At 43.2% G+C, this 72,089-nt stretch overlaps 2 long non-coding RNA genes across 2 annotated transcripts; one reads left to right on the forward strand and one right to left on the reverse strand.

Annotated features, from left to right (window-relative positions):
• Nucleotides 1-17,985: 17,985 nt before the first annotated feature.
• LOC129632978 (uncharacterized) lies at nt 17,986-24,863 on the reverse strand. Its single transcript, XR_008704782.1, has 3 exons — nt 23,994-24,863; nt 23,635-23,762; nt 17,986-18,264 (listed from the first exon to the last, which is right to left on the reverse strand). It is a non-coding gene; the product is annotated as an uncharacterized LOC129632978 (long non-coding RNA).
• A 111-nt stretch (nt 24,864-24,974) lies between these two features.
• On the forward strand, nt 24,975-49,747 carry LOC129632977 (uncharacterized). Its single transcript, XR_008704781.1, has 3 exons — nt 24,975-25,143; nt 48,667-48,779; nt 49,457-49,747. It is a non-coding gene; the product is annotated as an uncharacterized LOC129632977 (long non-coding RNA).
• The last annotated feature ends 22,342 nt before the right edge of the window (nt 49,748-72,089 follow it).

Below are 72,089 nucleotides of genomic sequence, written 5' to 3' on the forward strand. Positions count from 1 at the left end.
GCCCCAAGCATCCTGTATCATGCATTGAACCTGGACTGGTGATTCGTTTCACATATGATAATATACATGTTTCAATGCCATTCTCCCAAATCATCCCACCCTCGCCCTCTCCCACAGAGTCCAAAAGACTGTTCTATACATCTGTGTCTCTTTTGCTGTCTTGCATACAGGGTTATTGTTACCATCTTTCTAAATTCCATATATATAAGTTAGTATACTGTATTGGTGTTTTTCTCTCTGGCTTACTTCACTCTGTATAATAGGCTCCAGTTTCATCCACCTCATTAGAACTGATTCAAATGTATTCTTTTTAATGGCTGAGTAATATTCCATTGTGTATATGTAACCCTCTGTTTCTTGAATTAGTCTTCTAGTTTGAGGTTTTTGTCTGTTTCTTCAATGCTTCCTTCCTCCTCTCTTTCTCTTTTGATTTTCCTTCTTTCCTTCTTGCTTTTAAAAGTTTTTCAGATTAGCTTTCATGGTTGTTATACTATTCTTTTCCATGCTTGGCTCTGTCCAGGAGTACATTCTATTTGCTCCCGTATAATACAAGTGATTTCTTGACTCTCTTTCTGCTCTGACACCATGTTTTCCCTCTAAACTGTAAGGTGGGGCTGGGGGCTTTGTTCTCCATTTACTCTTCTTTAGCTTGAGGAAATATAGCCTGAAGTATGACGTGTGTATGTGTGTGTGAGAGGGGATGGTTTCTTTGTTACCTCCCTCCATCTCAGTGGGTGTGTGTACCATTCCAACAGGAGCATACTATGTATAGCACTGAAGCCTTTGCTATTAACTGGTCCAAGAAAACCAGCTTTGCTATTCATTTTCCTTGATTTATCCTCTTCTTTTCTAGTTTTCATTGCTCCTTACTGAAAAGAAGGATTTAAAAGGAAGAAGAGAAAGACAAGGTTGGTTACACAGTTTACTTTCCTCCGGACTTGAGATTAGTGAGAATTCTCAGAATTCATTACAATATCTGGATGGTGAAGGTGGTGTTAGGAGCTGAAAAAGTTGCTCTTCTGCTCAGCCCCTGAATCTCCTATTTCTTTCTTTGGATGCACATTTTTGAGGTTTGTAGCATTAGTTTAAACATCTTTCCTTGTTTGGTGGTTGCTAGTGAATTTTTTGATCATTTTGTTAGGTAGGATAGAAGTTCTTTGAAGAAGTTTCAGTCTCCCATCATATCCAAGGAGTATGAACCTCACTTTTCTGAACAATAAAATAGATCTAAGTATATCTAAGTCAAAGAGTTGCTGTGATGGTAAGATTGATTGATATTTGTGAAGTGCCTAGCACGGCATCTAATGTGAAGAAGGTAGGTAGTAGTAGACAAAATGCATTTAAGTAAAATAAACTATTTGTCAAATATGCCCCAAAATCTGGGAAAAAATAAAGCAAATAACTATAGTAGTATCTTTATATATATTATAAAATATGAAACATACATATTACAAATCTCCCCCTCAAGATATGTCCATATTTCTAATACTTAAGAATACTACTTTTGGGACTTCCTTGGTGGTCCAGTGGCTAAGACTAAGTGCTCCCAATGAAAGGGGACCAGGTTCGATCCCTGGTCAGGGAATTAGATTTCAAATGCTGCAACTAAAGATCCCACATGCAGAAATGAAGATTGAAGCTGCAACTAAGACTTAATATGGCCAAATAAATAAATATTGTTTTTTTTTTTCATTTCATACATGATATTTTACATGTTTCAATGCCATTCTCCCAAAAGAATACTACTTTTTAATACTACTTTAAAAGTACTTTTGTTACTAGCAAAGAACACATGATCAATTCAAACATCCAAAGTAAGTGTTATGCTTAGGCCGTAAGATTAAGCTCTAATTTTTTCCCTAAATTATGACCTTTTTAAGGTGAGTTGGGAGAGTGAAGAGAAATCACAGTCATCTGGGAAACATGTCAATATATTTGAAACTAGTTCTTGATTATCTCCGTGGGGACTTTCTGCATGTTCGATTATCAGTACCTTCCAGATGATGTCTAGAAAGCAAGAAAAGCTTATGCTTTGATATTATGCAAATTAAGGTTTTGGTTTTTTCTTATTAGTGACGTCTAAGCCAGATGATGATTCCCAAGCAAACTCTCATACTTAGGAGAGTCTATAAACAGACCTTTTCTTTGTACCAACCTCACATTAGAAATCTGCACCATCTCTTCCGTGTACCTTTTGAAAGAATGACACATTTGCCTTAAAGGAGATAGGGAAACTCTTGTAGAACTACTTGGCAAAGGAATACATATATTTGATGAAAATAAAAAATAAAAAAAAGCTACAGAGAGGACAATTTAAACTTTTCCCTCCATGCTTTCTTTCTCCCTTGTTTTTCCCTTGTATGATTGTAAATCCCTTTAGAGGGAGGAATTCAGTCTTACCTGTCTTTTTATTCTTCTTTCTGCTTTTTGTTCTTCTTTCTGCTCCCATCACTGGGCACAGTAAGTGGCATATTTTTTGAAGAAATCAACATATGTGTATTTAATATGCAAGAATAAATATGGATGAATAAACACTCCAATCCGATTTACAGGCATCTTCTATTGAGCTTGTCAGATCCAGAAACAAATTTTTCATTTTTCTGAGGAGCAACACATGTAATTAGAGGACTGTACTACTAGCCATTGTCTAATACTACCTGAGGAATTGCTGATATAACCATTCTTGGAGACTGGACTATTTCCAAGCTTCCTTCTAGTTAGGGTTAAGTGTATCATTTTGCCACATCCTACTGGGAAGACTAGATTCTAAAAGTCACTTGGAGAGGACATTGTGGAAGCAGTCACCATATCTTCCCCAGGATGGTAGTATGATTATTAGAGATTCCTCAGATTTCATAGCTATGCCCTGATGATAGCCTTTCGTCAAGAAGTAAATGACTCCTTTTTATTATTTGGGTGTGTGTGTGTGGGTGTGTATTGAACAATACATTTGATCAATGACATTATAGCTAAACAGTCAAGAAAAAGTTATGACTCATACTTCCTTGGGCGTTCCCTTTCTTGGTTGGTGGGTGGCTTACGTAAGTCAAGGCTATTGCATTCTCCAAGATTAACAGGTGTGTGCCTACATATTGTGTTTTAATATATTTCCTTTCACAATTGGTAGCATTGTTTACTTAGAATCAAAGGGTATCTAAGTGCTGAAAAGGCTTTGCTCTTCCCAGTCTCCATGCCTTTGCTTATCCTCATCTTTTTGTAGTGAATGCCATCTGTTGTCTCTACATATCTGTTGAGATCATTTCTATCCTTTAAAGCCCATGTCAAATGCACTCCTATCTCACACAGGGCTTTTCATTATAGCACCGTTTGTCTTAGCCACATTTTTTTGTTTTTGTTTTTTCTTAGACAACTTTTAACTACACATATATATCTTGAGTAAAGAAGAGTCAAGAACAGCATGATAGGAAGCCAACCACATGAAATACTTTGAAAAGTCGAATCAGTAATAAGAATGTAATGATACCTGAGCTGGGAATATAGCTTTAGAATTCAACATCCCTACCTCATTTGCTATTATCTTTCATGTTCTAGTGTTTTCCACTTATTAGGCAGATTAGGATGGGGAAGTGGGCTGTATTTTTTTTGCATATGAGTCTTGCAAATTGTTATGGGCTCACACATGTAGGACATAAAACCAGTCAGATCAAGTGAAATGAGCTGGAAGATTTTTGATTAGCTTTGAAATGATTGCCAGCCCAGGCCCATACTATTTTTCTTCAGGTGACCAGATCTCACTCTCGTTAGCTACATTAATCCATTAATTAATACAAGGAAATTTAGTAGACACTTATTCTACACCAATAACTGTGCTTGTTGCTGACACTGTGTGAAGGGCTATATCACATTCACTGACATGGGGACTTGTGGAAGGTTTATGGACTGTACATTAAAATTTTTTTTTAAATTTTAAAGTTATATTTTGAGACATTAAAACAAATATGAATAGTTAGTGCAGTCTCTCCATTTTTGTGACATAACTATAGTTTCATTAGGAAGTTTAGCTTTGTCAAAATAATTCTGAAATATCTTGTTAAGTGTTGTTGCATGAGGGTGCTTTCTGTTCATAGAAGGGAGGGCATACTTTTTTCCAGGGGACCCCTTGGCTAACAAACACATGAAAAGATGCTCAACATCACTCATTATCAGAGAAATGCAAATCAAAACCACAATGAGGTATCATTTCATGCCAGTCAGAATGGCTGCGATCCAAAAGTCTACAAGCAATAAATGCTGGAGAGGGTGTAGAGAAAAGGGAACCCTCTTACACTGTTGGTGGGAATGCAAACTAGTACAGCCACTATGGAGAACAGTGTGGAGATTCCTTAAAAAACTGGAAATAGACTCTGATCTGATGACCCAGCAATCCCATTGCTGGGCATACACACTGAGGAAACCAGAATTGAAAGAGACACATGTACCCTAATGTCCATCGCAGCACTGTTTATAATAGCCAGGACATGAAAGCAACCTAGATGTCCATCAGCAGATGAATGGATAAGAAAGCTGTGGTACATATACACAATGGAGTATTACGCAGCCATTAAAAAGAATACATTTGAATCAGTTCTAATGAGGTGGATGAAACTGGAGCCTATTATACAGAGTGAAGTAAGCCAGAAAGAAAAACACTAACACAGTATACTAATGCATATATATGGAATTTAGAAAGATGGTAACAATAACCCTATATGTGAGACAGCAAAAGAGACACAGATGTATAGAACAGTCTTTTGGACTCCGTGGGAGAGGGCGAGGGTGGGATGATTTGGGAGAATGGCATTGAAACATGTATAATATCATATACGAAACGAATCGCCAGTCCAGGTTCGATGCATGATATTGGATGCTTGGGGCCGGTGCACTGAGACGACCCAGAGGGATGGTGTGGGGAGGGAGGAGGGAGGGGGTTCAGGATGGGGAATACATGTATACCTGTGGCGGATTCATGTCGATATATGGCAAAACCAATACAATATTATAAAGTAATTAGCCTCCAATTAAAATTAAAAAATAAATAAATAAAGTCCTAATTTAAAAAAAACTGCCAAAAAAATAGTAATAATTTTATTGCTTCTTTGAAAACTTGGTGGTCCTGTGGTTAACACTTCACCTTCCAATGCAGAGGGTGCAAGTTTGATCCCTGGTTGGGGAGCTAAGATCCCACATGTCTCATGGCCAAAAACCAAAATATAAAACAGAAGCAATATTGTAACAAATTCAATAAAGACTTTTAAAAGTTCTTTTAAAAATAAAAAAAATCTATAAAAGATTATGTAACGAGTTGAGATTATTCTTACATATTTTGATTCAATTCTTCAATGAATTTAGTAAGACAATTCAAGCCCTTCTTACTTCCTGATTCTGAAACTTTGATCTACCTGTATTTTAATTACTCGTGGGGCCTCCTATCATGAAATAGTTGTAGAATTTTATTTTTCACTCATAAAAAATGTAGGTTTGTGGTCACTGGTAATTATTTAGTATAAAAACCCTTGGTATCCATAGTGATTATGGGGACATATCTTATCTTTACATTAGCTTGAATAAGGAGAGGCAAATTGAGCTTCCTGAAACCTTGCCTTTGAAGGAGAAAAATTAGGATGATAAAAGATTAAATAAATGTGACCAGTCTCCAAAAGGGAAGAGATAATCTGATCTGAGATTATTGGAATTATTACTAATGATGAGAATTATTTTATGAATATTAGCTATTGTATGCAAACTACATAAAAATTAGACAGAATAATATTCTTTCACATCTGTGGAGGATTATGTGGCAGCTTAAATGTATATCCACAAATTCTTTGACACTCCTTCTTTCAAGGAGTGGATCCTAAACTCTCTCTCCTTGAGTGTGGGCTGGACTTAAAAGATTCACTTCTAACAAACACAATAAAGCAGAAGTGATAGCCTGCAACTTAGAAGACAAAGTCATAAAAGGCGCTGCAGCTTCCTCTTTGTCTTCTCCCTTGGATTGCTTTGAGGGGATTTGCCAGCTATATTTTTAGGACACTCCAGGAAGCCCAAAGAAGAGACCCATGTGGTGAGGAAGTAAGGCTTCCTGCCAAGAGCTAGTAGAAACTGAGAATTCCTGTCAACAGGTTACCAGTGAGCCACCTTGCAAGTGGCTCCTCCCACCCCAGTCAAGTCCTCAGATGATTATAGTCCTGTCTGATATCTTAATTGCAACCACAGAGGAGGCTTTGAGCCAGAAACAGTAAGTAAACCTGCTCCCAAAGTCCTGGCCCACAGAAACTGTGAGATAACAAATATTTATTATCATAAGACACTAAATTTGGGCACAGGGGCAATTTGTTACACAGCAAGAGGTAACCAATACAAATTCCTATAATGGGATTTTTTTTTTTCCAAGAAACAGAACTTATTTCAGCTGTTTTAAGCTAAAAAGGGTGTAATATAAGGAGTTGAGAGGAGTAGAGGAATGGTGTTTAGGCTATATTTGCAGAATAATACCACTATTTTCACCTACAAGGGAAGCTGCTACCTCTGCTACTGTTAGGAAAGTGAAAAGTTGGGACACTCTGCCTGAAACTGCTGACTTCAATGAGCTCTGCTTAATGAATCAGGAAGCCTCTGCCACTATTGCCATTGCTGCTATACCCACAAAGTCCCTATTGGATAGGGGAATGTAACTGCAAAAAACAAACAAATGAAAAAAAAAAACCAGTGTGTGTATCTGTAGCATCAACCAAAGCATCAAAAAAACTTTCTGCTTTACTTTTGCCTTCCAATTCACATGAAAATACCTCTAGTTGGCAAAAATATAACCCAAAACAGGAACCAAACAAAAACTTGTTTTCAGGACCCTGCTGCTGCTGCTGCTGCTAAGTCTCTTCAGTCGTGTCTGACTCTGTGTGACCCCATAGACAGCAGCCCACCAGGCTCCTCCGTCCCCGGGATTCTCCAGGCAAGAACACTGGAGTGGGTTGCCATTTCCTTCTCCAATGCATGAAAGTGAAAAGTGAAAGTGAAGTCGCTCAGTTGTATCCGACTCCTAGCAACCCCATGGACTGCAGCCCACCAGGCTCCTCTGTCCATGGGATTTTCCAGGCAAGAGTACTGGAGTGGGGTGCCATTGCCTTCTCCTTCAGGACCCTAGCTGTTAGGAAATCTGAGAAATGCTGTCTGTAGGTTTCCAGTCTCTGTAGTACAGAAAGGCATACTTGTTGGGTGCCAGATGTTTTTATATTTCTAGAAATATTCCTGAGCTTTGTTCTTCGACACAGGTGTTACTTGAACATGTTTAAATTCTTTTGAGTTTTTGCTTTCAGGAAGCTAGGGTTGAAAGTGAAAGTGTTAGTCATGTCCTACTCAGTCATGTCTTACTCTTTGTGACCCCATGGATGGTAGCCTGCCAGGCTCCACTATCCATGGAATTCTCCAGGCAAGAATCCTGGAGTGGGTAGCCATTCCCTTCTCCAGGGGACCTTCCTGACCCAGGGACTGAAACTGGGTCTCCTGCATTGCGAGCAGATTCTTTACCATCTGAGCCAATAAGCTAGGATTTGTCTAGGTCTAATTAAGGTGAGAACCTTCCAAGAACTCTACCCAATGCCCTGTGGACTCTGAAGTTTTTCTGGTCTGACTATTTCAAATCCTGTGCAGATACCAGGCACTCCTTTCTCTGGCCTAAGGTATTTTCCTCAGCACATGAGGCGTGCTGAATTCTAAAGGAGTAGCCCCTGCAGATCCCTGGGGTTCTTTCCTATGTGTCACTCTCTCCTACCTGGTCATGGGAACTCTGTCTCACTGGACCTTCGGGTCCTTCTTAACTCAGGGACTCCATCTGGCTCTACTTGGGTTTCTCCTCCTGCACTACAGCCTAGAAACTCTCTTGAGCCAGTAAGCTAGGGTAATCATAGAGTTTACCTCACTTATTTCTTTTTGAAAATTTTATTTATTTATATTTTGCCCTTGCCCCACAGCATGTGGGACCTTAGCTTCCCAACCAGCAATCCAACCTACTCCACACCCCCAACCCCTGCCCCACATTGAAATTGAGGTCCTTTGTTTCTTGTTTCTCAGGGATCACAATCTTTATTGCCTGATGTCTAGTGTTTCCAAAACTGTTTTTTCAAATGCTGTGTCCTTTTGTTGTTACAGTTGAGAGCATAAATCAGGTCCCGATTCCATCTTAGCCCCTTATTTATTTTTTATATCCCACCCAGTAGGAGTGCATTCTAACCTAACGCAGTATTATTTCCCAGGTGACACTATAAGTGAGTCTTCAATAAGTCATTCTATGGTTCTATCAGACTGCTTGCTTCTGGGTGATGGAATATGTGGTAAGCTCAGCGATTGCCATAGGTATCAATAAATTACATACTTTACTTTTCTGCACATTTTAGCTCTTTGGTCACTAGTTTTGTAAACACGGCATTTATTAAGTGTGGTAGAAATATGACAAAGAGGAAAGATGATCCATAATCCAGAACCCATCTCTATTTCATTAGAACAATCTCTGCTTCCCTCTGATGGAAAGTTTCCTGTGTCGTCCCCCTGCCTCTGTGTACTAGTTTATGGTTCTCTGTGTGTGTGCAGGCTTAGTTGCTCAGTTGTGTCTGACTCTTTGTGAACCCATGGACTGTAGCCTGCAGGCTCCTCTGTCCATGAGATTTCCAGGCAAGAATACTGGAGTGGGTTGCCACTCCCTTTTCCAGGGGATCATCCCAATCCAGGGGCTGAACCTGGATCTTCTGCATTGCAGGCAGATTTGTTACCGGCTGAGCCACCAGGGAAGCCCTTATGGTACTATCATAGCACTATATTATGGGTTCATTACTGGGTTTTGCCATTTGCAGAGCTTAGCAGTGAGTACCTAGCAGATTAGCCTTGGTGAGGCAAAGTTCATCCTTCCCAGCATGGCTATCTGTTCACAAGTCCATTGAATACATCCAGATTGGTTGGAGAATGAGTCTAACTGGCATCCCTGAACAATTCTACTTGTCCACCAGGGTTTTGAGAGCCTCATGTGCAATGGTTGACTTTTGGCAAGCTTTCATAAGGGCATAAATAATTTTACACTTTGAGACAATTCTGAGAGCTTATTTGTCTATTGCCATGTAACAAATAATCCCAAACTTAAAGGCTGAAGATATTTATTTTGTTCAAGAATCTGCTTTGCAGGCAGGCCTCACAGGAATAGCACATTTCTTTTCTTCTTAGGGTCACTTGAAGTGGTTTGAAGGCTGGAGGTTGGATTATGCCAAAGGCTTGCTCACTCACGTCTGGAGGTTGATACTGCTGCCTTCTGGGTCTTCACCTGGAGCTGAGACTGGAACACCTATCCACATGTGGCTTTTCCAGTTGGCCACTTGGCTTCCTCATAGCATGACTGTTGGGTTCCAAAGGCGACCGGCCCAAGAGGACTAGAAGAAAGCTGTATTGCCTTCTATGACAGCCTTAGAAGTCATGTAACATTGCTTCTGCCATGACCTGCCCAGGCTCCAGGAAAGGAAATATAGACCTCATCTCTCAATGGAGGAGTGTTGATGTCATGTTGTAAGGAGCACATGTATGTGGCATATACTGGTGTGGCCATCTTTGGAAAATAGAAGTCTGCTCCACCATCATATACCTCTTCTCCAGACTTCCTTATCTCTAATATTTCACTCTGGTTCCCTCCAAGACCCTAACCATCTAGCCAAATTGGTAGCCCTTGCCCATGAATCAATATTGGGTTATCCTTTGGAGCATCTCCATTTCCAAGCAGAGGATTAACACAGGTACTGCTCCACATTCTCCTCACTGAGAGGATATGTCTGCCTCATTGCTCTTCACAGCCCACCTGAGTGGCACTGTAATGGTGAGACAGTTCACTTACAGACGGCGCCAACACAGTATGCAGAATAAGTCTAAAAACCTTTCTAATAATAATTTTATTATCCCCCAGGCAATTGTCATAACTGATTAGATGAGGAGGATGTGGCAATGCATCAGGAGTAGGAATATTAAGAATGTAAGCTGCATGTTTGTGAAAAATGTGGGCGTCTACAGGACTTGCTTGGGCCTGATCTTTTCCCTAGAGGATGGAATGCAACTGCATACAAATTTAGCATTTTCTGGGTCAGTAACACCTCAGTTCATGATGGGAAGATTAGGTTGCACAGTCACTTGAAATCCAATGGTTAGATTGTGTGATAGGCTAAATAATGGCCCCTCAATACATCTACATTTTCATCTCCAGAACCTACGAATGCTACCTTTATGGCAAAAGGGACTTTGCATATGTGGTTAAGAATCTTGAGATGGGAAGATTTATCTGAATGGATCCAGTGTGATCACAACAATTTTTATAAGAGCAACATAAGAGGAATCAGAGGAAAAGGCAATGGGATGACAGAAGAAGAGACTGGAGCTTCCCTGGTGGCTCAGTGGTAAAGAATCCTCCTGCCAATGCAAGAGACAAGGGTTCGATCCAGGAAGATTCCACATGCCCATGGGGCAACTAAGCCCAAGCACAACTACTGAGCCTATACTCTAGAGCCTTGGAAATGCAATTACTAAGCCACTTGACACAACTGCTACTGAAACCCATGCACTCTAGAGCCCGTGCTCCACAACAAGAGAAGCCCATGCACTGCAGCTAGAGAAAAGCTGGAGCAGCAGTGAAGGCCCAGCACAGCCAAAATAAATGAATAAATAAAGGTAAAGTGAAAGTGAAAGTGAAGTCACTCAGTCGTGTCCAGCTCTTTGCGACCCCATGGACTGTAGCTTACCACACTTCTCTGTCCATGGGATTTTCTAGGCAAGAGTACTGGAGTGGGGTGCCATTTCCTTCCCTAGAGGATCTTCCCAACCCAGGGATCGAACCTGGGTCTCCCACATTGTAGGCAGACGCTTTACCATCTGAGCCACCAGGGAAGTCAAAGCCAAATAAAGATAAGCAAACATTAAAAAAAAAAAATCAGAGACTGGAGCAATGCTCATTGAAGGAGGAGGAAGGGGATAAAAGCCAAGGGCCACAGTCACCAGAAGACAAAAAACAATAACAACAAGAAAGAAACAGATAAGGGAATGGATTCTCCTTGCAGAGCTCCCAGGAGGAATGAGGCCTTCCCTCCTTTGACTTTTGCCTAGTGAAATCGATTTCAGGCTTCTGACCTCCAGAATGGTAAGAGAATAAATTTCCATTGTTTTCAGCCACTGTATTAGTTTTCTGTGGCTGCTGTAGCAAATTAACAGAAACCTGATGGATTGAAAACAACAAAATTTTATTGTCTTCCATCTCTGGAATCCAGAAGTCTGGAGTTGGTATATCTGGGCCACCCTCAAGGTGAGGGCAGAGCTTCCCTCCCTCTGGAGGCCTTAGAGGGGAATCCACCGTTTGCTTTTCTGCTTCTGGTGGCTGCTGGTCAAGCTGGTGGTCTCATCAGTCGAATCTTTGCTTTCATCTTCACATTGTCTTCTCTGTGTGTCTTCTCCTCCCTGTCAAATCTCCCTTTACCTCTCTCTTATGAGGTCATTTGTGAGTGCATTCAGGGCCCACCCAGATAATCCAGGATAATCAATTCATCTCAAGATCTGTAACTGAATCACATGTGCAAAAGAGATCCTTTTTCCTTATAAGATCACATTCACAGATTCCAGAATTGGGACTTGATTGTTGGGTGGCCACGACACTCTACTACAGCCTCTACATTTGTGTTAACATTTTCAGTGGCAACTAATGCAGATACGTGCTAAGTCTTGACTAGGGTACAAGCCAAAAGTTGTGTCTCAGAAGGAAAATCATTATTTTCAAGGAGGGCATGGCTTTCCTATGAAACTCTAGGAGCCTGGGCAGTGATTCTTTGAAGGTAGCTTTTTGGATCTGCCACAGACATCTCACACTCTATTGGGTTTGTTGCTATAAGGGACTCATGTTAGCCTAGACTAGAAGGAGAGAGACCAGCTCTGCTCCATTCAAAGCAGGTCACCTTGAGGGCCATTCAGTAAATGGACGGGAATCAGGCACTTATATGTGGTGTATGTTGTTTCTAAATCCCAGGAGGTCCATTGAGCATTGTGCTCCTTCCTTTGGGAACTGATGCAGAGCACACCACCTTGGCTTTCACATTTTGGAGGGACACACTCTGGCATGTTACAGTCTACTGAGCTCCCAGAAACTTCACTGAAGTAGCAGGTATCTGGATTTATCTGCCACATGTGTCCTTATGAAGGCATCCCAGTCCTATTAACCATTTATTAATTATTCTTTCTTTTTTTCCTTTTGAGCTTTTTATTTTGTATGGAGATATAGCCGATTAACAATGTGATAGTTTCAGGTGAATAGCAAAGGGACACAGCCATGCATATACGTGTATCCTTTCTTTCCTAAAACCCTCCTCCCATGCAAGGTGCCACATAACATTTAGCAGAGTTACATGTGCTGTACAACAGGTCCTTGCTGGTTATCCATTTTAAATACAGCAGGGTGTACATGTCCATCCCAAACTCCCTAACTATCCCTTTATCCCCTGCCAGCAACCATAAGTTTGTTACATATTCTTTCAAACCCCTTTATTTTCATTTATGTATATTGCATACTTATTTGCTTCTCACCCAGCTGCTCTGGGTCTTTTTCTCAACTGTAAAATACACAGTGGTGGGATAATCAGTTCTGACATCTACACTCTCAACTCCCACCCATTGGAGTCCCTGGTGAACTGAATGAAAGAGAGAGATTCTGGAATGAGCGAACACAACAGGAGAACAGGCATCCTTTTTTAAGCTCAGTTAAACCAGATGCAAAAAGAATTTGTTATTAGGCATGATGGGTGTGGTTTGTCTTTTTTGTGTAGATTGGGGAATTTGCAGGTGGGTTTGACTACTAGATTCTTCTATTTCTGAACCACATGTGCTCACAAATAGAAATGGCATACATTTACTGAGTGTATGTTTGCATGAATAAATTTCTCCCTCATTAAAGTCTGAGGATTGGAATAATCAGTATCCTCTTTCTTCATCTGACAGGCACAAATAGGTGTTGTATTTATTCTTTATCCTCGAATCATTTCCAGGAGAACTAAATTTTTTCATATCTATTCTTTTTATTTATTTGTCTCCAAGCCTAGTTAATTACAAAACTATCCGTCTATGAATTTAGATGCTTCTGAAAGTTTAGTTCATTGTTTTTGAAATAATTGAAAAAGAAAAAACATGCAAAAAAACTTTACATCTTGTAGGGGGAAAAGTCTAGATAAAATTGAAACACATGTGGGTAAATTTCCTTTTAATGCAGGAAAAAGTATAATCAGGGGATTCAATGGAGATTCTTAGAAGCTGGGTCCTTAAAGGATAAAAGAAAAACTTTCCATTTTATAGACTGCACAACTGAGGTCCATAAGGGTCAACAGAGTTGGGACTAGAATTCCAGGATGCTTTTCTGTTCCTCTCTAAGGAATCAGGGAATTAATACAAAATCCCTGATAATAATTATATCTTAAAATCAAAGCAAGATTTGTACAATGAAATATCACCCAGTCAAAAAAAAGTAATAAAGTACTGATGCATGTGACATACATGGAAGAACCTTGAAAACATTAAGTAAAAGAATCCAGACACAAAAGACATTGTATGATCCCATTTATGGGAATGTCCAGAATAAACAGATCTATAAGGCAACCCACTCCAGTACTCTTGCCTGGAAAATCCCATGGATGGAGGAGTCTGGTAGGCTGCAGTCCATGGGGTCGCTAAGAGTCGGGCATGACTGAGCGACTTCACTTTCACTTTTCACTTTCATGCATTGGAGAAGGAAATGGCAACCCACTCCAGTGTTCTTGCCTGGAGAATTCCAGGGACGGGGGAGCCTGGTGGGCTGCCGTCTATGGGGTCGCACAGAGTCAGACACGACTGAAGTGACTTAGCAGTAGCAGTAGCAATAGAGACAGAAAGTAGATTAGTGGTTGCCAAGGCTGCAGGAGGAAATGGGGGGAGGTGAATACTAGTGGGAATGGAGTTTCTTTTAGGGGTGATAACAATGTCCTGGAATTAGATAGTAGTGATTTGCACAATTCTGAATGTACTAAAATTCACTGAGTTTGCTCTTTGAAAGTATGACTTTTTTAGTAGGTGAAATTATGTTTCTTAAAAAAATTTTTTTATTTGAGTATAGATATTTTGCAATGTTGTGTTATTTTCTGCTGTACAGCAAAGTGAATCAGCCATACATATATCCCCTCTTTTTTGGATTTCCTTCTCATTTAGGCCACCACAGGAAATTATCTTTCAACAGAACTGTTATACTTTAAAAAATTAAAAGCAAGATATCAAAAGAATTTTTCCTAATTATTTCTTGGACTTCATAAGATATAGCATTTCTCTAAGTCTTTGAAGACCAGACATATGTATAGTAACATTACAGGTAGCTTCTTAGCAGGTTCATTTGATTAGTATGACAGCTCCCCTAATAATAAAAGAAAAAATATCACCAACAAAGTTAAGGATTTGTACTTAATTCACTTAATGATCAAGGGATATAAAAATCTTCTGACACTAAAAAATTAGGAACAGTTGCCCTGCTTAATTATAAATTGAATTATAAAGGCCTCAGAAAACATTAAAAATAAGTGATCCTCAAGAAAGCAAATTCTCCGTTATTTGTTTTAATTGCTGTTCAACATAATGGACACCTGCTGGTGTGTCTTTTAGAGTATTCCTAAGGAGAACATAGCTCACAGCAGCTGGGGAAAGTCATTATAAAAAAAAATAATGAAACACCTTAAATAAACAAGCGGGCCTTTTATTACAGCTAGGTAGACCTCATCATGCATCATGTTGATAAATGTCTAAATTGAATTGGGGGCAGTTTTCAAGCTTTTCTGTTTGTTTGTTTAAGGAAATCAAGCAATATAGTAGGTCTGGCAGGTATTGCAGTGTCTACCCTATATTAATTTCCCCCTTGTTTCTTACTAACAGAACCCTGATTATGTTTGGAAGAGTGTTGTGGGCTGAATCATGTACTGTGAAAGGTCATATTCTGAAGTCCTAACCCCAGTACATCATAATGTTACTGGGTTTAGAGAGAGGATCATTAAAGAGGGAATTAAGGTTACATGAGGCCATTAGAGGGACCTTGACTTACCTGGTGGCTCAAACAGTAAAGTGTCTGTCTACATTGTGGGAGACCTGGGTTCTATCCCTGGGTAGGGAAGTTCCCTGGAGAAGGAAATGGCAACCCACTCCAGTACTCTTGCCTAGAAAATCCCATGGACGGAGGAGCCTGGTGTCCATGGGGTTGCAAAGAGTTGGACACGACTGAGCGACTTCACTTTCTTTCTTAATTCAGTATGGCTGTTGTCTTTATAAGAAGAAATTAGGACACAAATGCACACGGAGGAAAGCCCATGTGAAGGCACATAGAGAAGGTTGTTTCTGTTTAGTTGCTGAATCATGTCCGACTCTTTGTGATCCCATGGACTATATCCCGCCAGGCTCCTCCATGGGATTTCCCAGGCAAGAATACTGGAGTGGGTTGCCATTTCCTTCTCCGAGGGATCTTCCTGACCCAGGGATCGAACCTGGGTCTCTGTCATTGTCAGGCAGAGTATTCTCTGGTGGCTCAGCTGAGAGAGAAGGTAGCTATCTACAAACCAAAGGACACCTCAGAGGAAACCAACACTGCTGACTCCTTGATTTTAGATTTCTAGCCTCCAGAATTATGAGAAAATAAAGTTCTGTTGTTTAAGTCATCCAATCTGTAGTACTTTTTTTCAGTCTGTAGTATTTTATTATGGCATCTCTAGAAAACTTAGAAGTAAACACAAAAAATTTTTTGTTGTTGTTTCCTTGCAACAGGTGACCATGCCTCAGTTTTCTGGCCAAGGTGATAAAAAAGTGAAAGTTCCTTGGTGGGCCATTTGCTAACACTCTGTAAAAGAGGTCATCACTAGCCGTTTGCTCTTTTCTCTTCCTTCTTTTCTGCCTGGAATAGGAGTATGAATATGACAGCAGAGTCACCAACCTGAGACCATGAAGTGGCAGCCAAGGATGGCCAGGTGGGAAGACAGCAAACCTGGGCTTGATGACGTCACAGAGCCACTATCCCAACCCAGAACCAGTTAACTCCGGAATTCTCTCGTGTAAGAAAAACATTTGGCCACTGTGTTTTTTTTTTCTTTTTTTCTAACTTTCTATTTTTCATAGCTGAATGCACTTTATGAATGATAACTAAATAATACTTATTTAGTAATTATTTTTTAAATTATTATTTATTTATTTTATCGCATCAGGTCTCAGTTGCCACATGTGGGATCTAGTTCCCTTATCAGAGATCGAACCCAGGCCTCCTGCACTGGGAGTACAGCATCTTAGCCATTGGACCACCAGGGAAGTTCCTTAGTAATTGTTTTTAGCCTTATGGGAAAGAGGATTGTGCTATATTGAGCACAGTTGAAAGATCTAACTGGAAGCCACACAGAACATGAAATATCTGCTCTTAAAACCATCTGCTTGGCGAAACAGTTACCACCTTCTCACTTGCAAACAAATTTCAAATTAGTTTAGTACTTAAATTAGAGAAATACAGACTTTTTTTTTTATAAGTGGGCAGTGATGCCTACAAATATACTTCCTCAGTACTATTAAAGAAAATTTCAAGGGAATTTGGTGTGATTTTCTTTACTGAGATGTAAAGAAGCCCTTGTTGAATCATTGGAGTAGGTTTCAGAGCAGAATCATGGGATTCCTCTCCTGGTAAATACTCATAAGCAGACTACACTGGTACCTGACTGCCGACTCATTGGCCTGTGTGGTTGTGGATCAGCTATGGGTCTGCAAATTCTTTGCTGTTGCTGCTAAGTCACTTCAGTCGTGTCCGACTCTGTGTGACCCCATAGACGGCAGCTTACCAGGCTCCCCCATCTCAGGGATTCTCCAGCTAAGAACACTGGAGTGGGTTGCCATTTCCTTCTCCAATGCATGAAAGTGAAAAGTGAAAGTGAAGTCGCTCAGTCATGCCCGACTCTTAGCGAGCCCATGGACTGCAGCCTACCAGGCTCCTCTGTCCATGACATTTTCCAGGCAAGAGTACCGGAGTGGGTTGCCATTGCCTTCTCCAAACTCTTTGTTACAAATTAGCAAAAAGATAGGGAGATAAGGGACTTGTTACCAAATGCAAAGCAACTACATCATTAAGCACACTGTTTGGTTCAGCTTACTTGTTTTTGTGGCAAGACTTCTGGAGGAAGGAAGCAAGTATGTTGGTTTACATTCTGATGCAATCTCCAAATCTCATTGCAGATTAGTACTTTGAGTAGCACTGAGACACACAATTTGAATAGGTATAGTCAACCAATCATTGTGGGAGATCTGACTGTCAGTGTCTGCCCTCTGTAACTCACCATGTTATGAGTCCAACTAAAATCATATTTGTATTAAGTCCAGACTGTAACGACTTTGAGCCACAATCATCTGCATAAAGAACTTGGCCATGCTTCTGAGAATCCCTAGAAAACCATCTCACACTTGTTCAGGAAATACTCAGGTTCTTGGCCAGTGAGCATTTGATCTCAGCATGGTCTCTGCTGCTGATATTCTCAGTGATCAAAGTGAATTGCTCTATTATTTAGGGTACATTTGGCTGCAAGTAACAGAATACCTCAATGGACATGAATTTGAGCAAAATTTGAGCAAAAAGAGAGTGAAGGACAGAAAAGCCTGGTGTGCTGTAGTCCTGTGTGCTGTGTGCTGACACAACTGAGTGACTGAACAACAACAACAGAATACCTGGGGCTTCCCTGGTGGCTCAGTGGTGAAGAACGCACCTGCCAATGAAAGAGACGCGGTCAAGAAGATCTGCCGGGGAAGGAAATGGCAACCCACTCCAGTATTCTTGCCTGGAGAATCCCATGGACAGTGGAGCCTGATGGGCTACAGTCCATGGGATCACAAAAGGTTCAGACATGACTTAATGACTAAACAACAACAACAGAATACCCACCTGGTAATATCTTTAGCAATAAAGACGTAATTACTTCACATAATGTAAAGTCTGGAGGAAAGCAGTTGTAGATTTGAAACTAGCAGTTAGCGGCAGCACAGGCTCTTTGCATCTTTGCACCATGGCAAGAAGCACTTTGGCTTTTGTCCTTTCACAACTCTAGACGCTATGGTCTAAAGCAGGAGTTTTCTTTTATTCAGAAGAGAAAACCCTTTTCAGATGACGTGTCCTCCTCCATCACCACACCCAGAAGATTTCCTGTACATGTCATTGTTCAGAACTATGTCTCGTGAACTGCCCTTCAAGGAAAACCGAGAAAGTGATCATCTGCTAAGGGGGAACAGAATAAATATAACTGGCTTAGTCAATTAGCCATCCCCTTGGGCTCCACTCATCGATACCCCAAATTAGATTACCTCTCTTCTGTTGACAGAGTGGAAGGGAGGAGTTCCATTGTATGGGTAGCCAACAGTATTTTCCAGGGATACTGCCTTTCCAAAGCCATCTTTCTTGGAGGGCTAGAGCAGTGTTAATGGTAGTAGAGAGACCTATGCTTCAAAGCAGTTCCTTGACCCAGATCCAGAGTCTTGCAATTTCTCTCTTGCAAAGAGCTGCCCTGCCTTTAGCGCTCAGTTGCTGAGTCCTTGACAGCATCTCCCTAACACACACTCACAACCTCCCATGAATGACAAAGAGCCAAAGCTTTCCAGCAATGCAGCAGTTTCAAATGTATACTTGGAAACAAAACATTTTCTCAAGGGACCATCATTCTACTGAGCTGTAACTGCCAACAAAACAGACATTATCATTCACTATAGCTTTAGGCCCTAAACCTCTTGGAACCAGTTTCAAACATTATTATTTTTTTTTTCTTCAGATTGCAGTCTTTACTGTTGTAAATATACCATCCAGTTAGTTTTTCCAGAACAAAGAGAAGTATATGCACCTCTCTACTTTTTGCCCACACTAAGCTGCTAGATGCTTTGAAATGGTAGTTTTCCAGCTTCCTTGTCAAGGTTTCAAAAGTCTTAGGTTCAAGTTTCAGCCAGGGATCTAGCACTTACTCTGTCTATCCCCTGCTTGTAGCAATTTCTGAGAAAAAAAAAAAAAAGCAGCAGCTCTTAAGAAATTGGCCTAGGAATGGGATCTCAGCACTGAAGTGTTGGCAAAAGGTTTACATCTCTTTCTTCATCATCTGTTTAGTGATCCTTGTAATTAAATAGTACAAAGGAGTGTATGACACATTAAAAAAAGTTGATAGAAGTCTATCGAGTTCAATTTGTGTGTGTGTATATGTGTTAGTCTACATAAACCGAATGATTTAGGAGGACTTTAAACAAGATGTAGAGTTTGAACTATGGGTAGGTTTTGGCCAATGGAGATTGAAAAAAAAGTGGGCATTCCTGGGGTGGGGAGGGATGTTTAAAATTAATATGCCTCAAGGTAGACACAAATAGGAGATATGGGTGGGCAAGTAAGTTAGGACTGAACAGTGGACAGAGTTTAATCATATTATCCAGGGTAGAAGTATTAATAGTTTAGATAAATCCACAAATAATTTATCTTTAGCATTTCAAGCTTTTCTGTTTTCTGTTGATGGTGGTTATTACAGTTATTGTGGTGGGCTTCTTAGGAAAAACTTGAGCTATGTGTATTCAACCATTTCATTTCTCCTATCCAGTTTCTACATGTGATCTGGATCTTGAGCTGCTGCTGCTGCTGCTAAGTCACTTCAGTCATGTCCGACTCTGTGCAACCCCGCAGACAGCAGCCCAGCAGGCTCCCCCATCTCAGGGATTCTCCAGGCAAGAACACTGGAGTGGGTTGCCATTTCCTTCTCCAGTGCATGAAAGTGAAAAGTGAAAGTGAAGTCGCTCAGTCATGTCCGACTCTTAGCGACCCCATGGACTGCAGCCTATCAGGCTCCTCTGTCCATGGGATTTTCCAGGCAAGAGTACTGGAGTGGGGTGCCATCGCCTTCTCAGGGATCTTGAGCTAGTTGCCTCTAAAACAACAAATGCTGAATTCAAATGAATCAGAAGTTTTGCAAGATCTGATTCTTTCACATTATCATTCATATCAGTGAAGGAAAATGGGGCTATAACCTGAATTGTCTTGAACTTTCTCCAATTAGTATTGTATTAAATACTTTATATTGCCTTGTATTAAAAAGGAGATTTTAGCACCTTCTGATCTTTTCTATGCATGTATTCTGAATAGAAAGGCTTCCCAGGTGGCACTAGTGGTAAAGAACCTGCCTGCCAATGCAGGAGACCTAAGAGACGTGGCTTCAGTCCCTGGGTTGGGAAGATCCCCTGGAGAAGGGAATGGTTACCCACTCCACTACTCTTGCCTGGAGAATCCCATGGACAGAGGAGTCTGGTGGGCTACAGTTCATAGGGTCACGAAGAGCCAGACATGACTGAAGCGACTTCACACACACACATTCTGAATAGAATCCTCCAAATGTACTACTACAATATTTTAATAATTCTTAAGCATCCTTTTAGTTTAGAGGGGGGATTAAAAAATGGGTTGACTGTTACAGGCATGAGTCAGTTTTCCACCTTTCCGTTTTCTTTTTTAAGAAAGTTCGACAATATGCATAGAAACATGCAATCCTTGTCTTCTGATGAAAGGCAGTTCCTGGCTTCTACTGGCTGAGTTTAGCCTCATTAGAAAATTTGGAAAATTGGATTCCATGTGTCAGCAAACTGATTGTTCCTTAAAGCATTTGAAAAACCAGTGAGGGGGGTGAGGTGGGGGTGATGGAATCAGACACATGGGAGAGGATATATGGATCCTGAAACAAGGCTTTGAGAAATCTTTATTCACACAAGACCAAATGTGTGTTTACTGAAAACAACACATGGAGAGGATGGGGAGCTAGAAATTGCTTTGTTAAGCTAAAACTTGGGAAATATTGTAATTGAAGATCCACCTGGTGTGTTCAAAGCAGAATATAAAAGCCTCTTGAGCAGCAACTAGCTTCTCCTCTCTGGAGATCAATTTACATGTATGAACATAGCTGAGTTGGCTCAGTGATATCCAAATTAAACCATAGTTTTGGTCTCAGCCATCATACCCTCTTTCACTCAGTCTCTGTCTCTCTGTCTTTCTTGATCTCTCTCTCTCTCACACATACACAGTTTTGATGGGTATTTTGATAGACTGAATAATGGCTTCAAACACGTTCCTATTCTAATTCCTGATATCCTTGAGTATTACTTTACGTTGTAAAAGAGATTTTGCAGATGTGATTAAAAATCTTGAAGTGGGAAGATTGTTCTGGATTATTCAGCTGGACCATAAAAGCAATCACAGGACCCTTATAAGGGGGAGGCAGAGGAAGATTTGATAGGAGGAGGCAGTGTGAACATAGAGGCAGAGACTGTAGTGATGCTGCTACAAGCCAAGGCATGCTGGCAACTACCAGAAACTGGAAGAGGCAAGCATTTGATTCCCCCTTAGAGCCTCCAGGGGGAGTCCAGGCCTGATGATACCCTGATTTTGGCCCAGTGAACCTGATTTTGGACTTGTGGCTTCCAGGAGTGTGAGAGAATAAATTTCTGTTGTTTTAAGCCACCAAATTTGTTGTAATTTGTTACAGTAGCAAAAGGAAATCAATACGGATAAATAGTAGAGTAATACCTTAAATAGCAGAATTTAAGGCAAAAATCATATATAGATACACTGACCTGAAAATCACTTAAGCATGTACCACATAGGACAACAAGTATAGTAAGTTTTCCCCCAGAAGTGGAACAAAGTGTTTCTTCAGTTGAGATGCCAAATGCAGTGGTGAGCTTGTGTTGCAGGAAAAATACTTCTCTTTAAACATTAGCCTCCTTAACCTGGGAACCAAGTTCCCCTGAGAGAGATGCAGGTTTGTATCTCCCATCTGCATAATTGACTGCCACCCAATGATTCAAAATAGGAGAGAGAGATTGAAAATAGGAGTGAATTGGCGGTGGCAGCACATTCCCTCACAAGACATGCAGGGGAGATCCAAGAATTCTTCTATACTGTTAAAATCGCCTGCTTCATTCCTGTACACCCCACTTGTCTCATGATTATGGAAACCATAGAGACCTCTTTTTCTTTTTACCCAGACAACTTGGCAGCCTACAGTGGTACTGTTCCTCTTTCTACAACCTCGAGGTTTCTCTCCTTTTTTTGCCATAGCAAAAACTTCACTCTCGCCTAAGGACACTGACCCCTCTGCAGCCCTTTGGGGTTAATTTCCCACTCCCCATGTACCTCGGGTTTCTGAGGAAGGATGCTACAGTTACCACATTGTTGCTGCCCTGTCCAGACCTCCCTGCCCCTCCGGGCCGCTGTGCCATCCCCCCACTTCTCTGAGTATTGCTGCCGACAGCTTGCAACTGCTCCCTTCTGAGAACTGCCCTAGGAAGTGTTTCTCAGAGTGTGGTCCCTGGACCAGCAGCAACAGCATCACCAGGCAACTGGTTTAAAATGCAAATATTCAAACCATACCCAACCTATGGAGTCAGAAACTTGGGATTGGGTCTAGCTGTCCGTTTCCAGTGTACAGTAAAGTTTGACAACTACAGCCTGAGGGTGAGTGGAAATCCAACTCAGAAATGTCCACGATGATACATCTTCCCTTCAGGGATGTCGGTAGCCAGTGGCTGACTGAGTCAGGGAGAACAAAAGGCTGCTAGCCCCTTAGCCTTGATAGGGGACAACTCTGCGATGCCATTCAGGCTCCACAGCTCCCCACTGGGATCAGGCTGAGGCTGGAATTGAACTGAACCTGTATCTTGGCCAAAATTCTTCCTGCCCTTTTCTGCAACCGCATTGCCTAAAGTGGTGTTATTGGTTGAATTGTGTTTTCCCAAAAAGAGATAGTGAAGTCCTAACCCCCAGTAGCTCAGAATGTGACCTCATTTAGAAAGGCTTGTTGCAGATGTAACCAGGTAAACAAGGTCATATTGGAGTACAGGGAGTCCATAATCTGATACGAGTGGTGTCCTTAAAAGGTGAAGACACAGGAACACAGAGAGAGTGCCATGTGAAGATGGATGCAGAGACTGAAGCGATGCATGTATAAGCCAAGGAATGCCAAGGATTGTCAATCATCACCAGAAGCTAGGAAAGATTTTCCCTCCGAGTCCTGAGAAGAAACCAACCAGGCCAACAACTTGAGCTCAGATTTTAGCTTCTTGGGGTATGAGAGATTAAAATTCCCGTGTCAAACCATATAGTTTGTGGCACTTTGTGATGGCAGCTCTGGGAATGAATAGAAGAGGTTTCATCTAAGCTCATGACTTTACTGACCCTCTTGCCCAAGAATCCCTGCCTCAGGTTCTGCTTCTAGGAACACGACCCAAGGCAATGGGAATTTCCTTATTTTTCACTAGGATTTCCACCTTCTTGCAAAACACCCTGTTCCACTGAGGCTCCTGCATGCGGCTACACCATCTTCTCTCTGAACCTGTTAGTATTGAAACAGTTTTAGTAAACTGGTTGAACCAGCTAGGTGCACTCCCTTAATTGTTTCTCTGCCAAATGGCCTTTTAAACACACTCAGCTGTATTTCCCTGACCTTCTCCTGAGAGTATCTCGGGCTCCCCAACTTTTCTGATCACATGTGGCTAACAAAGCAGTCTTATTTTAGGGTTTTAAAAAGTCCCATCAATACATACGTCACTCATTTAGTTCAAAGCTGTCCCTCTGTCTCATCGGGAGACTGCTCTGAGATTCTGCAGGAGGGTGTCACAGAAAGGGCGAGAAGTCTTGTCCTCTAGCTTTTCCTGCACTCTCTTTGCTGCTGCTGGCTTCCCCAAGACAGGGAGAGGAAGGATTAGAAAATATTTCTCAACCTCAGAACTATTGGCATTTTGATCTGCATAATTCTTTGCTGTGAGGGCTGTTCTGTGTGTTATAGGATGGTTAGCAAGGTCCCTGGGGATGTGGGGAGGTTGTGGGGAGAAATTGTCCTCCATTGAGAGCCGCTAGATTAGAGGGGAAGAGCAAATTCTTTGTTAACCATTGCAAGTATTACCTGGCCATCGGTCCTTCTGTCTTGAAGGCCTATAATTTATTGCTGGTTGTTTCTGTTGTTGAGTGCTTTCATCTGCTCTTCAGAAACACCCCACCAATGCCACTCAGCAGACCTCCTACTGCGCATTCCTTGCCAGGGAATGCCCTCTCTGTCTGACACCCCCGCCCCTTCCTCTGATGGACATCCCCAAGACCTGTTCTGCTGGGGTTGCCTTCTTCTAGCAGGCAGCTTTCTTGGGTGGAGTCCTTTTGAGAAGTCTCATTCTCAGCTGCTTCAGCAAGAATCAGTCTGCACCCCAGTGACTGCACCTCACCATGTCATTATAGACAGCTCTTTCAGCAACCATTTCCTCTCAGATGTCTCCAGGTAAGAATCAGGCCTTTGTCATTCTTCAACTCTAGGGACAGGCATCGATATGTCCTAAGAATTCTCATCACTCTGCTGAGGTATTCATTTTCTATGGCTGTGCAGCCACAGGCTTAGTGACACAAATTTATTATCTCTCGGTTTTCATGAGTCAAAAGTCCAGGTAGGGGGTTTGTGGGAGCCCTCTGCTCAGGGTCTCACCAGGTTGAAATCAAGGTGTTGACCAGGGCTGCAATTCTCATCTGAAATTCAGGATCTTTTTTCAAGCTCATTGCTTATGGAAAGAATTCATTTTCTTGCAGCTGTATTGCTGAGGTTCCCATGTTCTTGTCCGCTGTCACCTGGGGATCACTCTCAGCTTATAGGGGCCACACATAGTTCCTGGCCATTTGCCCCCATAGACAGTTCACAACATGGCTATTTACTTTCTTCCAGAGAAGCAACAACACATCTCAGATCATTAGACCCCCTTTTAAGAGTTTACCTGCTTAGGACAGGCCCACCCAGGATAATCTCCCCTTTGATGAATTTGTCTGAAGGTAGGAACTTTAATTACATCTACAAAAATCCTTTTTGTCAACCTATCTAATCTAATCATGGCAGTGATATTCCATCATGTCTACATGTATCAGCCACACTCAAAGGGAGATTACATAAGAGTATAGGTCATTGTAGGGGAGTCATCTGAGAATCCTGACAATTGTAAGCCTCATGGAGATACTGGGCCAAGAGAGCCCCCTCATTTGGCTTGAAGGTCTTGACTATCAACTTCTTCCCTGGAAAGGTGAGGGGAAATGCCATGATGCCTTTCCCTAGGACAAATGTTTTTCTTTTTCTTTTATAGTCTAGTGATGGGTAATAGATTAAGGACTGATTGTTGCCTGCCTCTTTGCAATTCCTGGATATAGGCATCTGATACCACCTCTCTTTTGAATCTGTAAACATTTATAACCAGTTATCCTTAGACTGGCATCTCAGCTGAAGCTCTGGGATAACAGGAAATACCAGTGAACATCCTGTTAAATGATTATTTTCTGACTTCATGGTCATGGCACACATCAAAATCTATGACACGTGCTCACAGTCTCCCTTACCTGTCTAGCTAGGTGCTAATGGAGAAAGTCACACAGGTGACTGGGTAGTTGTCACCAAAACTTCACAAGCTCAGGGGGCCCTCGGCACTATCTGAATGCTCCTCCCCTTTTCTTGGCTTGCTCATGTCTCCACACCCCACAGGGGCTGTTTCAGACCCTCACTGTCCTTTTGCACCCCTATTTTCCCCTTCCTTCTCCTTCCTTACTGGGGATTCAAATATCTTTGAGACCAATCCTTCCTCTTAAGAATCTCACAATCTTGTGGGGAAGACTGACACACAAACAGAGGATTATAATATAAGATGAAAAGGGCACTGGCAGAGCTCTTTGAAGAGGACAAGATCAGAACCTGGAAAACCTTCATAAATAGGTTTAAGTTGATTCTGTTTTGGTCAAAACTATTTTCTTAAATCTCATTGCCCACTTCAGACTTACTCTTCTAAAAGACCTGTGTAAGTTCATATTATTCTCAGCCAGACTGGTTTTCCTAAAGTCGTCAGGGAACCTGATAGTTTGGGGTTTGTTTTCTTATTTTCATATGTGATAAGTAGGGAGCTAGGGACAGAGAAGGCAATGGCACCCCACTCCAGTACTCTTGCCTGGAAAATCCCATGGATGGAGGAGCCTGGTAGGCTGCAGTCCATGGTGTTGCCAAGAGTTGGACACGACTGAGCGACTTCACTTTCACTTTTTCACTTTCATGCATTGGAGAAGGAAATGGCAACCCACTCCAGTGTTCTTGCCTGGAGACTCCCAGGGATGGCGGAGCCTGGTGGGCTGCTGTCTATGGGGTCACATAGAGTCAGACACGACTGAAGTGACTTAGAAGCAGCAGCAGCAGCAGGGAGCTAGGGAAGACTTTAGTGATTTCTGAACTGTTTTACTGTTGAATAGTAAATTTTACTGTTGAATAGGATAAAACTATGTATTTTATCATCATTTGAGATGATTTCACTTCAGTTTGAGTATACACAGCCCTGGACCACTGTACATCCTATGCCAGAGTTGAAATGGTTCTTTCAGAAACAATCAAAGATTTCTGAATTGTAGATGGCATGATGGCTTTCATGTGAGGGATTTCTGACTTTTGCTCCATTTGGACATCCACACTTCTGATAGAATATATGTATATGAGACCCCTCTCACAGACCACTTCAGATCCTCTCTTTCTGCACAGACCCTGATTCAGTTGCGAGCTTACAGCACTTCACCCTCTGCTCACATACAAACCTCTCACCTCCAACTCTGGGATTGCTTATGGATCCCACCAAGAGACCCACCTTAGGGTTCATGTCCACCCAAGGACAACCTAGAGGTATAGGGGTGTTAATGCCACAGGTGGTGAACTTTTGAGCAATACAGGGTAGGAGCTAGTGCATAAGGTCTCCCCCTTTTCTCCCTACCCATGAGATGCTGTTAAGGTGACTTCTGCGGGGCCAGGTCGTACAGGCAGAGCAACCAACAGCAGTTAGCCACGGTCAGTTCTGTAATGCAGCCTTTTTTAAAAACTGGAGTATAGTTGTTTGCTGTCCTAGTTGTATAGCACTGCTGCGTTGGTTTCTGCTGTTCAGCAGTCAGCCATACAGATACACGTATCTCCTCTTTTTTGTCTTTTCCCATTTAGATCACCACAGAGCAGCAAGCAGAGTTCTCTGCGCTATTCAGTAGGCTCTCATTAGTTATCTATTGTATTTTATACATAGTGGTGTATATATGTCAATCCCAATCTCTTTTTAATTGACTCTTGTTACTTCCCAGCCCTCCTCCCCTTGCCCCCTACTTCCCCCACCCTGTGGGATTGTGCCTCCTAATAAAATGGCATCACACAATCCTCTGCCCTGGGCTTTGCTTTCTGAGGAACTCAGACCAAGACGATATGCATATTTAATTAGGATATGGTTAGACGAGTGGGCCCTGAGGTCAGAAAAATGAGACTTTAATCCTAGCAAGGTATTTAACCTCTTCATGCCTCAGTTTTATGGTCTGTGAAAAATAATAACCTACTTCATGTTGGTGTTATAAAGTATTGAGACTGATGTAGTAGCAAATATATTACACATTCAACTATTGGCTGTTAGTATTATTTTGAACCCATGCCAAGCTGGAGTGGAATAAATGACCCTTAATGTTAAGATAGTGATGGTGCCTTAATTTTAGCAGCGCTTTATCCTTTTCTGAGAGCCTCATGTTATCACATTCCGTTTTTCCCAGCCCAGTGAGTTAAATGAAGCCTGAACCTTGACTTAGCACCTATTTCTAAAAATCTTGGTCTGCAAAGTGTAGACAGTTTAATGAGAAGAAAGGCAAGGTTAAGAGTGTGAGTAATCAGGTTGTGCACGCAGAGTCTCCCCTGGGTAATGCAATGGAAAGGGGCCCTATCTAGCTACCGTTGGCTTGGGCATGGCTCCTCACTCTTGTTGATTTCTGTAACTTGTCATTCTTGGGATTTGAGCCCCTTTGCAACCTCTTTCTTGGTGTCCTCAAATGGTGCCCCATACAGGGTGCTGCCCACAGAAGGGACTCCGATGAGGACAGAGTGGCATTGATCTCAGAACTCTCTCAAAGGGAGGGTTTTCTGGTTATGTGTCTGCTTAGAGTTGGAGTACTTGAATTAGTGAGAAAAATAATTTAAAAAGGGGATCATGGAAGGCCTTTGGCTTCAATTCTTAACTGGAGTTACATAACAAGGACTCCTGGAAGGTATTAAAGGGAAATTCCTGTTTGTTGACTTGTTGGGCTTTGGCATGTCCTTGTTTTTGGAATTTCCCCCATGTAAACTTTTAAGTCATTTCTATTTGCAGAATTCTGTCCTAGCTCACGTTTGGCCTTTCCAACTGGTGCTTTCCTTAGATGAAGCTTCAGTAAGATGTAACTAAAGAAAATAAACATTTGACTGGAATTACTATAATGTGCTTGTAATGAAAGGACTGGTTGAAGAAACACTGTGTATTAGAACGTAAGTTTCCGAAAGTAGTTTTTCCAAGATTAAAAAAAAATATCATTTGCAGAGTGGTGACTGAAGATACACTGACTGACTCTAGCTCATTTTTGTTTAATGTGGAATAATTCTATATACTTCAAGGCCAAATTTGCTTCACTCAAGCTTTAATTGTCAGTTAGACGAATGGAAAATAGCATGTTACTAATTCCAATTTATTTTGCTTTGATATAGTCAAAATTCATGCAATGGGGAAAAAAAGGAGGTCAGACTATGATCTAACAACTTTTTCTTTTTTTATTATTCACATTTTGCTGTAATTGCTAACATTTAGCAAACAGTCCCACTAAATTACAAACAAAACCCACAGTTGACATTTTTTTCTCACAAAAGGAAAATGTGAAGTCCAGTAAAATTCAGTCCAGTTCAGTTCAGTTCAGTCGCTCAGTCGTGTCTGACTTTTTGCAACCCCATGAATTGCAGCACACCAGGCCTCCCTGTCCATCACTAACTCCTGGAGTTCACCCAGACTCATGTCCATCGAGTCAGTGATACCATCCAGCTATCTCATCCTCTGTCGTCCCCTTCTCCTCCTGCCCCCAATCCCTCCCAGCATCAGAGTCTTTTCCAATGAGTCAACTCTTCACATGAGGTGGCCAAAGTACTGGAGTTTCAGCTTTAGCATCATTCCTTCCAAAGAAATCCCAGGGCTGATCTCCTTCAGAATGGACTCAAAGACCAATAAGCTCATATTATTCTCAACAAGACTGGTTTTCCTAAAACCATCAGGGAATTTGATAGTTTTGTTTTCATATGTTACAAGTGCCAGCTTTTTGTTCAAAATGGGCCTCATAGTTGTCTGAGGGCATTGGTGGTCCATAGATCTGCTACTAATAAAATAAACTCAAAACTGTTCAAGGTAAGAACAAATCTCACAAAGCCCATTTTCTGTGGGACACAGATACTTCGGAACTTCTTTCCCTTGGGAAGGGAATTGTCTCAGGAGTTGGAGGTTGTCTATCTGGGCAGCTTCAGTCCTCTGGAACTCTGGGACCATGGTTGAATTAGGACTTACAAGCAAACAAAATAGGTAATCACCTCTCTGATGTGAGGAGTATGTATGTGTATGTATGAACCTAAGTTTTTCATCTGCAAAATGGAGGCACTTCTGCCTACTTCATTGGGTTTATGATGGGAGTTAAAATGAGGCAATTTTTAAAAGGTGTATTTACTTTTTCAAGATGGGAGTGGTAGAAAAATGTAAATTAATCAACATGAGGATTTATGTTAGTGGTCTTCATGCTCTGTACATATTTATTCAGTGCCTTGCTTTTCTTTAAAATGGGGATAATGATATTGACCTACTTCAAAAGGTTGATGAGAACAACTAATTACTGTTGGTAAAACACTTTGAAAACATTAAATGCTATCTATGAAAATGCCAAATAATAACTTCATGATGCTGTTGAAAGGATTAATTAGGGAATGTTTGCTTGAACCTTGATCCTCTAATGAAAGGTGTTTCTCCTGTTGCTATTTTTGTGTTAACTATTATCTTGTGTTATAAATTATTGGATAGTAAGTGTCATGATTAACTGGTTTTTAACCGTTCCCAGGCACAGTTTTGATAATTTTTCTTTGATCAAATGGATTTCATGTTGAAAAGCATTTTGTTCAATGTCATCCAACTAAACTGACCTTTGCTTGTTTCATGCTCTCACTCACAGCTTCCTAGGGGCTCTCACTCAAGCCTTTCATGGTCTGCTTGAAATATCATACTTAGTGATGGATTCAGAATTTTCTGACTCCTCAGTTTTCTCTGGGCATTTTCCCCACCAGTTACAAAAAGAGAATTCTGAAAAATCATTTAAATCATCTCTTATTGAGCATCAGCACTTGGTTAAAAATAAAAACTGGCACTGTTATTTTCCATACTTAAATGTGCAGATATACAGGCTTACTCTACTAGCTTATTCTCTTACTTTTCTTGGTGGCAAAAGGGATGGCCTTTAGAAGAGCCTTATCTCAAAGGGGATTTGATGAAATTCCATTTTTATTTCTTTCTAATGGATGTGATTGCTCCAAATCACTTCACAGTTTTCCAAAGTGATAATTGGGTCAAAGAAACATAGATGATTTCAAAAGCTAAAGAATTCATTAAAAAAATATCCAGCAGCTCACATAATCTGTGGGGAAACTACAGGTCAAGAACAGTGTGCGATTACGTTGCAGAAGCGCCTTCTCTGGACCCCAGCTCCCACAGCTTGTGCTGCTCCTCTCCCTTACATGGTGCTACCAGCACCTGCCACCTTAACGGTTGTCCCTGCTGCCTATGAAAATCAGATATTGATGCTGCTCCCACCAACACCCATCTCCACAATAAATTTTGACAGCCCTTCACCTTTTATTTAGAGTCTGAGGGGGATGGATCTAATAAACAGAGCCACAGGAAGGCTGAGAAATCCAGAGCCTGGCAATTCTAACTTAAAAAAATTTTTTTTAACTTTTATTTTTTTTACTGGAGTATAATTGCTTTACAATGTTGTGTTAGTTTCTGCTGTACAACAAAGTGAATATCAGCTACATGTAGACATATATCCCTTCCCTCGTGGACCTCCCTCCCAATCCCCCATCCCACCCCACTAGGTCATCACAGAGCACCGAGCTGAGCTCCCTGTGCTATACTGCAGGTTCCCGCTGCTGCTGCTAAGTCGCTTCAGTCGTGTCCGACTCTGTGCGACCCCATAGACGGCAGCCCACCAGGCTCCCCCGTCCCTGGGATTCTCCAGGCAAGAGCACTGGAGTGGGTTGCCAGGTCCTTCTCCAGTGCACGAAAGTGAAAAGTGAAAGTGAAGTCGCTCAGTCCTGTCCGGCTCTTCGCGACCCATGAACTGCAGCCCACCAGGCTCCTCCATCCATGAGATTTTCCAGGCAAGAGTACTGGAGTGGAGTGCCATTGCCTTCTCCCAATAGCTATCCATTTTGCACATGGTGGTGTATTTATGTCAAACCTAATCTCCCAATTCACCCCACCCTCCCCTTCCCCCGCCATGTCCACATGTCTACTCTCTATGTCTGTGTCTCTATTTCTGCCCTGGAATTAGGTTCATCTGTAACATTTTCTAGATTCCACATACAGGCATTAATATATGATATCGTTTTTCTCTTTCTGACTTACTTTACTCTGTATGACAGACTTTAGGTCCATCCATACCTCTACAAGTGACCCAATTTCATTCCTTTTTATGCCTGAGTAATGTTCCATTGTATATGGTCTCTTCCTCAGGAGCAAAGATGGGACTGGGGATGGGTGTTCTTCAAATGTTGGAAAGTACCTCAAATGGTGGGTAACCAAGAAGGGTAACAAATATCCATCTACAACAACAGAACTAAGTCTATAAATATGATCACTGGATTCCTTATTCTTTCACCTAGAATAAATATTTAGATATTTTAAATTTTAAAGCTGTATCTTTGTTGCTTTTTCTGCTTACAAAATTAAATTCTGCTTGGGACAAAAAAAAAAAAGCCATTATTAATCTCAATGTTCTTTAATGAATGTCCTCATAGATTTTTTTTCTACACATTTCCTGTTAAATATTTTCTTTTATTAGAGCAATAAAAATTCTCTTCATGGCATACTTGGTAAACAAGGATCAGAAAAGCCACTAAGAAAGGACAATAGACATCTTTATTATTATCTATTGCCATTTGTGTTTGTTTTTTATTCCTTTGGTTTCTATCAGCAAAAGATGGAAACTGGTGCCTATGTTATGCCAGAGTTTTAACCTGCTCCAGATTAGCTGACTGCCTCACTGTGGTTTTAACTCCCACTGATTTTTTTCCTCTAAATTTAATTACTGATTTTATGCTTCTCAACATTGCCAATGATGAAAGCTTTGCTCCCCTTCTTTTCTTTTTTGTTGGATACTGTGCCTGGCTTTACCAAAATCATGAAAATATGTTGGTGACTTTTATGAACCAATGATGTTACTTGTCAAGTTTACCAACAACGCTCCCTGCAGCAATTTCTTCAAATCTCAGTTTGGAGAGTTCTCATTTGAAACAGATTTTGAATTCTTTCAATGTCAAGATCCCCAATATTTAAAAATAAATGGTACTGGAGAAAGTCACTGTGTGGGCTGCCGCTAAAGGTGGATTACTCTCTCCCAGTTCGGGTATTTGCTTCTCAGCTCTCTTGGAAGTTTTGGGAAGAACTTCGGTCTTGTTTTGATGTAATGCTGTAATGTGATGTAATCGTGGCTCCCCTGACAGTGCAGTTGGTAAAGAATCTGCCTGCAGTGAGGGAGACCTGGGTTTGATTCCTAGGTTGGGAAGATCCCCCAGAGAAGGGAAAGGCTACCCACTCCAGTACTCTGGCCTGGAGAATTCCATGGACTGTGTAGTCCATGGGGTTGCAAAGAGTTGGACACAACTTAGCGACTTTCACACTTAATGTAATGGTAGAGGCAAAGAAAATTTTCACAATGTAGACATCATTGCCTAATGCTTTTTCATCATTCACCAGCACTTGACAATTCATTTTTACCCAACAGAATTTGTTAAATAGTGTATCCAAATAGGCTGTGCTGAACTCTCATCATGAAACAAGTGTTAACTTTTGTAAAACTGAAAAGCCTAGTTTGGTTGGAGCATAAACATTAAAGATTGTTTTTTTCACAATGATGGCTGCAACTGTGCTCCGTAGAATCATCTTTTCTTTGCCTGTGTCTCAAGGAGATCCCACTGAATGGCCTGTGATAGCTCGAGTTTATTCCGTCAAGTACTTGGTTCCCTAACTAGGTATTTCATCATGTGAGCTGTGCATAGTGCTGGTGAGATGCAGGAGGAGAGCATCCCTCATCTCTTGGTAGGTTAATGCCAACAAAACACTGGTAAGGAAAAAAGTAAATGAATTTTAAAAACTGTAAAGTTCCTTCTCACCACCAACAGATGAGGGATGTTCCACCCCTGCTTCTCTCTGGTACTCACTGCACACAACTAAGTGCCTCATTAGGGAACTTTGAGTACTTGACAGAATAAATTGGAGCTATTATTAGAGGTCGTTCAGTGAGGCCTCAGTTTGAAAATGTTTGGCTTGCAGATCAATAACTCATAAGTCTGAAACAACTCTGAAAAAAAGAGTTACAGTCTATGATCTATGAGCTGCTGTGGCCTGGGAGGGCTTCATGGACATGAGAAAGCATGTTGGGTTATTCTGACTGGGTCAACTTGTAGCAGGATTCTCAAAGAAGCCCTCGGGACACCTACAATCCACTGTATTCAAACGGGGGCTGGGTATCTATCTATGGTGCATATGTGTATAAGTAATGTTTTTAAAGGGCATATTAAATGGACTGTTGGTTAGTGGTAATACACTTGATTTTAAAAACAGATCCATGCTGGTTTGGTTTAAAACACAAAATTCTCTTTCCAGGAGAGTATGTTGTAATAGAATCCTGCTACTGATTCAATAAATGTTGATCACCTACTCTGTGTGAGGCACTATGTTAGAATAAATAGTCTCCCTGTTCCCCTCTCTATGTATATAACACACACATATACATATATACATTTATATCTATGAATCTGTATATATAAAGAATACACATATACAAAATTGGTGGTACAGGAAATTTAGTACAGCACAGGTCCCCAACCTTCAGGATCTAATGCCTGATGATCTGCGGTGGAGCTGATGTAATAATAATAGAAATAAAGTGCACAATAAATGTCATGCACTTGATCATCCCAAAACCATCCCCTCACCCTGTCCGTGGAAAAATTATCTTCCACAAAATTGGTCCCTGGTGCCAGAAAGGCTGGGGACCGCTGTAGTACACTGAATTTACTAAATATGTAACTCCAGTGTTTAAGCTGTTCAGGGACTTCCCTGGTGGCTCAGACAGTAAAGAATCTGCCTGCAAAGTTGGAGACCTGGGTTTGATCCCTGGGTCAGGAAGATTCCCCTGGAGAAGGGCATGGCAACCCACTCCAGTATTCTTGCCTGGAGAATTCCATGGACAGAGGAGCCTGGTGGGCTATAATCTATGGGGTCGCAAAGAGTTGGACACGACTGAGCGACTAAGACACACATGAATTATCCTGCCGTATGTAACCTCTTGAAATATTATCTCATATAGTTATTTGGGTTGTTTGGGTTTTGGCTCCCCATCCAGTCTCTGAGGTTTTCCAGATCGGACTGTATAGCAGGCTCTGCCTTCCATCCATTCATTACTCCTCAGCGATAATTAGCAGAGCATGCATACTAAGTCACTTCAGTTGTGTCTGATTCTTTATGACCCCAGGGACTGTAGCTGCTGCTAAACATCCCACCGATGCAGCCCTTTAGCTGAGAGCAGGGTTCCACTCCTCCAAAAGCCATGACTTGGCCACAAACTTTAAAGGTAATGTGTTGACTCGACAGGACACTGATGAAAAGGAGTTAGAGAAAGGTTAAGTACATTACACAAACTTCCGTGTGTCTGGAAATCACCTAGGAATTTATTAAAGAGGAGACTGTGAATCGATAGGCCTGGGGCAGGGCCTGACATTCTGCCTGCAACAAGCTCCCAAGCGAGACCTGGGCTCCTTGTCCGGGGCTCCCTGTCCTAGGCTCCTCGGTGGACCACGCTTGGCCGGAGAAAGGCTATTTGTAACGGTTGCATCAGAGATCAGACCCTGATAACTGGAGCTGAAGGAATCAGGCTCTCCCCGCAGGCCTCATTGTTCCCCCCACCCCCACCTCATCAGTCCCCCTACCCGCTCCCATCCCATCAGCCCGCACGTGGTCGCGCGAGCACGACCCCCGAGAGCCCATCGCTCTCCCTTCCTTCCCTCATTGCCTCCGTGCCCGGGCTTCCTTCCGGGCCAGAGCTGGAGCGCCGCCTCCAGGAGAGCGCGGTCCCCAGAGCTGAAGAGCGACTCACTTGGGACGTCTCCAGTCGCTCCCCCCGGAGACCCGGCAGACCGGTTTTACCTGCCCTCGTCCAGAGGAGGCTACCGACCCAACTCCAGAACGGCAGAGAAGGCGGGCGGGCTTCCTCGTCCCCCCTCCCACCCTGCTCGTCGCCTCTCCCTTTTTCTACCTGACACTCCCGGAGCCGCAGACAGCAAGGACCCAGCGCAGCAGCTGGTCGAGCTCCGTCTCCAGCAACGTGTGTGAAACCGTTCCACCCAAAACACAAACACCAGCCCCTGACATGTTTTAAGAAACGCCACAGTTGGATGACTGCGGAACCAAAACAGACCAAATGGGGAGGCAAGAAGGGAAAGCAATTGGCCCAGTTCGGTTGGAGGAGCCGCTCGTGTTACACTCCCTTTGCCAGTTAGCGTCGTGGGCGTTTGTTGCTGTGTTAATTACAGTTCTTCCCGGAGTCGGAGGCGAGAACAGCCCTTGTGGAACGATTTCAAGTGGAACGTTCCACTAGAAGGAAAACAACTGCCTTCCTCCCCAGCTGGGGAGGGATTCCCACCAGGCAGCCCTCTGGCCGCCGCGGCGGCGAGGCTGCCCTTCTGAGGCGCGCGCTCTGTGCGCCGCGCGCCACTCGTGCGCCCCTCTACCCCCAGGCTGCTGCGTGCAGCTCGGAAACCCGGACTCACTGCGCCCAGGGCGGGGGCTCCCTATGCCAGGGCCGGGAGAGGCCGGCCAAGTGCAGATTTGTTGGCTTTTCCAGGGGCTTGAGGGAGGGCGCACTTTTCAGTGTTTCTGGTTTTCTCGAGGGTTCCAGGGAACTCCGGGAGGGGAAGTGGGGCTCGGGAGACCGACCACCTGTTTCATCTTTGGATGCCCAGGACGAAGGTGGTTCAGAAGGAATCAGGGAGGTAGTGGGGCAGGGTGGAAAGTACCTGGGATTACAGACAAAATGTGTGTCCATGAGAATTTTTTAGGCAAGAATACTGGAGTAGGTTGCCATTTCCTCCACCGGGATCTTCCCAGCCCTGGGATCGAACCGGGGTCTCCTGCATTGCAAGCGGATTCTTTACCTGCTGAACCATTGGGGAAACCCCACAGACAAAAAAAGGACCTTGCTCCAAATCCGGTCTCTGCCCCTCAGTAAACTTTGTGGCCTTGGGCAGGTTGATACTTTTTGCAGTTGGGAGGTTATACTTACCAAGGTCTTGAAGCACTAACATGCTTAAGCGGCACTGACTGTGTTATTGGATTTTTCTAAACCCTGTTCTGACAAGGACCTTATAAAGAAGCACTTTTAAAATTGCCATTTCACAGATGGGAAAACTGAGTCCTAGAGATGTTTATGAAGGTGCCCAAGGTTACACAGCTGATGAGTGGCAGAGGTCGGATTGGAAACAAGGTGGTCTGGCTAGGAAGTTTATGCTTTAATTATGCTGCTAAACTAACTGCATGTTAAACAATCATGTGTATGTAGAGTTCCTGGAACAGAGCAGGGTGATAGCTGTTACTGTTTCCATTACTGTAGGCACATAAACATCAGAACGATCCTGACAGAGACATAGTGGACTCGTTATTGATTTACAGGGAAGGGGGCAGAGGGGGTGATAGTCCAAGTGGTTATGGGAAATCCATCAAAGACGGCTGGATAGGGAATGGAGCATTAAAAATGTGGCTGCTGCTAAGTCACTTCAGTCGTGTCTGACTCTGTGCGACCCCACAGACGGCAGCCCACCAGGCTCCCCCGTCCCTGGGATTCTCTAGGCAAGAACACTGGAGGGGTTGCCATTTCCTTCTCCAATGCATGAAAGTGAAAAGTCAAAGTGAAGTCACTCAGTCGTGTCCGACTCTTCGCAACCCCATGGACTGCAAGCCCGCCAGGCTCTTCCATCCAAGGGATTTTCCAGGCAAGAATACTAGAGTGGGGTGCCATTGCCTAAAAATGTGGATCTCATCTCTAATCCCACTATGTGTCCACACCACCACCTTGCCATGTGTGTCTACAGTATAGACATGGCTTAAGACCCTAGAAAAGCGATTAGGTAAAGCCACAGAGAAGGTGGCTTAGCAAAAAGGCTTTGAGTCTATGAAGTGAAGTGAAGGTGTTAGTCACTCTCAGTCGTGTTCGACTCTTTGTGACCCCACAGGCTAGGACTGTAGCACGCCAGGCTCCCTGTCCATGGAATTCTCCAGGCAAGAGTACTGGAGTGGGTAGCCAGTTGCTTCTCCAGGGCATCTTCCGGACCCAGGGATTGAACTCGGGTCTCCCACATTGCAGGCATATTCTTTACTATATCAGTCTGTACTATAGTCTTCTGTCACCTACTGGCTGCATGCCTCTTATTTAAGACAGTACCAAAAATACACAACTGTTGGTTTTCCTGCCATTTTAAAAAATACACTTTTCTTCTGCAGTGCTATTTGGGCTTCCTAAGAGTAAAATTCTTGGAATTAACTCAACAACTGCAATCCAGAAACCACGGTGTGCACTTGAAACTGACATTTATGCATACTTAAGGGCTGGCAGAGATGCCTGGGATAATATATGGGAAGTGCTTTGGAATAAAAGCACTAGGCAATGATATTTTAAAAGGATACCATACATGTTTTGATTGTAATAATCTTCATGAGAGAATTCTGTCACTAACATATGGCTTTCACTCAGAGTTTCGTATCTTTCTTGGTAAGGCTGTTTTCAGAATAGTACAGGAGTAGAATGGGAAGGATCAGGTCGGGAGACAGGTGATGCTGGGAATGTCTGCCTATGAAGGATTTTCTTAGATATGGAAGGCAGATATTTGGTTCTATAGAAGACAATCTGTTTACCTTTCACCAGGGCAGTGCCCATCCATCAGGACGATTTAAGAAGGTGGGTATCTATACATGCCACATTCGTTTCTTATTGCTGTTATAACAAATTACCACAAATACAGTGGCTTAAAGCAACTAAGCTTTTATTTAACAAGTCTGGGTTAATAAACTGGCACAAACCCTTTTGTCATGTAATGTAACATTAGGCTCTAAGGAGCAGAATGTGGATAACTTTGGGGGCTATTATTCTGCCTGCTGCACACCGCAGTTGCTTTGGTAAAAAGGATAACCTGAATTCATTCATAAATATGTGGTCATCACTTAGTCTGTGAAAGGTCCCATTAGCAAGGACCTCTGAATCACACAGCCCTGTGTTTTGAGTTCTGGCTCGGCTAATAACTAGTTATGTTATTTTGGGGCAGTTATATAATCTTTCTAACCTCAGTCTTTTGATCTGTCAAGTGGACATAATAATTCTCCAAGTCAGGTTTCAACAGTACGTGAACCTTGAAATTCCAGATGTTCAAGCTGGATTTAGAAAAGGCAGAGGAACTAGAGATCAAATTGCCAACATCCGTTGGATCATAGAAAAAGCAGGAGAATTCCAGAAAAACATCTACTTCTGCTTTACTGACTACGCCAAAGCCTTTGTGTGGATCACAACAAACTGTGGAAAATTCTTTAGGAGGTGGGAATACCAGAGCACCTTACCTGCCTCCTGAGAAATCTGTATGCTGGTCAAGAAGCAACAGTTAGAACTGGACATGGAACAACAGACTGGTTCCAAATTGAGAAAGGAGTACCTCAAAGCTGTATATTGTCACCCTGCTTATTTAACTCATATGCAGAGTACATCATGTGAAACGCTGGACTGGAAGAAGCACAAGCTGGAATCAAGATTTCTGGGAGAAATATCAATAAGCTCAGACATGCAGATGATACCATCCTTATGGCAGAAAGTGAAGAGGAAGTAAAGAGCCTCATGATAAAAGTGAAAGAGGAGAGTGAAAACGCTGGCTTAAAACTCAGCATTCACAAAACGGAGATCATGGCATATGGTCCCATCACTTCATGGCAAATTAGAGAGGGAAACAATGGAAACAGTGACAAACTTTATTTTCTTGGGCTCCAAAATCCCTGCAGATGGTGACTGCAACCATGAAATTAAAAGACACTTGCTCCTTGGAAGAAAAGCTATGACCAACCTAGACAGCATATTAAAAAGCAGAGACATTACTTTGCTGACAAAGATCTGTCTTGTCAAAGCTATGGTTTTTCCAGTAGTCACGTGTGGATGTGAGAGTTGGACTAAAAAGAAAGTTGAGTGCCAAAGAATTGATGCTTTTGAACTGTGGTGTTGGGGAAGACTCTTAATGTCCCTTGGACTGCAAGGAGATCCAACCAGTCCATCTTAAAGGAAATCAGTCCTGAATATTCATTGGAAGGACTGATGCTGAAGCTGAAGCTCCAATACTTTGGCCACCTGATGCGGCCACCTTTGGCCACCTTTTTCCAACTAACTCATTGGAAAAGACCCTGATGCTGGGAAAGATTGAAGGTGGGAGGAGAAGGGGATGACAGAGGATGAGATGATTGGATGGCATCACTGACTGGATGGGCATGAGTTTGAGCAAGCTCTGGGAGTTGGTGATGGACAGGGAGACCTGGCATGCACAGTCCACGGGGTCGCCAAGAGTCGGACATGACTGAGTGACTGAACTAAACTGAACCTTTTGGGGTTGTTTTTTAAATTAAACAAGAAAATGCTAGAAAGCAGCACAGTGTTTGGCACATGGTAAATACTCAATGAATGTTTTTGGCTATTGTTATTATTGTGTGCCCTGGGATTGCAAAGAAGTAAAATGCATGTCTGCCCTCAGTTTGGGGAGTAAGGCACACTCATACATGCAGCTGTGAGTAGGACACACAGGAACAGATGGTGAAACATACAAAACAGCATCCCGCTTAAGGGCTACATGGGGTACCAGAAACAGTAAATGCTGTTGAGGGAAATAAGAGAAGATATTTTCAGTTATCAGGAAAGGTAGGAATGGAACAGGCTGGATGGATGCTGGAACTAGAAGAAAGGTTCAGTTCAGGTCAGTCTCTCAGTCGTGTCTGACTCTTTGTGACCCCACAGACTGCAGCATGCCAGACTTCCCTGTCTGTCACCAACTCCCAGAGCTTACTCAAACTCAAGTCTGTTGAGCCAGTGATGACATCTACAAATGCTGAGCACACGAGTATATACACGGAATGTTACAAGGTAGCAGTAAGTAACAGGATTGTGTTATGAAATGGAGGGTTGGGAAAGAATGTTCATTCATTCATTTTCAGAATTTTTTTCAGAATGCTAGGGCAGGAGTGGACTATCAGATATGAAGGGAAAGCCTTGAAGGCTAAGTTATATAGTTAAGATCTTTCCTAGTGATAGCAGGGTGCAGTGGACTGTTTCAAAACAGGTTACATTCATGATGAAAGCAGTGTTTCCTCCTCCTCCTCCTCCAAGTCGCTTCAGTCGTGTCTGACTCTGTGTGACCCCGTAGACGGCAGCCAACCAGGCTCCCCCATTGCTGGGATTCTCCGGGCAAGAACGCTGGAAGGGGTTGCCATTTCCTTCTCCAATGCACAAAAAGTGAAAAGTGAAAGTGAAGTCGCTCAGTCATGTCCTACTCTTAGCGACCCCATGGACTGCAGCCCACCAGGCTCCTCTGTCCATGGGATTTTCCAGGCAAGAGTACTGGAGTGGGGTGCCATTGCCTTCTCCGATGTATAGGCAAAGAAGTGAAGAATGCAAAGAAATAGAGGAAAATAATAGAATGGGAAAGACTAGAGATCTCTTCAAGAGAATTAGAGATACCAAGGGAACATTTCATTCAAAGATGGGTACAATAAAGGACAGAAACATATGGACATAATAGAAGCAGAAGATATTAAGAAGAGGTGGTAAGAATACACAGAAGAACTATACAAAAACTATCTTAATGAACCAGAAAACCACGATGGTGTGATCACTCACGTAGAGCCAGACATCCTGGAATGCAAAGTCAAGTGGGCCTTAGGAAGCAACACTGAACAAAGCTAGTGGATCTGATGGAATTCCAGTTGAGCTATTTCAAATCCTAAAAGATGATGCTGTTAAAGTGCTGCGCTCAATATGCCAGGAAATCTGGAAAACTCAGCAGTGGCCACAGGACTGGACAAGGTCAGTTTTCATTCCAATCCTAAAGAAAGGCAATGCCAAAGAATGTTCAAACTACCACACAGTTGCACTCATTTCACCTGCTAGCAAAGTGATGCTCAAAATTCTCCAAGCTAGGTTTCAACAGTATGTGAACCAAGAACTTCTAAATGTTCAAGCTGGATTTAGAAAAGGCAGAGGAACCAGAGATCAAATTGCCAATAGCCGTTGGATCATAGAAAAAGCCAGAGAATTCCAGAAAAACATCTACTTCTGCTTCATTAGCTACACTAAAGCCTTTGACTTTGTGGATCACAGAAAACTGGAAAATTCTTAGAGATGGGAATACTAGATCACCGTACCTGCTTCCTGCAAAACCTGTATGCAGGTCAAGAAGCAACAGTTAGAACTGGACGTGGAACAATGGACTGGTTCAGAATTGGGAAAGGAGTACATCAAGGCTGTATATTGTCACCTTGCTTATTTAACTTATATGCAGAGTACGTTATATGAAATGCCTGGCTGGATGAAGCACAAGCTGGAATCAAGATTGTCAGGAGAAATATTAATAACCTCAGATATGTAGAGGACATCATCCTTATGTCAGAAAGTGAAGAAGAACTAAAGAGCCTCTTGATAAAAGTAAAACAGGAGAGTGAAAATGCTGGCCTAAAACTCAACATTCACAAAACGAAGATCATGGCATCTGGTCCCATCACATGGCAAATAGAGGGGGAAACAATGGAAACAGTGACAGACTTTATTTTCTTGGGCTCTAAAATCCCTGAAGATGGTGACTGCAGCCATGAAATTAAAAGATACTTGGTCTTTGGAAGAAAAGCTATGACCAACCTAGACAGCATATTAAAAAGCAGAGACATTAGTTTGATGACAAAGGTCCACCTACTCAAAGCTATGGTTTTTCCAGTAGTCATGTATGGATGTGAGAGATGGACCATAAAGAAGGCTGAGCACTGAAGAATTGATGCTTTTGAACTGTGGTATTGGAGAAGACTCTTGAGAGTCCCTTGGACTGCAAGGAGATCCAACCAGTTCATCTTAAAGGAAATCAGTCCTGAATATTCATTGGAAGGATTCATGCTGAAGCTGAAGCTCCAATACTTGCCCACTTGATGCGAAGAGCCAACTCATTAGAAAAGACTCTGATGCTGGGAAAGATTGAAGCTGGGAGGAAAAGGGGATGCCAGAGGACAAGATGGTTGGATGGCATCACTGATTCGATGGACAGGAGTTTGAGCAAGCTGTGGGAGATGGTGAAGGACAGGGAAGCATGGTGTGCTGCAGTCCACAGGGTAGCAAACAGTCGGACACGACTGAGCAACTGAACAACTGAACAACAGCAACAGCAATGTGTAGGCAAGTTGATAGAAGAGCCTGGAGGTAGAGTGACCTGTTGGGAGATGTTTTCAATGGTGCAGATAAGAATGGCTGGAGTAGCTGTGATAGGAATCACAGCCTCAGGAAAGGGAATCTATGTAAGAAGATACAATGAAGCGAGGGCAAAGGGCCTTGATGATTAAGAGGGAAGAGATCAAACATTCCTGGAAGTCTGGTGATGGCAGTAATAGAAATAAGAAGCAAGTTCAATTTGAGTGTTCCTGTATTTAAGATGTTGGCAGGTCATCCAGGTGGCATATGTCCAGTAGGCATTGGAAATGTGTCACTTAGAACCTCAGAGCAAGATCAGAGCTTTATAATTCAGTTTGGAAGTCTTCAGCGAAGGGAGAGGTGGTGGCTGAACTCCTCCACAACTGCCTCCCAGCCTTTCTTGATCAAACCCATTTTAGTGGCCAGCCTGCTGATTTCTAGCCTCATCCCTCTATTTCTCATTCCATATCTCCCTTTTCACTCCTTGTTACAGGCTGAATTGTGTCTCCTTAAAATTCAGAAGTTGGAGTCCTGTCCCCCAGCATCTCAGCTTGTGACTGTATTTGGAGGTTGAGTCTTTAAAGAGGTGATCAAGGTTCAACAAGGTCATTGGGGTGAACGCTACTCCAATATGACTGGCATCCTTATAAGAAGAGGAGATCAGGAACTTCCCTGGTGGTCCAGTGGCTAAGACTCCATGCTCCCAATACAGAGCGCCCAGGTTCAACCCTGGCCAGAGAACTAGATCCCACGTGCTGCAGCTGAGAGTTTACTTGCCGCAACTAAAGATCTTGCATGCCACAAGTAAAAGAACACATGTGCTGCAACTAAAGAACCAAGACCCGGTGAAGCCAGACTTCTTATAGCTCAGTTGGTAAATTATCTGCCTGCAAAGCAGGACACTCGGGTTCAATTCCTAGGTCAGAAAGATCCCCTGGAGAAGGAAATGGAAACCCACTCCAGTATTCTGCTTGGAGAATCCCATTGTCAGAGGAGCCTGTTGGGTTACAGTCCATGGGGTTGCAAGTTCAGTTCAGTTCAGTTGCTCAGTCAAGTCTGACTCTTTGTGACCCCATGGACTGCAGCACACCACGCTTCCCTGTCCATCACCAACTCCCAGAGCATTCTCAAACTCATGTCCATTGAGTTGGTGATGCCATCGAACCCTCTCATCCTCTGTTGTCCCCGTCTCCTGCCTTTAATCTTTCCTAGCATCAGGGTCTTTTCAAATGAGTCAGTTCTTCCATCAGGTGGCCAAAGTATTGGAGTTTCAGCTTCAGCATCAGTCCTTCCAATGAATATTCAAGACTGATTTCTTTTAGGATGGACTGGTTGGATCTCCTTGCAGTCCAAGGGACTCTAGAAAGAGTTGAATGTAAATAAAAGAAGTATTTAAAAATATTTTTAAAAGAAGAGGAGATTAGGACAAAGATACACATCGAGGAAAGACCATGTGAAGACACAGGGGGAAGACAGTCATCTGTGAGCCGAGGAAAGAGGCCTTAGAAAAAACAACCCTGTAGACACCTTGATCTCGGATTCCTTGCCTCCAGAATGATGAGAAATCATGGTAAAATAAAATTCTGTTGTCTTAAGCCACCTAGTCTGTGGTACCTTGTCATGGCAGCCCTTTTAAAGAATGCACGTAGCCCAAGGACACAACATAAACCGATTTGAATCAAATGGGTCTAAGATGGCAGACAAGTCAACTTTGACTAGATCTTGATCCTCAATCAGCAAGTTAAATGAAACACTCAGAAGCTCCATGACAGTTCCAAGCCACCGTCAGAAGACGGAAAAATGGGCGGTGGCCCAATTCCTGGAAATCGCTACCCCTTTCCCAAAATAGTTGGAATAATCTTCCTACTCATTAGCTTGTGAAATTACCCAGCCCCTAAAAACTAACCACGCCACATTCTGAGCCTGCTGCACTCACCCTCTGCGATGGCCCACCGTCTGTCTGTGGAGTGTGTTTCTCTCTGAATAAATCCACTTCTTACCTATCACTTCATCTCTCACTGGGTTCTTTCTGAGATGAGACATCAAGAACCTGAGCTTCATTAGGTCCTGAAACCAACCAGGTCTCTCATCTCAGTTGGAAGATTGTGGTTTTGGCTGGGTTCGAGTCCCAGCCACATGGATTATAGTCCCAATCTGAGATAAAGGGTTGCACAGGGACCAGTGTCCTGGTATGACTACCCCATCTGAGGGCACCCCGTATGCCAGTGTATCCCCCCTGCTTACATTTTGCCAGCTCTGTTTCCCAGCCACTCATTCTCGGTATATGCTGTGGGTGGTATTGAGTAGTTATCAGCAATGTTGTTCCCTGTGAACTGAAAATAAGGTTATTCTTCCCTGATAACAGTGCTCTGTATCTCAAGAGGCCCCCCCACTCCCCCCACCACAGTGGTCACTCTGGCGTCCAGAGCACATCTTGTTGGATAACACGCCTTTCTCAGCACCCGGCTCACAGCTGTTGGAGGACTGTTCAGCCACCTGTTCGTAAGGCTGTCTCTGGCAATGGATTCCTGCCTGTGCCTTCCTTTGAAAGTATACTCAGAACAGAAAGAAATGTGTCCTTCCTCATTAATGAGAGCGGGAAGTGACATTTGACCGTACTTATAATTCATGAGGTTTTTTGTGTTTTTTTTTTTTTAGGATTGATTCTGAATCTCAGCCCTGCTGTTCAAAACACAAAATAAAGTGCTAGGAGTGTTGAAGACCAAGTCAGGGCTTAAAAAGTAGCCCTCAGAGGAAGCAAACAGAGAGATATTTTTGCACAACCACCTACGAAGAGCTTATCTAGGAAAGGGTCGAATAGCTAGTGCTCAGAAAGCTCCTGTTAGCTCATCTGGATTGATTCCAAGTCCTGACTCGTAGACTTCTGTGACAGTGAAATATTCAGACCAGGACCATGTCCTTGGTGACTTCTGTGTTCATTAGAGCTGGCCTTTATGATGGATTGAGGCCGTTATTATGAGGAAGGTGCTGATGAACTGTTCTCCATCTTCACAGAGGACAGAATGAGAGCAAGTGGGCTGAAGGTGTAGCCATAAGAGTCGTCAGAAATAGCCTGCTTCTCAGGCCATTTTAGAGCCTGCCTAGGTGACACGACTGAAGCGACTTCGCAGCAGCAGCAGGTTGTGCTTTAGCTCCCTCCTCTGGGATTCCTGGGTACTACCCTGCATGTCCCACGGTTGTTCCATTTACCGTTACTAACACATTGTGGAGTTACATGGTCATGTGCCTGTTCCTACCAGCAGACTGTGAACTCCCCAGGGGCATGACTTCATCTGTCTTTGTTCCTCTGCCTCCGCCTGTAGCTGGCATTGGGTGAGCCCTCCATGGAGGTGAATGAATGGCTATCTCTTTGTCCTTCGAAAATTATTTAGCGTCCTGGAAATTCTGTTTGTGTGTATATGTGTGTGTGTGTATGAGAGAGAGAGAGAGAGAGAGAGAGAGAGAGAGAAGGTGGGAAAGACCATGAATAAATGACTCTCAGAAATGACTCTGATGACTTCATTCCTCTGGATTTCAAATAAGTATGTGAAGAGCATTGCAAATCCAGCAAATGTTGATGGGTAAGACATAATTATCGACTAATCAACTAACAGAGGGCTGGCAAATAGGTATTTGTTTGAGAGAGAGGGTGACTGTGTACTTGATGGTCAGTATAGGGCCATTTATGGGCTCCTACTAATGTATCAGGTGTTTTGTTCATGCTTTTTCATTTGATTCGCACGTACTTCTTGAGATTTATATTACTTCCCCCCATTTTACAGATAGGGAAACTGAGGTTCCGAGAAGTCTATTCATTCAGTCACAACCGTATTTATTATGTTCTGGCTGCATGCTAGACTGTGTTAGGCTCTAGGGCTATGTAGGACACATGTAGTCCTTTTTCCTTAGGGCTTAGAATCTAGCAGGGAAGAGAAACATAAAAGAGGTAAGAGATGTGGCTCAACAGGGTGCTGTTGCAGTTTATAGCAGGAGGGTGCCCATTAGGAGTTCGGAGAACAGTGAGATACTGAGGAGCAGGCAGCTTGTTACAGTGGGCAAGTAAGCACCAGGTGCTCTGGGAAGACACAGGAGGCAATCAGGGAGGCTTTGGAGGAAGTGATATCCTACTGAGACCTAAAGGGCAAATAGGAGTTTACTATTTAATAGGTTAAAAAGGGAGAGGGAAGGAGTGTTTCTAGGGGATAGAATATGCAAAGGCCCAGAGTTGAGAACTAACATGACCCTTTAAAGTTAACCCTGGCTGCAATATGGATTCTGAGCTAGAAATGAAGCTGGAGAGATAAGCAGGGGGACAGATACTAAGGGTTATCATAAAAATCTCAGACTTGATCTCAAGGCAACAGACAGAGGATGAAAGCCCAAACAAAGTAGGAACAGGCCAAGTGACTAGTCCGAGGTCTTATGACCAGAAATCAGGTTTTATAACTGAGGTTCAGCCTGCCTTTAAAAGAGAAGATGGAGACTCACTTGTGTTTTCTACCAGTCTTTTGCAACTCCAACTCCCAGCCCACAGGGCTTTCCATTTTCTGTTTCCCTGGGTCTCCAGTAGCTCTGGAAGAGGGTATGTCTCAGCCCAGGGACAGGTGGGAGATGCTGGCACCAAGGAGTGATTTTCTGCCAGCGCTCCTGCCTCCTGACTGCTTTCTATCTGTTTTCTTGGGGTTGACATTGCTGACCACTACACAGGTGTGCAAGCACGTGCTGGCTTCTTCTGGTGGTGTGGAAGCAGCCAGTCCAGCTGCATCAGGAAGTTTTTTTTACTACTTCCCTAAAGCAGGAGAAGAAAAAGAACCAGGTTCCCCCCTTGTAAGAGGAGCAGGTATTGGGTGGGCAGGAGAATACACTTGGGTTCTCTCTGTGCCAGTTGCATTCTTGCTGGCTGCATTTGAGATGCATATGCTTGTGTTTTGTTTTGCATTGTTTTCCTGTATACCTCCTCACTGGAGGGCTGCCATTATGCCTAATATTTAACTAAATCTATGAACCATTATTTCATATTCTGGAATCCCAAAATGTTAAAATGCTTTCATGGTAAACAAAACATTTTCAAGAATTGCTCAATAGAATTTACAAGAATAAACTTGCTTTCCTTATCTGTAGATATTCAGCAGGATGGCTGTCTTTGTTCATTTTTTTTTTTCCCTTTTACTATTGTGTAGCAGGTAAGGGTACAGTCTCTCCCAGACCATCTGATTTCAAACCCTGACTCTAACATTTTCCAGCTGATGACCTTAGGAACACTTCTTAATGTTTCTGTACCTCCATTTCTTTCTTTCTGTAAGAGAGATAATAAACATATTTGTCTCATAATCTGATTATGAGGATTTAATGAGTTAATCAGAATGATGTCTGGCACCTAGGAGGTACTTCACAAGTATCCAACCTTCATGATTTAGCTTGCATACTTTTTTGTTTTTGTTTGTTTTTGAAGTATTCACCCTCAACCCCAAATGAGCTTCTAGGAAGGGCTTTGAACAGATAAGTTGTGCTGACTTTCACCCTGAGCACCCTCTCCGTGTGAAATCCATCACCATTCAAGGAGATGATTAGGAGATGAGGCTTCTCTGAGAATGGAAGGAGGAAGTTACAGCTCTGCTTTGCTAAAGTTTCTGAGTGTTCAGAAGTATTTGCAAGAGATGAACTAATATCCTGTATGTTAAGACCCATCGCATCAATCATTCCCAACAGCATTTTGGGGGAACATAGAGCACACAGCTCAGTGACAAACTGCAGAACCACAAGTGATTTTTTTTTTTAATGTAGATAATGTACATCGTATAAGTGAAATTCCAATTTTTCCCAAGTCACAGAGGAATCCACTTTTAGCAAGTATTGCTATGCAGCTGGCTTTCTCTTAAAGCTAGGTGAACTCCTTTGTTTTGAACTCAGTTTTCATTGCAGGTCAATTAATTCTTTAGCTCTGAATACGTGACTTTTTTTTTTTTTTTTTTCTGAAACAGCTTTAACCAGAAAATGCATGCACGAGTGTAAGAGAAGGCTGCCCTTTGAGTCTCCTCAACAGAGGCTGTGACGAGCAGGTTCTCGACAGTCTGCATTGCCTGGGAATGGGCAGGTGACAATGGAGACAGCCGGGGAGGGACAGGAACGGGCATATGGTCCTCATTGGCACAGCACACCAAAGTAATTAAAAACGTCTTAAAATGCAGAAACCCCCCAAACTGTAAAGTATATCATGGTAGATGTCAAATTAGCATTTTCTGCCTCTTTTTAACAATGCCATAATCTCATTAATCTACAGAAGGAACCAAATGCATGGACTCCAACCAGTTGGCTGGACATATGTTGCATATTGGACTGGCCATTTGGCTGGATCCGATTAAAGTAGAGAAATTGCATTTTATTTTGGGCACTGAACCCAAATCTGGACCTGCTTATTACTTTTTGAGCTCCTTTTCTCAAGTGATAGGTTTGTGAATGCCAAAAATTCAGTACCAACTTGAGTTGAAAGAAAAAAAAGCCTGTAAAGAAACTCTACAGAGGAAAGGAACAAGGATTAGAGATAGAGATGTAAGGCTGGTTTCAGATTAAATAGCAGCATTCACAATGTTAAATATTAGAACTGTCAAGCCCACTTATGGGCTCAGTTGATTAAGATATTTTTTAATTTTGCATGTATGATATAAACTCTCAAGCCTTTCAGCACAATGCTTTGTTTTAACATTCTTTATTACTAAGTATTACTAGGGTTTCCAGGTGGCTCAGCAGTAAAGAATCCATGTGCCAATGCAGGACACTCGGGAGATTCAAGTTCAATTCCTGGGTCAGGAAGATCCCTTGGAGGAGGAAATGGCAACCCACTGAAGTATCTTGCCTGGAAACCCCGTGGACAAAGAAGCCTGGTGGCCTACAGTCCATGGGTCTCAAAGAGCTGGACACAACTGAAGTGACTAATAACAGCAGCAATGTAAACAACAATATTACTAAGTATTAAAACAAAAATCTTCTAAATATTTCTGAAAGCAAAATGAATGTGTATTGCTTACGTACATGGATTTACCCACTGTCTTAGTTTGAGTCACTATAACATTTTATCACAGACTGGGTGGCTTAAACAACAGAAAAGGATTGTTCACAGTTCTGATGGCTAGAAGTCCAAGTTCAAGGTGCTGGCTGATTTGGTATCTACTGGGATTGTCTTTCTGATCTGGCTTCTTGTGGTGTTCTCACATGGGAGGGAGAGAGATTGTCTCTCTTGTGGAGTCTTTTCTTATAAGGGTGCTAATCCCATTCATGTGGGCTTTAACCCTCATGACCTAGTCACCGAACAAAGATCCCATCTCCAAATATCATCACATTAGGGATTAAGGCTTCAAAATACAGATTTTGGGTGGATACCTTCACTCCATAGCATCCACTAACGTTTCTGGGGTATTAGTTATGTGCTTAACACCTTGTACTAAGCATTATAAGAATGGAAGTTTGCTGTGACGCTGTAGAGTATTTGTGGTTATGGCAAGTTCACAACTAGCTCTCATCCTGGATAGGGTATGCCATTTTCAGAAAAGTGCAAAGCGTAATGGAGATTAGAGGCAGGCGAGGTCATATCTGGTGTGAATTTATTTAGAGACAGGTGGACTTGGAGTCAGAAGAATCTTCATAAGAGAGGTAGCATTTATTTGAAAAGATGGCGGTAGCATTCTGACAGGCAGAAATGGGAGCAAGAAGGTGACGGGGAGTTTCAAGAGTAAATGGGGAAGGTAGAAAATCACAGGAAGCTGTGCGAAGGTGAGCGCCGGGGGGTGAGTTGAAGGCAGATGTTGGGAACCACCTAGTGGTGAGGACTCAGTGGCAGGTCAAAGACTTGAGCGGGCTGTGGGAGCTGCTGAAGGTACTGGAGCAGAGGAATGACAAAAACTGGACCCATTCTTCTGGAAGAGTAACATGGAAGCGTGTGATGTGGGGGGTAGATTGGTGAGAAGATCAGTTAGATGATGATGGCAGACCAGGTGAGACAGGATGAAATTCTCCTCTGAGAAAGGGCAGTGAAAAGAAGAGACGGACAGCCAGAGTTACTGTGGAAATTAAAGCCGAGGGCTACGGATGATGAGTGGCTGCAGGGAGATGCAACAGAATCATGGGACTTCAAAATGATTTTAAACGATAACAATCATTACGCATTTGTAAGCAGTTTAGTTCTTATAAGGCTCTCTGGTTGATAGCAAGTTTAACAGACAATAATTTTCTTTATTAAAGATCCTTTTCAAAAGCTAAAGCTTTCATTCCCAGAAGGGTAGGTTAAGCCGTGTTCAGAGCAGGATGGATGTAGGTGGGATGGTGTGCAGGATTCGTGTTCTGTTTTAAGCTGTCCAACTCTGCACCCTAGAGGCTGGACATTCTTGTTAGCATGTTACCAGGATGACCAGAAGTTGGAACTGTCCCTAGGACTTCAAAATGCCACCCACAGCTCCTTCCATGTGAATGTTTTTATAAGATCTTGATACTGACTATTTTTTCATCAGTTTTACAAGAATTTCTGCCAAGATGGTGGGTGGGATGGAGAAATGTGTTGGTGAGAATTTCAAGGGCTGCAGTTCCAATAACCCTGCAATATCTCTATGGAGTTTTAAGATCAAAGGCTGACCCTGGCTGGACATGCAGTGGCCTTGAGGGGCGCTCAGGTGGCCGGAGAAAAGAGGTTTCCCCTCTGGTAGGGTGTTCTTTCAACCTAGGCCCTAAATCCAGAGCTCAGATGCAAGCACATCTCAGTTTTAGGAGAGATAGTAGCTGTTTGATTTCATTAATCTCTCTTTTTGTGGCAGTAGAATTTTCTGTACGGAAATGAGACCTCTGAGACTCTTGGTGTAGAAACATTAAATTAGGAATCTATCCATGAAGACGTCTCTGAATTTAATTAAGTGACAATCTCTGGGGATTGAGCAGCATATAGAGTAATAAACCCATCACACAGAACGGCTAAATACGTGCATTTTAGTGCAAACTTGTTACTATTATAATAATAAGATTCTAGTGTTAAGCATTCAGAAATGAATACTTTTGAAGAAATACTTGCTAGCAATTTTTTGTCTTGATATTGTGATTCCGAGGTAGGCAAATGTGAATTAAAATGTGTTTCCTGAGTTCAGGCGAAGGTAGCGAATAAACACGAACATTTTGGGTTTTTTCCCTCGGGGAGAGGCTGCTGAAGAGTAGGGGCTCCTTCTGTCTCGTGATGGCAAACTTCCGGGACAACTTCTGCATTGTGTTCTGTGCTTGTGCTGGATGTTTTCAAGAGAGCACATCGGCTTCTAAGAATTCCTGTTGAATCTCTTAGGCTTTTCCCTAGGAACCCTCTGATACTTTGGGGCAGAAACAGCTTATGGAGAGTAGGGGAGTTATAATGCATTAAATAAACCTTGGAATTTAACTGCACACTATTCAGAGCCAGTCGTGGCTCAGTGGTAAAAGAATCTGCTTGCCAATGCAGGAGACACAGGAGACACTGATTTGATCCCTGACGAAAGAAGTTCCCCTGGAGGAGGAAATGGCAACCCAGTATTCTTGCTGGGATAATCCCATGGACAGAGGACCCTGGAAGGCTACAGTCCATGGGGTCACAAACAGTCAGACCCGGCTGAAGGACTGAGCATGCACACATCCACATTCAGTGCATGCAGCCCTGCCTAATTCCTTGCAGAGAAGAATGTCTATTAATTGTAGGGCAGTGAAGGGGGTGTGTGTATGTGTATAATGGCATATTTTCGTGAGAGGTGATGCCATTTCATTTCACATTTATTGATTACGATGAACAGTGGAGGTGTATTTTGGTTTGATGTTGGGCTGTCTTCTTTAAGAGTCTTGCATCCTTTCTGTGACAGGTATATTTATTTAGTGACAACCTGGAAAATTTTAAAGCCATTGGCATTTATTTTTTTTAAAGAAAGAACTGCCTTAATACATTCCTTCCCTGAGAGGGAGGGAATTCCTTTATAAGAGAGGAACTTCTGAGCTCATTTTGTCGATGATGAAAACTAATTAACTGAGGCATTAAGTTAGCTCGCCCCACCCCCTGCCCGCCGGTGATGTCAGTGGCAGAAACTGCTCGGCTTTGGTGAGCTCTAAGGGGAGAGCTGGGTCCCAGTGCTGGCTTTGGTCCTTCTTACCTGTCACCTTGGGCAGGTCTTCTAGATTTCTGGGCCTCGGTTACCTCTTGTGTGAAATGGGGATGTAATAGATGAGAGAATGTATGTGGGACCCTAGAACCATGTCTTGTACCTAATTGGTGTTCAGTAAATATTAGTGGCCATTAGCGTCTCTATTATTAATAACAAGCTTGCTCCAAATCCCCTTGCTCGGTTGGCACCTTGCTACCAGTGGTGACTGCGCCTGCCTCTGGCCAAGATAGGAATGGCTGGCCGTTGACATGAGTGATAGGCTTTATTTATAGCCTCAGTCCTCCTCGTCTCATTCCCATCTCCTTCTAGCCCCATGCACTTTCCCTTCTCCTTGGCTGTCCTTGGATTGGAGTAGCCTGTGCTATCAGCTACTTGGATTGGAGTAGCCTGTGCATATCATGCTTAGACTTCAAGGGCAATTGCTACCTCTTAGACAACAGCCTCACTTGGAGGGCTGTGTAATCAAGAGCCGGAAAGCAGGACATGCTGTGAAGCTATATAGGCTGGGTCTGAAGCCTAGTTCACATCCTATGATCTGAGGATGCCTGGACCAAGGAGCTAGCATAGCACAGTGATCTCAGGCTTGAGTGTTGGGGTAAAACTGTCTATGTTGAAATTCTTACCCTCTAGATACATTTCTTTAGTCTCCCCCAGACTCAGTCCCTTCATCTACAGAATGGAATACTGGTTCTCACCTCATCAGGCTGTTGGGAGGATTGAAATGACAAAAGTCATGGATTAACGTACTTGCCATAAATATTAATGTTATTATCATCACAGGAGCTCTGCTTCTGCTACGCAGTAGTTGTTTGTGATCTTGGGCATGTTACTTAACCTCCCCAAGCCTTGGTTTTCTCATCTGGAAAACTGGGTTAATAATAATCTTTGCCTCAAAGAATTAACATCAGGACTAAATGGTATTATATTAAGTACTCAGCTCAGAATTATAGTTAAGTACCTAATATTTGTTATACTATTATTACCATCAGAGTATGACCATGGGTAAGTTATTTAACCTCTCAGAGGCTCACCTGTAAACTTGGAATAGTTAATATCTATCTCATAAAGATGGAAGGAACAGATGTAATAATGTACATGAGGGACATGATGCATAGTAGATTCTTGATGAAGTGAGCTATTTCATTATTTCCCCAAATTAGTTGTCATGCTGGCTTCCCTGATGGCTCAGACAGTAAAGAATCTGGCTGCAATGCAGGAGACCCTGGTTCGATCCCGGGGTTGGGAAGATCCCCTGAAGAAGGAAATGGCAACCCACTCCAGTATTCTTGCCTGGAGAATCCCATGAACAGAGGAACCTGGAGGGCTATATTCTGTGGGGTCGCAAAGAGTCGTACACGACTGAGCGACTGAGGCTTTTTTTTTTTCAGCCTTCATGCTGGAGCGCCTTCACTGGCTGAGGGCCCTCTGTGGCCTGCTTCACGGCTTTCATTCGCTGCCCGAGTTGAACCACACTCCCCACAGAATTGACATGTTTCCAGAGTGAGTCCTATTCCAGGTATCACGGTGCCATCCAACTCCTGCCTGGATGGGGCCGATGTAATTGCTTTGCACACAGACATCGCTCCCAGGGCCCCAGTGGCGGCCTGGCCTGTGAGGTTGCTGTGTTTGATTTTTGTAGGTCAACAAACAAACATTTGAAATTAAATAAGCCTGTTAGTCATGGCAGGTTCAGGTTGCTCTAATTAGCTTCTGTCTGGCCTGCTGTAGCAGCCGCAGGCCTGTGCTTCTTACTGCCTGTGTAGCAAGAAAACAACAGTCCCAGAGCTCTGAGGGAGCTGCGGCCGAAAGCCCTTGATGCTGATGCTTCAGGACAGATGCTGGCAAAATCCTCTTCCTGCGGTGGCGGCGGCGAGTGTGAGCCTTTCATTTTTCAGGCTGCAGAGAGTCATGGAACGAGCTATTAGGTTTAGCATTGGGAATACAAAGATGGCCTCGACGTGGTCTCTCATGGCAGGGACCTGTGACGGTGGCAGTGACAAGGATGGCCACGCAGAGACCAGGGGGCAAACAAGGGTTACATCTTCTCACTGGCCCCAGGGCTGAAGCCCCTTCAGGTTCAGACTGTTCTTTGGGTCTGGCTGGGGGCGGGTGGGCTTATCCAGGGGTGGCAGCCTGCTGGGTCCTGGACCAACTTACCTGTCAGCGCCCTATTGCCCACTTTGGTCCCTCCTCCTGCTCAGGCCTAGCTCCTCTCTCTGCTCAGAAACTCTGAGCCACCTGGGCCCCAGCTTAGCCTCCCTTTCTATTTCCTAGAAACTTATCACCTTTTAGACTGAATTACAGTCTCTGAATATCATTACCCTTCAATCTGCCAAACTGGTGATGCGTTTTATCATAATGATAGAGATAATAATACTGGTGATAACAATATATTGCTTTGGTAAAGTTCTTTTGATTTTTCAGAGCAAGTCATATTTTTATCTCATTTTCCCCCCTAGAATACTATATATGCATATATAAATGCCTCTCCACCAGGCATTTACGGAGTATCAAAGATGTTTGTCAGCCTTGGAGGTACGTGTGAGCTAAGTCGCTTCAGTTGTGTCTGATTCCTTGCAACCCGATTGGCTATAGCCTGCCAGGCTCCTCTGTCCATGGGATTCTCCAGGCCAAAATACTGGAGAGGGTTGCCATGCCCTCTTCCAGGGGATATTCCTGACCCAGGGATCGAACTCATGTCTTTTAGGTCTCCTATACTGGCTGGTCGCAGAAGGCAATGGCACCCCACTCCAGTACTCTTGCCTGGAAAATCCATGGACGGAGGAGCCTGGTAGGCTGCAGTCCATGGGGTCGCTAAGAGTCGGACACGACTGAGCGACTTCACTTTCACTTTTCACTTTCATTCATTGGAGAAGGAAATGGCAACCCACTCCAGTGTTCTTGCCTGGAGAATCCCGGGGACCGGGGAGCCTGGTGGGCTGCCGTCTATGGGGTTGCACAGAGTCGGACAGGACTGAAGCGACTTAGCAGCAGCAGCAGCAGCATACTGGCTGGTGGGTTCTTTACCACTAGCGCCACCTGGGAAGCCCTTGGAAGGACAAAGAAGCATAATATACAATGCTCACTGACCCACCCTCTTCTCTCCAAAGGGAAGAGCTATGGAAAATCAAAACAACATGAGCTTTATAAACCTCCCTGCTACTCAGTAGCTCTGTGACCTTTGGCATGTTGTATAACCTCAGTTTTCATGCCTGTAATATATGAATAATAATAGAACTTCAGGGACTTCCCTGGTGGTCCAGTGGTTAGGAATCTGCCTGCCAATGCAGGGGACACGAGTTTGATCCTTGGTCTGGGAAGAATCCACATGCTGAAGAGCAACTAAGTCCGTGTGCCACGACTACTGAAGCCCATGAGCCCTAGATCCTGTGCTCTGCAACAAGGGAAGCCACCTCGATGGGAAACATGCACTCCACATCTAGAGAGTAGCCCCCGCTCACCGCAACTAGAGAAAGCCGGCAAACAACAAGGAAGACCCAGCACAGCCGGAAAAAAAAAAAAAAAAAAAAAAAGAACTTCATTCTTAGGATCTTTTTATGTCTGAGTCTTACATCCAATCCCAGTAAATTTCAGCAATAAGTAGGTAGCCAGAATGCGCTAAAGACTTTATAAGCATGATCTCCTACACCTTATTACAGCTTGGCAAGCTGAGTGCCACTCCTCCCGCCTTACAGGTGAGGAAAATGAGCCCTAGAGACTTGGTTAATGTCACAATTATGGGGAAAGGCTGGGATTCAAACTCAGATCTTGTCTAGATACCCATTCTTTGCAGTACAGCCTCACTGGAAGTTCATTAGACCCCAAACACAAGAAGCGGTACAAATGCAGAAAACTAGAGGGACACAGAAGCAGGCTCAAGAGGTGGGAACCCAGTTGTTCTGAACATGTTCTTGATTCTGCCATATTTTAATCTTTATGCACACACATATATATATATATATATATATAAGTATTTATTTATTTGCCTGCACTGCATAGTTGTTTGCGTCATCTTTAGTTGTGGCATGTGGGATCTAGTTCCCTGACCAGGGATCGAACCTGGGCTCCCTGTAATGGGAGCACAGAGTCTTAGTCACTGGACCACCAATGGGAAGTCTCTGTACTTCTACGTACTCTAATAAGGAAAAACACTTCGTATACTGTTCCTGAGTACTTTGTGTGTATATCAGTGTTGGCATGTAGTTAGACATTTTTCTTTCAGTCAGTGCTAGTGTGAAATATTTTTACTCAAAGTTTTGCTCAATTAAAAATGGGCATTTTGTTTAAATGTGATTATTTCTGTGACAGCAAGGCCAAATAGACATTACATTACTTTGCCAGCAAAGGTCCGTCTAGTCAAGGCTGTGGTTTTTCCAGTGGTCATGTATGGATGCGAGAGTTGGACTGTGAAGAAAGCTGAGCGCCAAAGAATTGATGCTTTTGAACTGTGGTGTTGGAGAAGACTCTTGAGAGTCTCTTGGACTGCAAGGACATCCAACCAGTCCATTCTGAAGGAGATCAGCCCTGGTATTTCTTTGGAAGGAATGATGCTAAAGCTGAAACTCCAGTACTTTGGCCACCTCATGCGAAGAGTTGACTCATTGGAAAAGACTCTGATGCTGGGAGGGGTTGGGGGCAGGAGGAGAAGGGGGCGACAGAGGATGAGATGGCTGGATGGCATCACTGACTTGATGGACGTGAGTTTGAGTGAACTCCGGGAGATGGTGATGGACAAGGAGGCCTGGCGTGCTGCGATTCATGGGGTTGCAAAGAGTCGGACTCGACTGAGCGACTGAACTGAACGGAACTGAAGGCCAGATACACGATGCTACTTGGTGACTCAATTTGGCATCAGTGCCCTCTGGTGGTAAATCTTGGAAATATTTGCTTCTTACAGAGTCCGAAGAACCAAGAAAAAATCTTGGATTTACCAAAGATCTTTCTGACATCTCTTGCTAAAATATTAACCCTGGTATCCTTATTTTTTTAATAAAAATATTTTTGTAAGAGTCCAAAATTGTGAGAAAGAGGTGACTCTTTGCACAAACATTGGTTGTGTTTGCCTTTAATGGTTTTCAGTGGTAAATATTTTAAAATCAACAATGTTGTGTTGTATGAGTTAATGTCAAGAAAAGTGAATATAGCCTAAAGATTTTTACTTGCTGCCTTCTCCACAGTAATTTTGGAGAATGTTGTATTGGAATAAACTTTTCAATTATTTATGTATTTTTTCCTCCATAAAATACATTAAAAAAAAAAAAAGACATTCAAGTTGGATTTTGCTTGGGTTTGTTCGGAGTCATTGTTCCAAAGCCCTTGGTTGCAGGTTGGATATTCACTTTCCCTCGGATGCTCAGGAATCTAAAGGCAGAGTTGAGAGTAAATTGTGTGTTTCCTGAAAGGAAAGTAGTATTGACATTTCCATATTTTCTCTCAGGTTCTCAAATGTAGCATTTAATTCTTCGGTCCACTGGACATCCTGAATGGTGTTCTTCTAAAGGGGTTGTGTGAACAGGTGCTACAGGCCAGCCACCGTGTCAGGCGTTTTACATCCTGTTTAATCATCTCAACAATCCTTTGAGATTGTTTGATATACCCTTGTTTTCTATAAGAAAGACTTAGAGAACTGAAGTCACTTGCTACCCAGCTGTGCAGACCTGGGGTTCAGCCTCAAGTCTCCGACCTCTTGGTTTATGGTTTTGCCTGCTTCCTGGCCACGGCTCCAAATGCTGGGTCGTGTTCACATGCAGCTCAAACCCCACCTGCAACTGTGCGCTTGGCTGTGTGTCATGTTTCCTCAGGGGAGAGTAGCAGCAAGGCTAATGTGTTTGTGTAAATAGCCTCGGCTGACACGTGGCAATGTCACCTCTACAGAGCCATAGGAAGCAAAAAGCCCTGCTTTGCCCCCTACCAATAAGTTAAGAGAAAAACCTCTTGATGACCTGCAGTCCTGACGGAGAGATTTGTACAAAGCCATGCCTGCGCAGCCTGCGACAGCTCTTTCACATGCAGGAGCCACCTCCAGGCACAAGGTAAAACCCCTGAAGTGGACATAGTCCTCCAGCAACTAGACCCAACCCACACTCACATCTCACCATCTCTCTTGGCCCCTGACTTTGCTATTCATTTGCATCATGGCCCTGAGACTTGATGCCCATTGGTACTTTCTTAGTTATGAAGTTGTTGTTTAATCTCTTAATCATGTCTGCCTCTTTTGTGTCTCTCTGGACTGTAGCCTGCCAGACTCCTCTGTCCATGGGATTTCCCAGGCAGGAGTCCTAGAGGGAGTTGCCATTTCCTTCTCCAGGGGATATTCCTGACTCAGGGATCAAACCTGCATCTCCTGCATTGGCAGGCGGATTCTTTACCACTGAAGATGTTAGCTCCAGACAATTCTGTCTCCCTTGCTTGAAAAAAATACTTTGTAAAAATACTTATAGTCCTAATCTAGTCACTCATTCAACACTGATATACTGTTGTCAGGAGGATAAATTGACTCTTTAGAGACAATTTGGCAGTGGCTATTTTGCAATTTTATTTTCAGGAATAATTTATTATTTATAACTACATACACATGTGCATTTATAGGAATGTTTATAAGAGAAGAAAAAAGGAGGGAAGGAAAAAACCCTTTCATATCTATTAACAGGATACTAATTAAACAAATTATGGCTACTTGATTCCATTGTATGTTTATAATATAGAATCAAACAGCTGTTAAAAAAACCAATGACATGGATATATTATGTTCATGTTCTCACAATATATAGCTGGAAATGGTTCTACAATAAACGTTCGATTTAAAAAGACAAGTTGCACAGCGGAGTGTATAGTAGAAAAATTGTATGAATTTCTATATTCATAGAAAAAAATATTTGGAGTGATAGATACCAAACTGTTAACAGTGGGTGGCCCCTGAGGAGTGGAATTGGGGATGAGGAAGGAGGAGGATAAGAGGGCGAGTATCTATTTTCCACTAATAAATTCCACGACTATTTAAATTTTTCTACTTTTATTATATTTATTCATTTTTAATAGATTGATGATTGCTTTATAACATTGGCTTGATTTCTGCCACACATCAACATGAATTAGCCATAGGTGTACATATGTCCCCTCCCACTTGGACCTCCCTCCCACCTCCCATCCTTTCCCCCCCTCAAGGTTGTTATAAAGCCCCAATTTGAGTTCCCTGAGTCATATAACAAATATGCATTGGCTATCTATTTTACATATGGCAGCGTATATGCATCCATGCTACTCTCTCCAATCATCTCACCCTCTCCTTACTCTCCCCACCCTTGTCTATAAGTCTGTTCTCTATGTCTGTGTCTCCACTGTTGCCCTGAGAATAGGTTCATCAGCACCATATTTCTGGATTCCATGTATATGCAGTAATATATGATATTTGTATTTCTCTGACTTAGTTCACTCTGTATTAAATTTTTAAAAATAGTAAACATGTTTGGGAATTTAAAAAAAGAATGATTTCTGTATATTAACTGCAGCAAAAATATTTGAAACAGAATTCTGCCAAGAATGTAGATATGGAGTATTTTGGGTTCACTTTATCAGGTAGGCATCCTGTTCCTCTTACGTCTGAGATTCACCTTGGCCAGTGCCCCTCGAGCTCATCTTAGGTGGACCTGAAGGCCAAAGTGTGTGAAAACCAGACCATGGTCAGTGTTGGCAAGTAGACTCTGGCCCTACCACATTTCACACCCTGTCCCCCCAACTTTGCCATTGGCCTTTCTGGGAGAGCATCATAAACAGGAATTCATAGTGAAGTAAAGTGATATGGCCTGGTAAGAACAGAAACGAATTAGGAGGTGTAGAGGAAGAAAGTCCAGTTCAGCAAACTGTAAGTAGCCTCCGGAAGGTTCCCCAGACCTTAGGTGGGGGACCCAGTCCCTAGAGAAAGGCTGGTCCCCATCAGTGGACATGTGGTAGGCTGGAGGCTGACAGTACCATAGCATTATCTGGGTCCTCGAGGTTGTGGGAGATACCAGGTCAATTGCCAAATATTAGGTATAAGGAATAAAGTCACCCAGAATGGACCAGGGGGTGAGGAAGGGTCTCAAGAATGAAGCAAAAGTCCTCCAAAAGTCTTCCTGCAGAAGGTCAGCATTGCTGAGACCTGGGCTTGGGGGTGCCCTTAGTATGTAGGGGAGGAGCGAGGGGTTCAGGCTCTGCTGGGGGAGGGGCACGCAGAAGCAGCAGCTGCAGATGGCTTGAGAGGTGGGGGATTTTGCCTCTTCTGGTTTCCAGTCACACCAGCTTCTTGAAAAAAACTGAGTTGAGTGTGGGTGTTGGGTGGGTTGGGTAGGACTGGAATGGCTTAATGAACAGATGAAGCTGCCATGTTGCTACCAGAGGACCACTGTCTCTCCAGGTAGCCTCAGGCCCCACTCCCTCAGTGTGCAGGCTGCCCAAAAGTCACCTTCTCAGGGAGGCTTCACCTGACCACCCTGCTTTAAATTGCACCCCAAATTTCCCTTACTTTGCTCATCACCATCCAATAATGATCACTACAAAATTTACTTAATTTTTTATGTCTGTTTTTATGTTTATGTCTGTTTTTATGTCCTACCTCTCTTTAAAGCCTCCTTCTTGCATCCTCGAATGTAAATTCTATGAGCAAGCACAGTGTTTTTATTTTTTCTGGTTGTTGACAAACACCAGCGCTGAGTGAGTGAGTGGTCATGTGACCCCCTTGGACTGTTGCCTGCCTGCCAGGCTTTTCCATCCATGGGATTTTCTAGCAAGACTACTGCAGTGGGTTGCCATTTCCTTCTCCAGTGGATTTGCTCGACCCAGGAATTGAACCTGGGTCTCCTGCCTAACACCAGGAGTATCCTGTAAGGATGGGTTGAATGAATCAACTGTAAGTGGTAAGGGACTTGGGATCCTTTGGCCAGAGATGTCTCCCAGATACGCAGAAACCATTTCCAAACCATTTCCAAAGACCTACTCTGTTTCTCCTCCTTATACTCTCAAATCCCTATAGATGTAGATCTTGGCATTCAGCCCAGGAGATTTGATTGCTGACAGAAGTTGAGGTAATCAGTAGAGAGCGTGAGTTTCGAGTCAGATAGACCCACATTGGAATTGAAGCCTTTCCACATACCAGCTGTGTGGCTCTGGGGAAATTATCTTCTTTCACACTGAGAATGAAATGTATGTGTGAATGCATGAAGCCTGACATATAGTTGCCATTAATAAATGGGAGCTCATACCACCAAAGATGGAGATGGATGAAATGAATGGAGCAATGAATCTTAAAAAGGTATTTTTCCTCTTCTTAGTCATTTAATCTGCCTTTGATGAAAATATCAGCACCCCCCCCATTCAAGTTAATTTTAATATAACAAGAGATTTTAGGAGATTCCAAGTTTGTTTCTCAATCAGATAAATTATTTTTTTTTAATCCCACATAAGCACAGGGTCTTGGAGTCAGGGAGTGCCTTTGAGCCTTGGATCTCCCTTCTGGGAAGTTGGGTAGAAACCACAGGACATCTCATGCCTGGGAAGCAGCACGTGGCACCCAGCAGACAATTCACACAGACCCAACATCTGGAGCCAGGTTACCAGTGCAGATGGCAAAGAACAAAATGCAAAACCTGTGGGTTCAGCTGAGGCAGTCAAGGCAGAAAGAGTCTGAGAAAGTGGATGAAAAGTGAGCCAGAACTGAAGCCCAGGCAGGTGGCTGTGGCAGCTTTTTATGTAGAGCCCACAACCCCAGGTGAAGACAGAAGATGGGAGGAGGGAGCTGGAGGCCTACCTGGGCCCCTCCTCAACAGCCCAGAGGGGTGCTCCGGGGTTGCCTCCCCCTGCTTGCCCTGGCTCAATGGCTATTCTATGGTTTGGCTTCTCTCCCATCCTTCTTCCCTGTCTCTTGTACAGCTTTCTTCTGGGAGCATCTCCTTTAAAAAGCTCTTGCACCTGAATCATCAACTCAGGCTCCGCTTCTGGGAGAACTGAACCCAAGACAGAAGACTTCTCCCTTCAGGACTGAACAGCTCAGGAAAGGATTCTGATGGCCAGTTAAGGTCACATGATTGACAGCTTCTCCTTCATTTTTCCTCCCTCCCCCATACCCACATGATCTGCTCTAGCTTGCTTCCATAGATTCAGGCTCTTAGTGACAGGCCTTGAACCAGGCACTAAGGCTGCAAACCGTCCCCATCCTCCTAGGTTCACAGCCAGGCAGGAGAAGACCGTTAGTCCAATAGTTTCACAGTCACGTGTTTACAAGCTGCAGCAGTGCTATGAAGGAAAAGCCCAAACAGAAGTGGGCGCCATAGAGGAAGTGAGTGGTAAAGAGGGGGAGAGAGTGGAAGCCCTGGCAGGGGAGCAGCTGATGGTGGCTTGATTAGAGTGGCAGCCCTGGAGTTGGGGTGAAGTGGAAAAAAACACCTCAAGAACCTTCTAAGGGTCTAACCTATTGCCATGTTACATGAATCTCATCACCACCAAGTCCCTGTCATTGCCTTTTGTTGTGTCCGTCGCTCAGTCGTGTCCAACTCTTTGCAACCCCATGGTCTGTCCATGGATTCTCCAGGCAAGAATAGCGGAGTGGGTTGCCATTCCCTTCTCCATGGGATCTTCCCAACCCAGGGGTCGAACCTGGGTCTCCTGCATTGGCAGCCAGATTCTTTACTGTCTGAGCCACCAGGGAAGCCCCTGTCATTGCATTAGGGTGAATGAAAAAAAACAGAATGAAACAAAAGTTACGTTGCACTTGGCTAACATTCAGAAACTTTAGGGGAAGAAAAAGAAAACTGAATGATGCCCTCTAGTCTAAGGGTTCATCTTATCATTTGATTATATCCCTCCCCCTACCTTATTTTCCACCAATGCATCCATATCCTGTTTGGAACTTTTAATAGAGAAGAATTGTTTGGCTTTTGAAAAATATTGTCTAAATAAATGTCACACCTTGGCATTTCCCCGTATCTTCATTATTTTTCTTCCTTGGGGTGGGACTGGGGGGTGCTCGAAAGGATGATCTGATCTGTGAGTCTGATCTCTATTCCTGATTCTGTAGGTGACAGAAGCTGTTTTCACTGGTATTTTTTCATGAAATTACTCACATATGAGGAAAAAATAGCTCAGAAATATAAGCCCACAGCACAGGGTGGAGGGGTGGTGACTATTTGTGGAGACGCAGTCATTAGGGGTGACTAGATCATTACCCCAGAGTATATTTGGTGCTGCCAAGCCCTCTTTCATCCACACAGACTGAGAGTGAAAGGGTAGGAGTTGCCCGGGGTGGGAGAGGGGAAGGGGAAGGCAGAGGCCCTGCCCCTCTGCTGCCAGCCTTGCGGCCAACCCAGTGATGGGTTTGTCTGGAAACATACAACGCATTGAACCAGCCTTGCTTCCAAGCAGTAGAAGGCACTAGAGTGTTGGGGGAACTCCTGAATAACTAGCGCCATTCACCTGCTGGAGCAGGAAGAGGACTCTGAGGCTTCAGGAACCCAACTGGCTGGTGCACTGGTTGTTCTGTTTTGCCAGATCATTCTTCCATGTAGCACATCACTAAGCTTATTCACAAATATTCACAAATGACCTTGCTTAGTATACAAAGAAGCGTCCCTGTTGCCTTGCATGCTGTGTGTGTGTGTTAAGAATTTTAAGTCTTCAGAACCCACCAGGAGCTCAAGCCCCCTGGCACTTCTCATTCTCTTTCCAGACACGTCTCGATTCCCCAGTACTCAGGTCCTTGAATCTCTGCTCTTTTTTTAGTTTTCTTTTAAAATCACCTTTTCCCTCTCCCTTGACTGCCATCCCACCTGTATTGTTCTTTTTTTCATCTATTATGCAGTGTCCTTTCCCTTCTTCCTTCTCCTTCCCCATTCTGTGCTCCCCTGCTACATCTCATGAACTCAGAAATTACCCTCCAAATACCATAGGCATCACCCTCTATGTAGTGGCAAGGGTTGCTCCCACTCTGGCTTGGTAGATGACATTTTCCAGAGCTATTCCCCATAGGGACTGATGACTCTGACCCAGATCATGCTACCAGTTAAAATAATCCTGGCTCAGGGCCCACGGGGCTCACCAGTCATTATGCTGTATTGGAAAGTAAAACTGATATGGCAGCCTCATTAGATTATAATCAGCTCACATCTTCCCTTCTGGCTTCTCAGAGCATAACACGTGTCCCCAGGAGTGGCAGAACAGAGAAAACCACTCCTCCTCCCCAGCTTTCTGTACTTCTTCTAGGATCTTGGCTCAACTTAAATATTTACTCCGTTACAGCAGAGAATGGCTCATTGGCCACCATGTCAATCACCTGAAGTGGGTTTCTAATTTGTTTTGGAAGTGGTAGGTAGCTCCAGGAGAGCATCTACCATCTTAAGTGTACGGCTCCAGGGTACCACTTACGTAGGCCAGTAGATGTTGGGCCAAGGAGCTTGGACCACATTTTGTGACAATAACTGTCACAATAGCGGAGAGATAGAGTGACTGGTGGATGAATGAAGGAGTCCGGTAAGAGTCTCTGGATGCTTATTAAATACCAGACTCTGTTCTGTATGAATCATTTACTCTTCACATTAATCCTATGAAATATGTACTCTATTACCCCTATTTCAGGAGGAGGACACTGAGGCACAGAGAGGCTAAGTAATTTGCCCAAAGTAGCAGAGTTAATAAGTGGCAGAATCAGGAATGGAGCCTAGACAGACCGGCTTCAGAATCCATGCTCTAATTTTTTTCCTAATATTTTTCTGTACCACCATCTGTAGGGAATAGGAAGCCTTAGAAGGTTGGTAAGTAAGTGTGACATGAAGATAGTGATGCTCAGGAAGAGACATTTGGAAGCAGAGAGGTCGAGTGAGTGATTGATGGCTGAATGAAGGAATCCAATAAAAGCCTTTGGCAGTAAATCCTGGGACGCGTATATCAAAGCCTGAATCAGAACGGTAGCAGTGAATATGGAAAGTTACAGATGTGAGAGATGGTGTGAAGGACTTAAAATGCAGAGGAACTTGAATGTTGGGCCCTGAAAGAGTGGTGAAGCCATGGTCTGAAGTAGAGGCGGCCGGAAGGGCCTCTGACTCATATATGGCCCTGAGATCCTGGGTTGGTAAGGTTTCCAAGATGCAGAGATGAAGACTCCTCCCACCTCCTCCCATATTCTGTCCTCCAAAGGAGGGATGCTGCTGTGGATTAGTCACACTCAAGCGGACCAGCTTGCTAGAGGGTGGGGCTCCTGCTGGGAGAATCAAAGGGATGATGAACAAAATCGCCCTGCATGCCTGTCTTCCCTAGGATGATGGAAAGTTAGGAAACTCTGGGCCTGGGCATGCCTCCAACCCCTTTGGAAGTCCTTGTGGGTGGGGCCAGGGAAAAGAAGCATGGAGTGCTGGTTCAGGGGAAGGGAGTGCTGACATGTTCACAATCCCCCCACTTCCTTCTCTGAAGGGAAAATGGTAATTGTGAGACTCAAGAACATGGTGAGGGCTGGAGAAAAATGAACCAAGTAACAGCCTTGCCCATGTTCAGCCTGCCCATATTCTAGGTCTGGCAGTAAGGGGCCAAAAAAAAAAAGGAGTCTGCAAAACTTAGCTCCCTAGGGAGGTATTGGAGGTTGGGGCAAAACTCCAGGCTGTATTGAAGACTATGCCTTTGCCCTTTAGCTGTGTATCCTCATTGTAACCCAGGGCAGAAGTCATCATGTGGTGGGATCTAAGGATTCAGAATCAGCCATTATCAAACATGGTAATAATGTTTCTTTTGCCTAAGAGACTCAGTGAATGTCTCTCAGTCGTGTCCAACTCTTTGCAACCCCATCAACTATACAGTCCATGGAATTCTCCAGGCCAGAATACTAGAGTGGGTAGCCTTTCCCTTCTCCAGGGGATCTTCCCAACCCAGGGATTGAACCCAGGTCTCTCGCATTGCAGGGGTATTCTTTACCAGTCTTTTGCCTATTGAGACTTAAATTCCTCTCTGTAGTTCTTTAATGTTCTAACCTGTCTGTCTTCCCATTTCGGTAAGAGACTCAGTGGTGGTAGATATCCTTGAAATATTTGATGCAAAGAGCTAAAAGGAGCTATAAAAATAAAGACATTTCTTCCTATACTCCAGAAAGTGAAGTCGCTCGGTCATGTCCTACTCTTTGCGACCCCATGGACTGTAGCTTATCAGGCTCCTCCGTCCATGGGATTTTCCAGGCAGGAGTGCTGGAGTGGATTGCCATTTCTTTCTCCAGGGGATCTTCCTGACCCAGGAATCGAACCTGGGTCTCCCACATTGCAGGCAGACGCTTTACCGTCTGAGCCACCAGGTAAGATACACTCCAGAGTATTGTGCCTTATAAAATGATAATATTTGAAGCTCAGATTTAAAAAAACTTATTAAACACATAAACATCAATGGCTATGTGAATGTTAATACTTTGGAAGTATAGATGGAGGTATCAATAGTCTTGAATAACACATGTTCACACTTCATCATGTTAATGAACAAAGTTCTTTTTTCTTGTAGTTTCAGCAAGAAGTATCCTAGGGTAAGAGAACAAGATTTGGATTTATGTGAATAGGATTTATTTCATCACTGAATCCAAATCCTGTTTTCCTAGTGTGAAAACAGATGGCAGAGACTTTATTTGTGGTCAAAGGCATTATGTCTGAGAGAAAACCTTTCTGCGACAGGAAGATTTGAATACATTCAGGAAGTGATTTAAGACATGATACGTCTTCTAGAACCTGATCCATGGCAGGTGCTTTTGTTAACAAAACTTATACACTCAAATCCAGTGAATCAGAGGAGCTAATTTTCATTCTGGCAAATCATAATTTTTTGGGGGAGGGCACTGACTGTGTACCTGGGGATCAGGATTGTCTTGGAAAACTCAGTCTGTGAGTCAGAGTTTGCACATTTCTTATATCATAGCTGAAGAATGTCTTCTGATCTGGCTCCAAGACCTTAGTGTGTTTCAAATAAATTCTTTGGGGGAGAGAACCAAATCCTGTTTTGTTGTTAACCTTAGTCTATAAATTGTAATTTTGATATCTTCCACAATGCAGAGTTTAAATGAGATATTATCCTGAAAGACTGTTAGCAACCAATAAATTACTTTGCAAATGTAAGGTGGTAGTGATATTATTATACATATGGCTTTGATAGAAAGCTGAATTTCTCCTACATCCCCAGTGAAAATTAGGCTATTCAGTTAACTCTTCCTCACTTCCAGGCTGATCTTGGATGACTATGGTTTTGGAAGCAAAATTGGATTCCAATTTCAAGTGAGGGCCATACACAGATGTGGGTAATAGCTGAAATATATATGCTTTTTGGAGTGACTTAACTACCAGGGGGCTTCCCTGGTGGCTCAGATGGTAAAGAATTTGGCTGCAATGCAGGAGACCTGGGTTTGATTCCCAGATTGGGAAGATCTCCTGGAGAAGGGAATGGCAACCCACTCCAGTATTCTTGCCAGTAGAATTCCATGGACAGAGGAACCTGGCGAGCTACAATCCATGGGGTTGCAGAGTCGAACACAAATAAGTGACTAACACACACACACTTTTGGGTCAATTTCCTCCTCAGAGCTCATCAGTGAACTTTTCGGATTTTGATTCTTTGCTTTTTCTTCTCTTCTTGGTTTCTTCTCACTGCCACCAATAGACTGACTCAGATTCATAAAATGAAAGAGGATTAGGTGATATAGGGCCAAATGTGACTGAGAGCTCTGAGCTGGACAAGGCAGAGGTGATATAATGTACCAGTGAAATTTTTGCTTGGTACTTGGGCCATGCAGGGGTTAAACTTCAGTGGGATGAGAATCTCCTTGTTAACAGTTGCCTTGTAAAAAACAAAAAACCCAACTCCAATTCATTAAGTCTGGGATGGAGCCCAGGGATCTATATTGGAATAATTATTTCAGGGAATTCTGATGCTGCTGGTTGAAGGACCACCATTTGACAGACACTGCATGCAGAGTCCAAATTCCATGGCAACTTAGTGCTCAAGAAAATTGATTACAGTGTATGGATACCAAGGGAGAAAGGGGCCTGGGTGGGATGAATTGGGAGGTTGGGATTGACATATATACAATATTGATACTGTGTATAAAACACATAACTAGTGAGAATCTTGGAGAAGGAAATGACAACCCACTCCAGTATTCTTGCCTGGAGAATCCCAGGGACGGGGGATCCTGGTGGGCTGCCATCTATGGGGTTGCACAGAGTCGGACATGACTGAAGCGACTTAGCAGCAGTGAGAATCTACTGTATAGCACAGGGAACTCTATTCAATGCTCTGTGATAGCCTGAATGGGAAGGAAAAAACAAAAAAACAAAAAAAACGGGATATATGTATAGAGGGGCCTAGCGGGCTACAGTCCATGGGGTCGCAAAGAGTCAGACACACGGAGTGACTAACTCTTTCACTTTCATTTCCTATAAACATTCAGCTGATTCACTTGGCTGTACAGCAGAAACTAATATGACATAGTAAAGCAACTATGCTCCAATAAAAATTAATTAAAAAAAGAAAACTTAAGTGCCTACTTTTCTTTATGTAGAAATAATGTAGTAGTCATCTCAATAAATACAATGAAATAAGCGTGGTGTTGCTGACTCTGGGGGTTTAGTTATTCCTTCTTTTTCTTCACCAAGGCTGGGACTCACAGGGTGAGAGCAGATTGTCCCAGAGATGCGACTGGTCTCCGTGGCCAAAGAAGTGATGTGAGGAAACAGACCTGAGTTTTCCTTACTCTGCACTTGCATCCTTTTTCCTGAGTTGACTTGTAGATCAATAAGAAAGAACCAGTCAGCCAATTAGTAAATAAACACAAAATCAGGAATGCACAGAGGATGACACAAAGCCGTGCAGAGCTAGTTAATCCTGTAGGAACAATATAAAGAGCAAAGGCTCAAAGGCCTGTGAGTGTAGTGTTCCAGAATATATGCTAGCACAAGAAGGGGCGGGGTGCAGAGAGGTTTCTCAAAAAGCTACTGCGTGGCTTTAATAAATGTCTAATTTAGAGCCTTATTATTCTGGGGGCTCGCGTGTGAAAGGTACAAGTTGGGCACAGTGTAGACCTCACAGAAATGGGTTACGTAACCCATGGCAATTTACCTTCAGCAAGCACTTGGAGGGAAAAGGAGCTTTGGCTCTGAGAGTGTCAAATGTTTTTTGTGTACCTACTGTGTGCTCTGCATTGAGCCCAGGGCCCTGATAGACCTGACTCATGTTCTGTGTTCACTACCAGCCAGACAGCTGTCTTGAATTTCGAGGCCCAAACCGAGGCTGGTGTTCATCCCCGAGTGTAGCACATAGACATGAACAGCTTTCTAGAATTCTGTGCTTTCACTCTGGCTCAAAGGGCCACGTCCATCCCCCAACCTGGAGAGATTAAAATGCCAACCAGTTGCTTCAGATCACTGAATCCTAGTTCCAAACCTGAAAAAAAAAAAAAAAAGAATAAAGACCTCTGATACACTTGAGAGAAAGGTAACACCTAACCCCATGGATAAAGTAGTGTGTGGGAAGAAGCGTCAGGTAAATGGTCAAGATACAATTTGAGGGGCAAGGACTTGACCTCAAATCCTGAATATCTCACTTCCTACTCTCTCTGAACCACACTCTCCTCATCTCCAAATGAGGGGTGATTCTACCTACATCATCACATTTATGTAATGGTTAGTAATATGTAATATTCATAGCACATAACAGGAACATTCTAGGAACGTGTGAATTATAAAATCCTGCCCTTGCTCCTTGTCATCATGTTCTGGGCCTTCGTGAAGTATATCTCAGTTTTAGCAAAACTTCAAATCAAACAGACAGTGTGTTTTGGTTTCAACTGTCCTGAGATGAGTGTACTTAGGGGCAGAGCCCTGTGTCAGAGTTCTCTGCCAATTGAGCATAAAATATTCAAATTCCAAAACCAGAAATCATCTTTCTCAGGGCTTGTTTTAGCTAGGCTTCATTCCAGAGACTAGAATCCAAGATGAAGGCTTGTATGCAGCTAGTTTGGGAAGTGACCTCAGGGAGCAGGATGGGGGACTGGAAAGAGGAGAAACGGGGAGAGAGGGGAGCCAATTCAATTTAATTCAATTCAATTTCAAGTTTGGTCACAGCTTGGTAGATGCCAGGGGCCAGGGTGAGGGATGGGAAGCGGGGATGGGGACTTGGGGTTTAATGGGGACAGAGTTTCAGCTTAGGAAGGTGAAAAATTCTGGAGATGGATGTTGGTGAGAGTTGCACAACAGTGTGAATGTCCTCACTGCCGCTGAACTGAACAGTTAATGATGGTTAAAATAGTATGTTTTCTATTATGTGACTTTTTCGGCAAAAAAATAAAAACGTTTGGACACAGCTGTGGGAACCTGGGGCCTGACCCTTCTGGGAGCATCTGAGAGCAGTGAGGAATGCATCTCAGAATTGTGCACTCGAGGGTCATGAGTGAGGCAGGCGCCCACAAGTTCCCATCCATGACTGGCCAAGGATTGGCCCCAGATGTTAACCCCCTCACACTGTCAGGACTGCACAAGTGCTGAGTGGTTCTCATAGGTGTCCCACGACAGGGGTCTGAGAAGCCCAGGCAAGCAAGTAGCAGAAGTGAGGTCTGTTCAGGAAAATGAGAGTAAAATGTTAGATCCAAAGTATGTGAAGTGAACACGACCCAGTCCAATGCCGGGATCAAAGGAAGACAGTCAACAGAGAAAGGAGCAAGTCTGCTTGTCCCCTTAAACCTCAGATGTCTTCACTGTTTATGAAAGTAGTCCCTGGAATATTCTTCAGTTGCCTCCATGTGGTGTTTGCAGCCTCACTAGCCTCTTGGTTTCCTGAACTCAAATTGCACGGACAGCCTTGGTATCTCAGCACTTAAGACCAGGGGATATTTTCTCTTCCTTGTCCTCTAGTTTCTTCATATGTTTGAATCGTGTCCTGCTTCCCCTCGATCTCCTTGGAAAGCCTGGGATGGACTCTTCTAGTTCTTTTCTATCCTATCAGCACCTAACTGTGCTCGGTAAAAACCTGTTGTCTGTCACTTGATAGATGATAAATCCTTCCTCTAGAAGCACAGTCATCCTTTCAGGGGCCTGTGGAGTCTTATTTCCTAACTATATTGAGACCCTCACCAATTAATGGGGCTTGGTAAGTAACATCTTTAATGAGGGGCAGGAAGCTGGGGGCAGGATGCTAGTGCCTTAGGGTGTTGTAAGGTTTTCATCAGCAATTCATTCTGCACTCCTTGTATTTGGTTTCATTCCAGTTGTTTCACA

This window comes from Bubalus kerabau, chromosome 18 (assembly GCF_029407905.1).
Source record: "Bubalus kerabau isolate K-KA32 ecotype Philippines breed swamp buffalo chromosome 18, PCC_UOA_SB_1v2, whole genome shotgun sequence".
In the NCBI taxonomy this organism is placed as follows: Eukaryota; Metazoa; Chordata; class Mammalia; order Artiodactyla; family Bovidae; genus Bubalus; species Bubalus kerabau.